General features: G+C 42.7%; 2 protein-coding genes across 3 annotated transcripts; one reads left to right on the forward strand and one right to left on the reverse strand.

The window, feature by feature from the left end:
• Nucleotides 1-9,337: 9,337 nt before the first annotated feature.
• Nucleotides 9,338-23,134, forward strand: myl6b (Myosin light polypeptide 6B). Of its 2 annotated transcripts, none has more exon segments than NM_001141490.1 (6): nt 9,338-9,555; nt 13,219-13,246; nt 15,237-15,380; nt 16,958-17,131; nt 18,642-18,719; nt 22,379-23,124. In NM_001141490.1, coding segments are annotated over 6 exon segments (636 nt in total). In that variant the 5' UTR covers nt 9,338-9,372; the 3' UTR covers nt 22,408-23,124.
• Nucleotides 23,135-31,506: 8,372 nt separating this feature from the next.
• On the reverse strand, nt 31,507-59,931 carry LOC106572577 (complement C1q-like protein 4). The gene is made up of 3 exons (XM_045696337.1): nt 59,732-59,931; nt 57,427-59,080; nt 31,507-31,870 (listed from the first exon to the last, which is right to left on the reverse strand). The coding sequence occupies exons 2-3, from the start codon at nt 57,985-57,987 to the stop codon at nt 31,691-31,693; spliced, it is 741 nt and encodes a 246-aa protein (XP_045552293.1). The 5' UTR covers nt 57,988-59,080; nt 59,732-59,931; the 3' UTR covers nt 31,507-31,690.
• Between the last annotated feature and the right edge of the window lie 12,158 nt (nt 59,932-72,089).

Below are 72,089 nucleotides of genomic sequence, written 5' to 3' on the forward strand. Positions count from 1 at the left end.
GGAGGTATGAGAGGGGAGGAGAGGAGGAGGTGAGAGGGGAGGAGAGGAGGAGGTATGAGGGGAGGAGGAATAGGCGTGAGCAGGAGGAGGAGGTGTGAGGGGGGAGGAGGAGGTTGGCGTGTGGAGGAGAGGAGGAGGTTGGCATGGGGAGAAAAGGAGGAGGTATGAGGGGGAGAAGGAGGTGTGAGAGGAGGAGAGGAGGTGGGAGAAGAGAAGGAGGGGGAGGAGAGGAGGAGGTGTGAAGGATAGGAGAGGAGGAGGTGTGAGGGGGGAGGAGGAGGTGTGAGGGGGGAGGAGGAGATGTGAGGGGGAGGAGAGGAGGGTTGTCATGGGGAGGAGAGGAGGAGGTGTGAGAGGGAGGAGAGGAGGGTGGCGTGGGGAGGAGAAGAGGAGGTGTGAGGGGGAAGAAAGGAGGAGTTGTGAGGGAGAGGAGAGAAGGAGGTGTGAGGGGGAAGAAAGGAGGAGTTGTGAGGGGGAGGAGAGGAGGAGGTTGGCATGGGGAGGAGAGGTAAGGTGTGAGGGGGAGGAAAATTGAAATTAAGTAGATGGAGAGTGAGATCTGCCAAAGTAATAGCCTAAACTCCATAGAGTCAGAATTAATTAGTATGTCATGAACTGGGCTTGATACCACTAAACTCTACTTACTCACTATACACAAGCTATTACATCACCAAACAACTCTAACACTTTTGGTTCCTGAACAAGAGTCAACATTTACCACTAGACAATTCTTCCTGTACAAAAACAACCATGTTCACCATTTCAAATACAATACAATGACACGGGAGTATTTCAGTACGGCTAGTGAGGGGGGAAATTTAAAAAAAATGGGCTAGAGCTAGATGCCAAAAGAAACGTCAAGAAAGAGAGTTGGTATGGGGGGGTAGAAAGAGAGCAGATTGTTGGACTTAATACGTATGTGAGTGGATATAAAAGGTGATATTGTGATCTTGGGATAAGGGGGTGGGGTCCTACCCCTCCCAGAGCTCTGTGAGAGTTACTAGGGTGTCAGAGTTAAAGAGATTCTAATGGGTTCTGGGTGCTGTTCTGTTTACCCTGGCCTGGCCCCCCTCCTCACGCCCACTGCTTTGGGGAAGTTGCCCAGCTTTGACGCTTCCACAATGGGGCGAGTGGAGCGACAGATGGGGGTCTCTTTGGAGCCAGGACACAAAAAGAAGGCAAGGCAGGAGGGCCCAAAGGGGGGGAGACTCAAAGGGAGTTTTCTCTCTTTTCAGATATTATGCAAGGAGTCACGTAGCGTAGGCTAAGCCAAGTGTTCTCTTGGTCTGCTTGTGTCGGCTTTGCGAAGGGAGTGCCGTCCTGTCTAGTCCTGTCAGGAGCAGAGAGGTCATGGGGGTCATTGAACTGTCCTCCAGGGTCAAGGCCACTGTGTCCTTTGAGCTTTCTTGTTACATACTCTGTTGATTCTCTGGCCAATCAAAGTTGGTCGCTGATAAGAATTCCAAAAGGCTCGGTGTGTTTTCTTGAAGTCCTTTATCTGCTCCACTTTACTCAGACTTAAAAGGAATAGGTCAAGTTAGTTTGAGAGAACATTCAATGGGTAAGTTAAGCTGTACTCTGAACATAAGTGATTAATTTGTAGTGTTTTGTAAGCGTAACCAGAGCTGTATGGAAGCAGTGCATCAGGGAACCCATGGTGATTGATGAAGAAGAGGGGAAGGAGGAGGAAAGGAGAGGAGGAGAAGTGCTGGGTGAGGGTAGAGTAGGACTTTGTGAGGGACGAAGAGTTATCTATCCAAAATGGAGATGTATGGGTAAACCACTTCTCCAATGTTTTTGGGCCCTATAACAAAGAATTAACAACAAAACATATACATGATCAAAATCTTACAATCAATTATTAAAGACTATCAGAACCCACTGAATTTTCCAATTACATTGAATGAACTACAGGACAAAATACAAACCCTCCAACCCAAAAGGCCTGTGGTGTTGATGGCATCCTTAATGAAATGATAAAATATACAGACCACAAATTCAAATCGGCTATACTTAAACTCTTTAACATCATCCTTAGCTCTGGCATCTTCCCCAATGTTTGGAACCAAGGACTGATCACCCCAATTCACAAAAGTGGAGACAAATTTGACCCCAATAACTACCATGGGATATGCGTCAACAGCAACCTTGGGAAAATCCTCTATGTTGTCATTAACAGCAGACTCGTACATTTCCTCAGTGAAAACAATGTACTGAGAAAATGTCGAATTGCCATTTTACCAAATTCCCGTACAACAGACCACGTATTCACCCTGCAGACCCTAGTTGACAAACAAACCAAAACAAAGGCAAAGTCTTCTCATGCTGTGTTGATTTCAAAAAAAGCTTTGGACTCAATTTGGCATGAGGGTCTGCTATATAAATTGATGGAAAGTGGTGTTGGGGGAAAACATACAACATTATAAAATCCATGTACACAAACAACAAGTGTCCGGTTAAAATTGGAATAAAACACTAATATTTCTTCCCACAGGGCCGTGGGGTGAGACAGGGATGCAGCTTAAGCCCCATCCTCTTCAACATAATTAGCAACGAATTGACGAGGGCACCAGAACAGTCTGCAGCACCCGGCCTCACCTTACTAGAATCTGAAGTCAAATGTCTACTGTTTGCTGATGATCTGGTGCTCCTGTCACCAACCAAGGAGGGCCTACAGCAGTACCTAGATCTTCTGCGCAGATTCTGTCAGACCTGGGCCCTGACAGTAAATCTCAGCAAGACCAAAATAATGGTGTTCTAAAAAAGGTCCAGTTGCCAGGACCACAAACACAAATTCCATCTAGACACCATTACCCTAGAGCAGTGGTTCCCAAACTTTAACAGTCCCGTACCCCTTCAAACAATCAACCTCCAGCTGCGTAGCACCAGGGTCAGCGCACTCTCAAATGTTGTTTTTTGCCATCTTTGTAAGCCTGCCACACACACACTATACAATACATTTATTAAACATAAAAATTAGTTTTTGTCACAACCCGGCTCGTGGGAAGTGACAAAGAGCTCTTATAGGACCAGGGCACAAATAATAATATTATAATAATCAATCATTTTGCTCTTTATTTAGCCATCTTACATATAAACCTTATTTGTTCATCAAAAATGGTGAATAACTCAGCACAGGTTAATGAGAAGGGTGTGCTTGAAAGGATGCACATAACTCTGCAATGTTGAGTTGTATTGGAGAGAGTCTCAGTCTTAAATCATTTTCCACATACAGTCTGTGCCTGTATTCAGTTTTCATGCTATTGAGGGCTGAGAATCCACTCTTATATAGATACGTACTTGCAAAGGGCATCAGTGTCTTAACAGCGCAATTTGCCAAGGCAGGATACTCTGAGCACAGCCCTATCCAGAAATCTGGCAGTGGCTTCTGATTCAATTGAATCCCACACATGAATGGTCTCAGGATGCTTTACAGTTGGCATGACACAGGACTGATGGTAGCGCTCACCTTGTCTTCTCCGGATAAGCTTTTTTCCGGATGCCCCAAACAATCGGAAAGAGGATTCATCAGAGAAAATTACTTTACCCCAGTCCTCAGCAGTCCAATCCGTGTACCTTTTGCAGAATATCAGACTGTCCCTGATGTTTTTCCTGGAGAAAAGTGGCTTCTTTGCTGCCCTTCTTGACACCAATCCATCCTCCAAAAGTCTTCGCCTTACTGTGCGTGGAGATGCACTCACACCTGCCTGCTGCCATTCCTGAGCAAGCTCTGTACTGGTGGTGCCCCAATCCCACAGTTGAATCAACTTTAGGAGACGGTCCTGGCGCTTGCTGGACTTTCTTGGGCACCATGAAGCCTTCTTCACAACAATTGAACCGCTCTCCTTGAAGTTCTTGATGATCCGATAAATGGTTGATTTAGATTTAATCTTACTGGCAGCAATATCCTTGCCTGTGAAGCCCTTTTTGTGCAAAGCAATGATGACGGCAAGTGTTTCCTTGCAGGTAACCATGATTGACAGAGGAAGAACAATGATTCCAAGCACCACCCTCCTTTTGAAGCTTCCAGTCTGTTATTTGAACTGAATCAGCTTGACAGAGTGATCTCCAGCCTTGTCCTCATCAACACTCACACCTATGTTAACGAGAGAATCCCTGACATGATGTCAGCTGGTCCTTTTGTGGCAGGGCTGAAATGCAGTGGAAATGTTTTTGGGGGATTCAGTTCATTTGCATGGCAAAGAGGAACTTTGCAATTAATTGCAATTCATCTGATCACTCCTCATAACATTCTGGAGTATATGTAAATTGCCATCATACGAACTGAGGCAGCAGACTTTGTGAAAAGTAATATTTGTGTCATTCTCAAAACTTTGGGCTACGACTGTAGTCCCGGAGAGTCCCTGTAATCCTGGATTCAGATCATTCAGGCGAGAAAAAACATCACCCAGATACGCCAGCTGTGTGAGAAACTCATCATCATGCAAGCGGTCAGACAAGTGACTATTATGGTCATCAAAGAAAACTTTAAGCTTGTCTCTCAATTTTTTTTAAACGTGTCAATACTTTGCCCCTTGATAACCAGCGTATGTTGTAAAAGCATTACATGGTCACTGCCCATATCATTGCATAATGCAGAAATACACGAGAGTTCAGGGGCCTTGCTTTAACAAAGTAAAAAACATTCACTGTAGTGTCCAAAACATCTTTCAAGCTGTCAAGCATTTCCTTGACAGCAAGAGCCTCTCGGTAGATGCTGCAGTGTACCCAAGTGGCATCGGGAGCAACTACTTGCACGCCTGTTATGGCTTTTGCGCCATCAGTACAAATGCCAACCAAAGTTCATTTGATGTCATGATGTCACAAAGCTGTCCGGTACTTTAAAAATATCCTCCCCTGTTGTCCTGGTTTCCAGTGGTTTCCAGAAGAGAAGGTCTTCCTTAACTGAGCCCCCGTAAACGTAACGGTCATATACCAGGAGCTGTGCCAGGCCCGCCACGTCTGTTGACTCATCCAGCTGTAACGCATATAATTCACTGGCTTGTATGCTTAACAGTCATTGTTTCAAAACATATCCGGCCATGTCACTGATGCGTTGTGAAACAGTGTTGTTTGATGAAGACATTGTCTGTATAGTTTTTTGGGCCTTTTCCCCCAGCATTGTCCCTGCCATATCCGCGGCAGCAGGAAGAATTAAGTCCTCCACAATAGTATGGGGCTTGCCTGTCCTAGCCACTAGGTAGCTCACCATATAAGACACTTCTAGCCACTTCTTATTAATGTTATCTGTTGCTTTTATACATGTCTTACTACTCGAAGGTTGTCTTAATTCTCACTGAAATCATTTTTGGCAGTGAAACGAGGCTACTCAGGCTGGAAAAAAACATCACCCAAATGTATAGTTCCGTTGGAAAATCTAAATGGACTGTTTGAAAATGTGAATCACATTTTGATTTGGCATACCGCCGACGGCATTGCGCATACCCCAGTTAGGGAATAGCCACTTTAACTGATCATGCCATAGAGGAATTACAAATGAAATTACAGAGGGAAACAGTCAGAAGAAGTACTTAGCATTTTAACATGTTATTATTACAGGATGAAGAATTTGAGAGATCACTTGGAGAGGACTTTTTTTTTTAAATCTAAAGAGAATATGGTCTCTACTGAAACATTGGGTATGGTATGGGAAACCTCAAAAGCCTTTGTAAGGAGGAGGATGATCACCATTCCCTCTAAAGCAAAGAGGGAAAGTATGGGTAAAGCTGATACACTAGCTAGAGCACACAAAAAACGATACATACCTCGGCCTAAACATCAGCCCGACAGGTAACTTCCGCAAAGCTGTGAACGATCTGAGAGACAAGGCAAGAAGGGCCTGCTATGCCATTAAAACAGAACATAAAATTTGACATACCAATTAGGATCTGGCATGAAATACTTGAGTCAGTTATAAAACCCATTGCCCTTTATGGTTGTGAGGTCTAGGGTCCGCTCACCAACCAAGAATTTACAAAATGGGGCAAACACCAGATTGAGACTGCATGCAGAATTCTGCAAGAATATCCTCTGTGTACAACGTAAAACACCAAATAATGCATGTAGAGCAGAAATAAACCGATACCCGCTAATGATCAAAATCCAGAAAAGAGCCGTTAAATTCAACAACGACCTAAATGGAAGCGATTCCCAAACCTTCCATAGCAAAGCCATCACCTACAGAGAGATGAACCTAGAGTCCCCTAAGCAAGCTGGTCCTGGGGCTCTGTTCACAAACACAAACAGACCCCACAGAGCCCCAGTACACCAACACAATTAGACCCAACCAAATCATGAAAAAAGTAAAAGATAATTACTTGACACATTGGAAAGAATTTACCAAGCAAACTAGAATGCTATTTGGCCCTAAATAGAGAGTACACAGTGGCAGAATACCTGACCGCTGTGACTGACCCAAATTTAAGGAAAGCTTTGACTAAGTACAGACTCAGTGAGCATAGCCTTGCTATTGATCAAGGCCGCTGTAGGCAGACCTGTCTCTCAAGAGAAGACAGGTTATGTGCCCACTGCCCACAAAATGAGGTGACAATTGAGCTGCACTTTCCAACCTCCTGCCAAATGTATGACCATATTAGAGACACATATTTCCCTCAGATTACACAGGCCCACAAAGAATTTGAAAACAAATTTGGATAAACTCCCATATCTATTGGGTGAAATATCACAGTGTGCCATCACAGCAGCAAGATTTGTGACCTGTTGCCACAAGAAAAGGACAACCAGTGAAGAACAAACACCATTTAAAATACAACCCATATTTATGTTTATTTATTTTCCCTTTTGTACTTTAACTATTTGCACATAATGTGACATTTGAAATGTATTTATTCGTTTGGAACTTTTGTGAGTGTAATGTTTACTATACATTTTTATTGTTTATTTCACTTTTTATTATCTACTTCACCTGCTTTGACAATGTTAATATATGTTTCCCATGTCAATAAAGCCCTTAAACTGAAATTGAAATTGGTGGGAGTGATTGAGAGAGTGACGGAGGAGGAGAATAGGACAGGCAGGGGAGGGCAGAGGGAGGGATGGGGCACAGGAGCAACAGATGGGGTCTATTTTGGGAGTTCAGCTCAGGTTGTAAACTTCCTGTTGATAACATCTGTCCGTCTGTCCATCTGCCACTTTCACAACACTGTTTACATACAGGAGAACACTAGTTAGTTTAGCAGATCCTCGTCAATTAGAGCGGAAACCCCAATAGTGATAAATTTAGAACTACAGAAGAAGCCAATAGTGGACATTTTTAACAATGTTATATAAACTAGAGATCATATAATAACTGATTAAACTGTTGTGGAAGGTGCTTTGCTGTTCATATTATTTGAAAATGTCATTCATGTCGCATTTTGTGAGGATTTATGCTTATACATTTTATAACTGAATATAGCTAAATGATAAATAGTTTCCTTGAACCTCTCCCCGGTTACATTGACTCTGTACCGGTACACCCTGTATATAGCCTCGCTTGTTATTTTACTGCTGCTGTTCAATTATTTGTTACTTTTATTTTCTATTTTCTATTTTTTACTTATCTATGTTTTACTTAACACTTATTTTTATTTTTTTTTCTTAAAACTTCTTAAAGCATTGTTGGTTAAGGTCTTGTAAGTAAGCATTTCACTGTAAGGTCTACACCTGTTGTATTCAGTGCATGTGACAAATAAAATTTGATTTGATTTGATTTACAGTGGACTTGATCTGAGCTCTCAGCGATAAGCTCACATCAGTGCAACAGATCACAATGGTCATCATCGCACTTTAATTAATTACTGGATTGGTTTAATAACTGGAAGGTTTAAGCCTTCCAGTTAAGGTTACATTAGCCATAACTGTAAACTAATGATATATGATTTCTATGATCTATGCATTCATCTAAATACCTAACTCTTCTCTCCTATTTAACAGGGTCCATGAGTGCTGCCTGAGCAATACTGACATCTAGTAGTATGTGCAGGTAACTGCATTGTGTGCAATGGGTCAAATGAAGAAGCAGATAAAGAGCCATTACATATCCTCACAATCTACAGGATTGCAGTCGACTTCATCTGTCATAGAAGCTACTTCCACATGTCATATAAAATAAATGTTTTGTAAATTAACATATCAGAATCCTATAAATACTTTTTGTCAAATTACTTTAAATAAGAGTCACATCAAAAGTGAAATGTTCAATTTATATTACATTATTTAGTGGCCTGAACACCTTGCTGAAGCCAAAATGATTGATTAGTACCATATTCATGTTTGATAAATGATCTGCTTAACCTATGGAATAATACACAGGCAGTTTCAGGATGAATCATCGACACAGGGGTGAACTTCCACTTCCACTGAGCACAGGGTTTCTGAGAGTATCTCAATCTCACACAAATCTATGGTCGATTTCACACAATGCCCTTTCCATGGAATACTGTACTGTAGCTGGAGAGAGAGAAAGAGACACACACACACACACACACACACACACACACACACACACACACACACACACACACACACACACACACACACACACACACACACAGAAACAGAGAAAGAGGAACACACAGGGAGACAGAGAGAGAAAGACCTCAGTGTATTCGCATGGCATCGGTGTCAAATTTTAGAATCACTACAGAAACGACAGGAAGGAAGCACGAGGGGCGAAAAAACCTGGCAACAACTAAATAGAACATATATTGTTCAAGATTACAAAATAGAACATTCTGTTATTAGCTTTCTGGCTGTATCAAGTCTTATTTTATACACAAAGAGACACACACAACAGATACAAATCCTTTAAAAATATAATTAGTGGCAGGTGTATTGGTGATAAAATACCTGCCACTTATGTGTATAGTAATGTGTATAGTAATACTTGAATATTAACCTCACTTATACAAACAAGCACACTCACTGACTCACCCACATATGCGCCTGGCTTTCTAACCCATATAAAAGCATGTGCTTGGAGTCATACAGCTTGGCTTTCTCTCTCTAGCTGCAACCCCTCCTCATTCTACTCTCCCTCTCATCTCCACTCCTACGCTTCAGCTTCAGCCTCACTCACATGTTCTTCTCTTCTATACAACCAGGATCTCTCCATATTTCTCTCTTTCCATCACTCTCTCTCACACTCTTGCTCTCTCTCTATAGCTCTCTTTCTCTCTCTGTCTCCATCTCTCTCGACTGTCTCCCTATCTCTATTGAACTCTCTCTCCCTCTCTCTCTTTCTCTCTCTCTCTCTCTCTCTCTCTCTCTCTCTCTCTCTGTGCATCCACTCTTCTCAGCATCCACATTAGTAACCACCAGAGTAAAAAATAGAGAGAGGAAGATAGATAAGAACTGTTCCGGACTCCAGCAATGGCCCCTAAAAGAGAACCGTCCATTAAGAAGTCTCCATCGCCTGTGGCCCAGCAGCCCAGACTGGGGCCTCCTTTCCCCTGCCTGCCCTCAGCTAACCCTGCCCAGCCAAGGTCAGCTCCAGAGCAGAGACCCAGGATGCTGCGACCCTCTGACTCTCCATTTGACCCCAGCACCATGGAGGTGAGTGGAGCTGCCACAGCACCCAGCTCTCTCTCTGTGTGTGTGTGTGTGTGTGTGTGTGTGTGTGTGTGTGTGTGTGTGTGTGTGTGTGTGTGTGTGTGTGTGTGTGTGTGTGTGTGTGTGTGTGTGTGTGTGTGTGTGTGTGTGTGTGTGTGTGTGTGTGTGTGTGTGTGCACAGCATTGTCAGGGCTAATGTGGGACGTAGGCTTAAAAATACAATGATGACTAATATCGCTATAATAGACTGAATAATTCCATTTTATAATAGACTGAAATATAGGCAGAGTGATAGTCTGTCTATATCTTGAGAAAATGTTGAATTTTTTTTATTTATTACTATTGTTTTGTCATAGGAAATGTTATAGCTACAAAGCATCGCAAATGATGTTTCTCAATATCATGATGTGCTTACAAAACAGATGACACAAATCCTCTTTCAAATCCTCTTCCAATTGTTTAATCAGAGACTAATAGGAACCAAACTACCAGTATCATTGTAGGATAAAGATGTGTTGAAAACTAGAGCAGTGCTATAGAAGCTGTCTTCTATTGGGAGGGAATGCGCTCATTTCTCTCCAGGAGAGATATAACCTTGAACCTTCCGCATTTTCATATGTACAGTACCAGTCAAGAGTTTGGACGCACCTACTCATTCAAGGGTTTTTCTTTATTTGTTACTATTTTTCTACATTGTAGAATATTTGAGAAGACATGAAAACTATGATATAACACATATGGAATCATCTAGTATGCAAAAAAGTGTTCAACAAATCAAAATGTATTTTAGATTTGAGATACTTCAAAGTAGCCACCCTTTGCCTTGATGACAGCTTTGCACACTCTTGGCATTCTGTCAAACAGTTTCATGAGGAATGCTATTCCAACAGCCTTGAAGGAGTTACCACATATGCTGAGCACTTGTTGGCTGCTTTTCCTTCACTCTGCAGTCCAACTCATCCAAAACCATCTCAATTGGGTTGAGGTCAGGTGATTGTGGAGGCCAGGTCATCTGATGCAGCACTCCATCACTCACCTTCTTGGTCAAATTGTCCTTACACACCCTGGAGGTGTTTTTTGGGTCATAGTCCCACTGAGCGCAAACCAGATGGGATGGTGTATTCGTGCAGAATGCTGTCGTAGCCATGCTGGTTAAGTGTGCCTTGAATTAAAAATAAATAATAGTCAGTGTCACCAGCAAAGCACCCCCACACATCACACCTCCTCCTCCATGCTTCACGGCGGGAACCATACATGTGGAGATCATCTGTTCACCTACTCTGCGTTTCACAAAGACACGGCGGTTGGAACCAAAAATCTCAAATTTGGACTCATCAGACCAAAGGACAGATTTCCACCGGTCTAATGTCCATTGCTCGTGTTTCTTGGCCCAAGCAAGTCTCTTCTTCTTATCGGTGTCCTTTAGTAGTGGTTTCTTTGCAGCAAAATTTTACCATGAAGGCCTGATTCATGAAGTCTCCTCTGAACAGTTGATGTTGAGATGTGTCTGTTCCTTGAACTCTGTGAAGCATTTATTTGGGCTGCAATCTGAGGTGCAGAGGTAACTCTCGGTCTTTCTTTCCTATGGCAGTCCTCATGAGAGTCAGTTTCATCATATCGCTTGATGGTTGTTGCAACTTCACTTGAAGAAACTTTCAAAGTTCTTTAAATGTTCCAGATTGACCGACCTTCATGTCTTAAAGTAATGATTGACTGTTGTTTCTCTTTGCTTATTTGAGCTATTCTTGCCATAATTTGGACTTGGTCTTTTACCAAATAGTGCTATCTTCTGTATACTATCCCTACCACGTCACAACACAACTGATTAGCTCAAATGCATAAAGAAGTATAGGAATTCCACAAATTAACTTTTAACAAGGCATATCTGTTAATTGAAATGAATTCCAGGTGACTACCTCATGAAGCTGGTTGAGAGAATGCCAAGAGTGTGCAAAACTGTCATCAAGGCAAAGGGTGGCTACTTTGAAGAATCTAAAATCTAAAATATATTTTGATTTGTTTAACACTTTTTTGGTTACTACATGATTCCATATGTGTTATTTCATAGTTTGATGTCTTCACTATTATTCTACACTGTAGAACATTTTTTAAATAAAGAAAAACTCTGGAATTAGTAGTTGTGTCCAAACTTTTGACTGGTACTGTACATCCTGAGATGAAGATTATAAAAAGGGTTGGTTAGAAATGTAAAATCACAGAGACAATCACAATTGGTAGGGCTATATTCAGTCACCCACAATAGCACTATCACTCTGTTGTGAAACGTGCATAGCTTCGCTCTCATCAATGCTACTTACTTTGCTATAGAATTAGTCAGTGCTTGACTTGGACTGATACAGGTGCCAGTACTCATTTTGGGTGCCGGTGCTGTTTATATTAAGGTGCAGGAGCTCCACTACTTTTGAGCCAATATTCAGTTATAGGAACAGAAGCTCAAGCAGCAGAAAATGTGAGGTTTTGGTTCTCAGCTCCGGTGAGATTCTGCCCAAGTCAATCACTGGAATTAGTGCTCTGCAGCATGTGTCTGTGTTGCAAGAGTTTATAAAGGGGTCAACAAACCCCTAGACTGTATACACCCCGTGGCACTTCATCCACACTGATCAGAGAATTAGACAGGTTGTGGCCCACATACCTGGCTGACTAGGTATGCAGCTCAATGAGCTAATTGATGGACCTAAGGAATCCAACACCATTTTTGTCACAGACCAAAATTTAACACAACAGTAGTCTAGCTAGGCCTATAACAGTTTCTAAAAGTGTTACCATGGACAGGCCACTCCAACGCTGCGCTGTCCATGGTTATGCGCACAGCACAGATGCGGCACAGAATTTTGAAGCGCAAATCAACTCTGCTGGGGCTGTGCTAGTGCTATGGTGCTTTCAAGACTGGGAACTCGGATAAATAAGAGGTAAAATCAATACGTCAGTGCTCTTCAGGACGGAAAGTGGGAGTGCTAGAAAGAGGGATTCCGAGTTGGTGTACCGTTCCAAAATATTTTTCCAAGTCGAAGATCGTTTGTTTCCGAGTTCCCAGTTGTCTTGAATACACTGATGTCGGAAGTCGGAGACCTTCGAGTTCCGAGTTCCCAGTGGTTTTGAACGCGGCATTAGTTGATCTTTCCCTCCCCTCCGACCTGTCACGGTCCTCCACCTCCCGACATCTTCGACACACTCGAACATCTACAGATATGGTTGGTTCTTCAATAACCTGGATTAAATAGTTAGCTATCTAGTTAGCTACTCGAAATGGTATTCTTATTTCGGAATTGTGTATCGAACTAGATAACAAGTTGCTAACTTTATTTGCTAGCTAGCCAGTTTGATTGAGCAGAGGTAGCAAGTTAGCGTTATCGTAGCTAGCCAAGGTTAGCTACTTAGCTACTTGCCATTACTGTATAGTAGTAACCCTAGCTCGTTGATATACATTGTCATACCAGTAACTGTAATTGACACTGTCTCCAAATGTCCCATAGATGTTAGTATTTTTCTTACTGACTAGTAGCTAGTTCCTAACTAGGTAAGGGTGTGATAGAAAGTTGTCTGTCAAGTTAGCTAACTTTAGTTAACTGGGCTAACTAGCCAACCACTGGTCCTTGCCCACAGGGTTGAGCAACATCATAGCTAACTTAATCTTTCTTTGAACAGTCCGACTTCTCAGAAGATCAAATCATGGGTGAGTTACAAACTAGTTCACTAGATTAGCTAGCAAATTTCCCAAAACTTTAACTATACCAACTCTTGCATGCTGCCATCCTCAACTCAGACAGATGCCACTTTAATTTTCTTCCTTGCTCGTCTGACTTTTTCATATGCTTTATGCCTCTGTCATTCCTCTATTGTAGCAAAGTTACCACTATTTCCTTTCTGTCCTCGGTGTTTTCTCAAACTCCATATGCAACTGATTGTTCTTTCCAGATTGAGTTTAACCTGGATCAAATACACGGTGAGTCATTGGTGAAGGACCCTAACATTTGGCCCTTAAGTCTGGGACCTTAATCTAACAGTGTTGAAAGGCATGTTGTTGGTCTGGTACAGTTTCTGAAGGTTGTGGTAGGCACACCATGGATGTTAGCCTACAAGTACAGTGTCACTGGTATATTTCAAGACACTCAGTGAGCTTAGCCTGTTGTGGCATGTCTATTTCCTGTTTTTTTCCCCCTTGTCAATAGTTGGGAATAAACTAGCTATAAGCAGACTTTCTATCTATGTTAGTAAGCTCAGGTCTAGTATGTGAGGTAGTAATCGGCGCCTCGTGTGTGTTGGTGCTTATCTAGACAGAGAATCTACCTTTTGCATACCATAAACTAGTTAGTAGTGTGTTTGCATCAAACTGCATGCATTCCCAGTTGTACCATTCCCATGTACCACAAACATTTCCATGCTATCTAAACTAGCTTGTCATCTCCCCTGGAGTGTTACCTTTCCTTTTTTGAAGTTAGAAACAGACTAGTAGATTGGTCTTCTCTCTCCTCCCTGGCTTGTTTAATCATTGTTGGCATAATACAGCTCTCCCTTCCACTCTCCTCCACTACCTTTATATGTTGTTGGGAAATGGAACTCAGCGGGCCAGGAGTGAAGAGGCTGGCACATTCCTGAGAACAGGAAAAAGTTCCACAACATACCACTGTTGTCTGCCTCCTAGGGTTCTGAAGGGATATTCCATAGACCTACCCTGAAGGGATATTCCATAGACCTACCCTGAAGGGATATTCCATAGACCTACCCTGAAGGGATATTCCATAGACCTACCCTGAAGGGATATTCCATAGACCTACCCTGAAGGGATATTCCATAGACCTACCCTGAAGGGATATTCCATAGACCTACCCTGAAGGGATATCCCATAGACCTACCCTGAGGGGATATCCCATAGACCTACCCTGAGGGGATATCCCATAGACCTACCCTGAGGGGATATCCCATAGACCTACCCTGAAGGGATATCCCATAGACCTACCCTGAAGGGATATCCCATAGACCTACCCTGAGGGGATATCCCATAGACCTACCCTGAGGGGATATCCCATAGACCTACCCTGAAGGGATATCCCATAGACCTACCCTGAAGGGATATCCCAAAGACCTACCCTGAAGGGATATCCCATAGACCTACTCCGAAGGGTTGCGGTCAATTCCATTTAAATTCAGTTCATTTGGGAAGTAGGCTATATTGAAGTGTATAATTTTTTTTTTTAATGGAATGCCATTTGAGATGGTGCCCCCCCCCCCTACCCATCTATGTCCCTGAACTCAATTAACCTTAACAATAGACCCAATTATCCTGGGTAGACACATTTACATTCATGTAAAGTGACATGCCTGGTGAACAAAGGTGTGTGTGTGCTAGCTAACCAGTTATTTTAGCTAAAACAATGTGAAGAGATACACATTATCAGTTGTTGGGCTATAGATTGAATGGTACAAAAGACAATCTCTCATACTTTAGCAGTTTCCAACGTGTTTGCTGTTTTCCCCCTCTTAGTCATTTTAACATCTTTTATACACTCACTCATTTCTTTTCCCCTCCAATCCTCACCTCTCTCTCATTAGAGAAGATGATCCAATGACCCTCCATTGGCCTTCCTCCAATGAGCTTTGAGGGGGAGGTGAGGCATTGAGGAAAAGGGATGGTCATACAGACAGACTTTCTGTCCCTCCTCCAGAGTTTAAGGAGGCCTTCCTCCTCTTCGATAGAACCGGTGATGGAAAGATCAGCTACAGTCAGTGTGGTGATGTCATGAGGGCGTTGGGACAGAATCCTGTCAACTCTGAGGTCCTCAAGGTCCTGGGCAACCCCAAGGCTGAAGGTGAGGGTGAGATACAATTAAGCTTGGGTGGTATACCGTGTACCGTTGAAACAATTTATTTGAAGTTTTTCAAAACATTTAACTATTTGTAGCTACTTTTTAAGTAAATACCTGTAGTTAGGAGATGAAGCAGACTGCGTTCTCCATTTCCCCCGTCACATTATTTTACATTATGAAGCTCACCGTAGTTCCCCAGAACAGTTGAGCCAGTCACGTGTTGGTAAATGGCACAACGGGAGAAAGCGGGTAGCAGGTGAGTCCAGTTGTGTATTGACAAGGGTCGCTTTTATATTGAAAGTCAAGTGTTTTTTTTTTGCTTCAATAGAGTGATCAGGGACGTATAACTATAGTTTTCCTTCACAGAAGATACATTAGTGCAACACATTTGGCAGAAAATAGCTTCATTGTCATCAGATTACAACAAAGTGTAGCGCTATTCGGCTAGCAGCCACACACGTAAATGAGCTTACAATGATAAAGCAAGGTATTTTTTTGGCAAAAACTATGCGTTGCCATCATATTTCTAATGTTAATCTTAAACTACAACTACATTTATTGTTTTTCCTTAAAGTTCATCTTGCATTTTACTGGAGAAAAGTCGACTGGCTACACAGAGAAAAGTAGACTGCCCTTTGGTAAATTCTCATCCGATTGAAGAAGTGCAACTGAAGCACAAAATTTGTCTGATGCCGAACAGAAATTGCAATAAGCATTTTTATATCTGCGTTTTAAAAACACAGCAAGATATTTCTTATGCGTCTTATCTTTTTTCTGTGTGAAAAACTACGAATTTTGCGTTAAACTTGCGTTAACTTGCTTGTTCAACCGGTTGTCAGGCCGGTTGAACGTACTGCCAAATTCTCTAAAATGACGTTGGAGGCGGCTTATGGTAGAGAAATTAACATTAAATTCTCTGGCAACAGATCTAGTGGACATTCTTGCAGTCAGCATGCCAATTGCACGCTCCCCCCTTTGAGACATCTGTAGTCTTTTATTGTCCCCAGCACAAGGTGCACATGTGTAATGATCATGCTGTTTAATCAGCTTCTTAATCCATTCACCTGACAAGTGTGGCATATCTTGGCAAAGGAGAAATGCTCACTAACAGGGATGTAAACCAATTTGAGCACAATAAGCTTTTTGTGCATATGAAACATTTCTGGCATTTTTATTTCAGCTCATGAAACATGGGACCAAGACTTTTTACATGTTGCGTTTTATATTTTTGTTAAGTATATTTTATTCTGTATCCTACTGATTGCACCGATGCATCCCTGAGAATCTCAAATCATATAATTTGCTTTTACAAGAATGAGAAACAGGAAGTGTTTTTAGGTTGTGCTTTCTAAGACGTCTACATGAGTTAGTTTATACAGCCATCCTTTACCGGCCCCTATATGTCTACCAGAACTTATTTGGGTTCTTCCAATTTTCACAAGCAAGGTCCTTATAAGGTGCCAAAATCCACTGACCACCTTTGTCCAGCGATGACTCATGGGTTAAAAGGGTTGTGAGGTGTATACCCGTGTTCATTCATGTCATCAATTCATCCATTTCCTCCATTTAAACTTTTCCAGAGATGAACCACAAGATGCTTGACTTTGAGCAGTTCCTGCCTATGCTGCAGGCCATCGCTAAGAATAAGGACCAGGGCTCCTTTGAGGATTTCGTTGAGGGACTGCGTGTCTTCGATAAGGAGGGCAACGGAACTGTAATGGGGGCAGAGTTACGGCACGTCCTCACCACACTAGGTTAGTTACATTCTTTTACTCTTTCAGATCTGAGGGAAAGATATTTTAAGAATGTGTGTTTTTATCCACAAGATTTAAATCACTGATCAAAATAATCTAATTTGGAAGTTGACTCTAAATATAAAAATGATTGCCAAAATATACTGCAAGGTATATATATTTTCAAACCGAAAACCACTAAACATGAGGCTCTTGAACAGTGTCTTCTGTGCCATGATAGTGGGTTTGATTCCCTGCACCACCCATACGTAAAAAATGTATGCGCTCATAACTGCAAGTCCTTTTGGATAAAATCGGCTGCTAAATGTCATATACACTATATATACAAAAGTATGGACACCCCTTCAAATTAGTAGATTTGGCTATTTCAGCCACACCTGTTGCTGACAGGTGTATAAAATTGAGCACACCGCCATGCAATCTCCATAGACAAACATTGGCAGTAGAATGGCCTGACTGTAGAGCTCAGTTGACATTCAACGTGGCACCGTTATAGGATGCCACCTTTCCAACAACTCACATTTCTGCCCTGCTAGAACTGCCGCAGTCAACTGTAAGTGCTGTTATTTTGAAGTGAAAACGTCTAGGAGCAACAACGGCTCAGCCGCGAAGTGGTAGGTCACACAAGCTCACAGAATGGGACCGCTGAAGCACGTGGCGCGTAAAAAATCCTCTGTACTCGGTTACAACACTCACTACCCAGTTCCAAACTGCCTCTGGAAGCAACATCAGCACAATAACTGTTCGTCGGGAGCTTCATGAAATGGGTTTCCATGGCCAAGCAGCCACACACAAGCTTAAGATCACCATGCGCAATGCCAAGCGTCGACTGGAGTGGCGTAAAGCTTGTCGCCATTGGACTCTGGATCAGTGGAAACGGGTTCTCTGGAGTGATGAATCACTCTTCACCATCTGGCAGTCTGACAGACTAATTCTTGTTTGGCGGATGCCAGGAAACCGCTACCTGCCCAAATGCATGTTGCCAACTGTGAAGTTTGGTGGAGTAGGAATAATGGTCTGGGGCTGTTTTTCATGGTTCGGGCTAGGCCCCTTAGTTCCAGTGAAGGGAAATCTTAACGCTACAGCATACAATGACATTCTAGACAATTCTGTGCTTCCAACTTTGTGGGAACAATTTAGGAAAGGCCCTTTTCCTGTTTCAGCATGACAATGCCCCCATGCACAAAGCGTGATCCATACATAAATAGTTGACTGGCCAGCACAGAGCCCAGACCTCAACCTCATCGAACACCTTTGGGATGAATTGGAACGCTGACTGCGAGCCAGGCCTCATTGCCCAACGTCAGTGTCCGACCTCACTAATGCTCTTGTGACTGAATGGAAGCAAGTCCTCTCAGCAATGTTCCAACATCTAGTGGAAAGCCTTCCCAGAAGAGTGAAGGCAGCAAAGGGTTACCAACTCCATATTAATGCCTGTGATTTTGGAATGAGATGTTTGTCGAGCAGGTGTCCACATATTTTCCCTGCTTTTTATAACTCTGTCTTTCAGGAGAGAAGATGACGGAGGAGGAGGTAGAGACACTTCTTACTGGACACGAGGACGCTAATGGCTGTATCAACTATGAAGGTGAGAGGGAAAGAGTAAAAACAGAATGATGGATGGAGATGGGAGACAACAGGATGGTCTATAACTGGACTAGGTTCATGTGATGTAATGATCCCACCACCCTAAACCCTTACACCACCACCACTACTACACCTCTTCAGTAAGTAACACCTAAGTGCAACCCAGGGAGCTAGCACATCTGGTTATGCAACGCTGCCCTTGCATGACAGTGCATGTTTCCTTGCTGTGTGTGGATAGGTAATATAGAGTACTATAGAAGCTGTCAGGGGGAGCTTGCTGGGCTACAGTGTGTACCAGAATGAAGATGCCGACATAGCTGTTTTAGAGCCTGCTTAAATGCACAACTATGGAAATGTCTGCATTAACGGTTGAGTAGTCAAATACTGGTATTGTGTACTGATGAAACAGTCAGCTGAAGACCTGGACTGAGGTGGTGATAGTACTATAATACAACACAATGTCTTGTTGGTTGATCGGACCAGAATGTGAATACAAAGAGTTTGTAACATGCTGTGTAACTTTCTCCACAGCCTTTGTTCGTCACATCATATCAGGCTGAGAGCCGGTACGGGTCAGGCTGCAGAGGGTATACCAGTGCTCTACCCAGGCTGTCCTGCTTAGCCTGCTAAACTACCCGCTAGAACATAGAACACACTGCTAAACTACCCGCTAGAACATAGAACACACTGCTAAACTACCCGCTAGAACATAGAACACACTGCTAAACAACCGGCTAGAACATAGAACACACTGCTAAACTACCCGCTAGAACACACTGCTAAACTACCCGCTAGAACACACTGCTAAACTACCCGCTAGAACACACTGCTAAACTACCCGCTAGAACATAGAACACACTGCTAAACTACCCGCTAGAACATAGAACACACTGCTAAACTACCCGCTAGAACATAGAACACACTGCTAAACTACCCGCTAGAACATAGAACACACTGCTAAACTACCCGCTAGAACATAGAACACACTGCTAAACAACCCGCTAGAACATAGAACACACTGCTAAACTACCCGCTAGAACACACTGCTAAACTACCCGCTAGAACATAGAACACACTGCTAAACTACCCGCTAGAACATAGAACACACTGCTAAACAACCCGCTAGAACATAGAACACACTGCTAAACTACCCGCTAGAACACACTGCTAAACTACCCGCTAGAACACACTGCTAAACTACCCGCTAGAACACACTGCTAAACTACCCGCTAGAACATAGAACACACTGCTAAACAACCCGCTAGAACATAGAACACACTGCTAAACTACCCGCTAGAACACACTACTAAACTACCCGCTAGAACATAGAACACACTGCTAAACAACCCGCTAGAACATAGAACACACTGCTAAACTACCCGCTAGAACACACTACTAAACTACCCGCTAGAACATAGAACACACTGCTAAACAACCCGCTAGAACATAGAACACACTGCTAAACTACCCGCTAGAACATAGAACGCACTAGCTCTTAGAAGACAGTAACCAAACGTCAGTTCTGGGTGTAAATTGTTACATGATGACCAGACCGGACACGTCGCGTGCGCGAGCATTGCAAAATAAATTTTGAAATCCATGTCATTCAATTATTGCACCCACACTGCTCGCGCACACGCCAACGAGTGTCTACGATGCCAAGAGTTAAAATAGAACTCCTTTCTATTTCTGACGCAGATCACACTGAAAGTCCTGCCTCTCCCATCTCCTCATTGGTTTATAGAAGCAGGTACCCACGTGCCATCTCCTCATTGGTTATACCCACGTGGGTGATTGAAAGACGAAATGTTTTGCCGGTAGTCATGGTAAAAGTGTAGATGCCAATCACCATATAAGTTGAAAGATGAAAAAGCCAGGAAGGAGGAGAGATGACTAGAAACGATTCGGCTGACCGTTTTATGTGTGGATTAATTGGTGGAGTAGAGGACCTTGTGCATTTCAGGTAAAATAACAACTCAATGTTTATATCCCAGGACAAATTAGCTAGCAACAGCAAGCTAGCTAAATAGGACAAATTAGCCAGCAAGTGCAAGCTAACTAGCTAAATTGCCATACATGTTTAATGCTTTTCGACCTGTCCCCAAATTAATGTCATTGGTTCAGAGTTTGTTTTGATATTTTAACCTGCGTGTTGTGATCGCGTTTGGTGTAGGGGGACAAAATAAATGTATGCACGATCGCGCACAATGCCGTATGCGCACAGCCGGTTTGGGTTCCGTGTTAGTGTCACAGATCGTCCTTGCATTACTGTACCAAAGTAAGAATTTCTCTCCTGATCTAGGGTCCCTTTTGGTAGTATCAAGCTATTCAAGTTTTTTAGCCAAATAAGGAAAGCTCTTGCAGTGGGAAAGCCTGGTGAGAGCGATGTTGTGTGGTCTGAACTGGAGGTTTTCACTCATGGTGGACTGAGACTCTCTGCCCCTGGCTGCTGAGGCATGCTCATCTCTGCATGTGTATGGGCAGCCCCTCTGTCTACAGAGCTAGGGGGTCTCAAGTGTGTGTCCTTGATTCCTCGCTTCCGCTCTCCTTGGACCTTCTCTTCCAATGTGTTTTGAGAATACGAGGAGAGCAGAATCAAGGAAATACAATTGAGATTCCCCCTTTTTAGAGGGATAGTTTATACAGTTGAAGTCGGAAGTTTACATACACCTTAGCCAAATACATTTCAACTCAGTTTTTCACAATTCCTGACATTTAATCCTAGTAAAAATTCCCTGTCTTAGGTCAGTTAGGATCACCACTTTATTTTAAGAATGTGAAATGTCAGAATAATAGTAGAGTGATTTTATTTCTGCTTTTATTTCTTTCATCACATTCCCATTGGGTCAGAAGTTTACATACACTCAATTAGTATTTGGTAGCATTGCCTTTAAATTGTTTAACTTGGGTCAAATGTTTCGGGTAGCCTTCCACAAGCTTCCCACAATATGTTGGGTGAATATTGGCCTATTCCTCCTGACAGAGCTGGTGTAACTGAGTCAGGTTTGTAGGCCTCCTTGCTCGCACACACTTTTTCAGTTCTGCCCACAAATTTTCTATGGGATTGAGGTCAGGGCTTTGAGATGGCCACTCCAATACCTTGACTTTGTTAATTTGTTTGTTAACAAGAAATTTGTGGAGTGGTTGAAAAACGAGTTTTAATGACTCCAACCTAAGTGTATGTAAACTTCCGACTTCAACTGTACATGCTGAGCAGGAGTGTTTGTTTTACTCGGTGTTCAGAGCTTGCTGGATAATGGTAATGTGATTTGACCAAAATAGGACTTGGTTTGCCGTGGAGTTTTTATGTGAAAGCCCCATTTCATACTTTACACATTATGTAGTTACACAATTTTTTTAAATAATTTTGATCATTTGGACCATGTTTCCCATAGTAGACCAGTCACTCCTGTTAACCACAGAATTACAGTGAAGCTGTAGCTAAGATCTCCCTGTACTTTAGCTCCCCCAATCAGTCTACCCCTGATCTGTGTCTTGCTTGACGACTCATCCATAATTTAATTCTGCTGCTCTATCAATCGCTCCACACATTGTCTGAAACTGTCATCCTAGAAGTTTTGTGCTGATGTCAAAATGAGGGCTGTCATATTTTTCCCTCTCTTGGGCTCTCCCTCTCATCTCTTTCCCTCTCTGCCACAGAACTCGTCCGGATGGTCATGAGCGGTTGAAGATCAAGAAGAAACATTCCTTCCTTTGTTAGTTTATTTCACCCTGTTTATTTCTGTTACATATTCAACTAGCTTCCATCCCTCTCCTCCTGCCTGCTCCCTTTGTTATCGTATTATGTCTTCACTTGTCCTTTACAGTCCCACGTTCAGACCATGATGACCCAAGCTATGTTAATGGCCTGGCTCTTTCAATTAAGAATAAGACCAACTTGCATGTAACTAGACGCTTGTGTGCTGCTGGCGTGACCTGCAATAACATTCCCAGATACAAACAATTCAATCTGGTTCCAGATCTGTTTGATGTCTTGGGACCAGGTTATTTAATACCTATCCTTGGACAATGATTATTGTAATGCAATACATGGCTTGGCTGAGTCAGTGGGAAGGGACTGTGTTGTGGTGGTGGGTGACCAATTACCTATTATTGTCTAAGACTTAGCCTGGGTCCCAGACCTGTATGTGCTGTCTTGCCAACTCTGTCATTGGCATGACATTGACAGCAATGTAGTTGGCAGGACAGCACAAAGTGATCTGAGACCAGGCTAGCGAAGACTTGCGTTGGCTGGGAATGTCTTCCTTCTATTGCTGTGCAGTTTGTTAGCCAATATGTATATGAAGCCATACATTATGCCTATGTACAAATGCAATGAACAGTTCAGTGGATTTTTGTTTTATTCTCCCTTTATTTGTTGCAGCATTCAAATAAAATATTTTTGGAAAACTGAAAGTAGTTTTTTCTAACAAACTTTAAACTTCTAAGAGAACATGATTTGACTGGGTGAACTTAATCAGCTATGGATATTTGTGGTCAAATAATTTTACTTCCACAAATATCTGTTTTAAAATACATTTGTCACTGAACTAGTGTTTTGTGCTCAGAAATGTGTTGCATTATATGAGGTGGACACAAGAGGGCAGTGATGTGTCTATTTTAGCAAAAAGCCACTTCATACTTGGCACACCCTGGCAACTTGTACTGTGTGTTTTAATGATGGGCGGTAACCATACCAAAACAACTCCTTTTATTGACCAGTTCTAAGTCTGCTTTTGATTGAATAGTGGCTTAATGACTGTTCATTGTAGATGTTGGCATACTCTAACTCAGTGGGACTAGTGTTCACTTCATGGAACACTTTTTTTCTATAGTTACACAGTTGTCTTATGACCAGTGTTAGAATAATTATATAACACTCTTTAAGAGATTTCATAATGTATTTTACAACCACTTCAACATTTCTTGACACTGATTCTTATATTGAACTTGTACAGTCCTTAATTGGCAGTCTGTGTATGATCCTGTATGACAGTGTTCTAGACTGGAACATGGAACTGTATGACAGTGTTCTAGACTGGAACATGGAACTGTATGACAGTGGTCTAGATTGGAACATGGAACTGTATGACCGTGTTCTAGATTGGAACATGGAACTGTATGACAGTGGTCTAGACTGGAACATGGAACTGTATGACAGTGGTCTAGATTGGAACATGGAACTGTATGACAGTGTTCTAGACTGGAACATGGAACTGTATGACAGTGGTCTAGATTGGAACATGGAACTGTATGACAGTGGTCTAGACTGGAACATGGAACTGTATGACAGTGTTCTAGACTGGAACATGGAACTGTATGACAGTGTTCTAGATTGGAACATGGAACTGTATGAAAGGGGTCTAGATTGGAACATGGAACTGTATGAAAGGGGTCTAGATTGGAACATGGAACTGTATGAAAGGGGTCTAGATTGGAACATGGAACTGTATGAAAGGGGTCTAGATTGGAACATGGAACTGTATGACCGTGTTCTAGATTGGAACATGGAACTGTATGACCGTGTTCTAGATTGGAACATGGAACTGTATGACAGTGGTCTAGATTGGAACATGGAACTGTATGAAAGGGGTCTAGACTGGAACATGGAACTGTATGACAGTGGTCTAGATTGGAACATGGAACTGTATGACCGTGTTCTAGATTGGAACATGGAACTGTATGAAAGGGGTCTAGATTGGAACATGGAACTGTATGACAGTGTTCTAGACTGGAACATGGAACTGTATGACCGTGTTCTAGACTGGAACATGGAACTGTATGACAGTGGTCTAGACTGGAACATGGAACTGTATGACAGTGGTCTAGATTGGAACATGGAACTGTATGACAGTGGTCTAGACTGGAACATGGAACTGTATGACAGTGGTCTAGACTGGAACATGGAACTGTATGACAGTGGTCTAGACTGGAACATGGAACTGTATGACAGTGTTCTAGATTGGAACATGGAACTGTATGACCGTGTTCTAGATTGGAACATGGAACTGTATGACAGTGGTCTAGACTGGAACATGGAACTGTATGACAGTGGTCTAGATTGGAACATGGAACTGTATGAAAGGGGTCTAGATTGGAACATGGAACTGTATGAAAGGGGTCTAGACTGGAACATGGAACTGTATGAAAGGGGTCTAGATTGGAACATGGAACTGTATGACCGTGTTCTAGATTGGAACATGGAACTGTATGACCGTGGTCTAGACTGGAACATGGAACTGTATGACAGTGGTCTAGATTGGAACATGGAACTGTATGAAAGGGGTCTAGACTGGAACATGGAACTGTATGACAGTGGTCTAGATTGGAACATGGAACTGTATGAAAGGGGTCTAGATTGGAACATGGAACTGTATGACCGTGTTCTAGATTGGAACATGGAACTGTATGAAAGGGGTCTAGATTGGAACATGGAACTGTATGAAAGGGGTCTAGATTGGAACATGGAACTGTATGAAAGGGGTCTAGACTGGAACATGGAACTGTATGACAGTGGTCTAGACTGGAACATGGAACTGTATGACAGTGGTCTAGACTGGAACATGGAACTGTATGACAGTGGTCTAGACTGGAACATGGAACTGTATGACAGTGTTCTAGATTGGAACATGGAACTGTATGACCGTGTTCTAGATTGGAACATGGAACTGTATGACAGTGGTCTAGACTGGAACATGGAACTGTATGACAGTGGTCTAGATTGGAACATGGAACTGTATGAAAGGGGTCTAGATTGGAACATGGAACTGTATGAAAGGGGTCTAGACTGGAACATGGAACTGTATGAAAGGGGTCTAGATTGGAACATGGAACTGTATGACCGTGTTCTAGATTGGAACATGGAACTGTATGACCGTGGTCTAGACTGGAACATGGAACTGTATGACAGTGGTCTAGATTGGAACATGGAACTGTATGAAAGGGGTCTAGACTGGAACATGGAACTGTATGACAGTGGTCTAGATTGGAACATGGAACTGTATGAAAGGGGTCTAGATTGGAACATGGAACTGTATGACCGTGTTCTAGATTGGAACATGGAACTGTATGAAAGGGGTCTAGATTGGAACATGGAACTGTATGAAAGGGGTCTAGATTGGAACATGGAACTGTATGAAAGGGGTCTAGATTGGAACATGGAACTGTATGACCGTGTTCTAGATTGGAACATGGAACTGTATGACAGTGGTCTAGACTGGAACATGGAACTGTATGACAGTGGTCTAGATTGGAACATGGAACTGTATGACAGTGTTCTAGATTGGAACATGGAACTGTATGACCGTGTTCTAGATTGGAACATGGAACTGTATGACAGTGGTCTAGACTGGAACATGGAACTGTATGACAGTGGTCTAGATTGGAACATGGAACTGTATGAAAGGGGTCTAGATTGGAACATGGAACTGTATGACAGTGGTCTAGATTGGAACATGGGACTGCCAAGTAGAATCCTGTATGTTATGTTGCTCAGTGTGCCGAGACAGATTCCACTCCACGCTTCCTGACCTTTTCCTAATTCCCCTCACAACCAGTCACTTCTTACTCTCATTAGGTACCACCAGAGCTATCGGAGTGTGTGTGAAATGTAAGGTATCATAGCCAAGTGGTGAATAGGTTGTCCTCTAATTACTGAGTGTGTGTTTACGTGCACGCGTGTGTGTGTTGGATGGAAGTGAAGTGTATTGATTATTTGAATCCTGCTATTTGTGGGTGTGTGTGTGATCCTCTGCATTCGACAGGGGAATCTCTAATGGCCTCAGTGCAACCTGCCTCATACCCTCCTCCACCAATTAACTTTACACTGGAATCTATCTGCCAGGACTACTGAAGAGACTAAGCAAGGGGGCTGGGCACACACACACACGTGATCTTGGATACACACACGTTCAGATTTTTTGACATTGTGAAGCTACAAATTCAAGATTTCAATTAAATTAAACAACATTTAGACACTAACAATTAAAGTTTGTAAATCCTCCATACATATAATTCATGTAAATGGTCATTCCCCTTCATTATGAGGCTTAGGTATTGATTTAAAGTGACAAAATGATGCATGGGGCTGACTATTGATACAATTCCAGTTCAATAAACTGCTTATAATGGTGTACATTTCAACTCTTAACTAGTCACGTTTTTGACATTCACTTGTTATTCAAACCGAAATAAAGATCACTTCTGAGATAATGTATTGGCATGCTGTTTGTTTTGATGAACCATGTTTCCAAAGGGTCTCCGTCCAACAATGTCAACAAGTGAATAGTAACCACCATTAGGGTACACTTTATGGCTATTCAGTACAGTCAGGAAAGATATTGCCACATTTTGAAATGTACATATCTTTTATTTTTTTTTGAGCTAGGTGTATGATCTATGACACAGATCAATATATTCTTACCTTGTAAGGCAGTGTCTTAACTAGACATATTGGAAATCCATGGAGAAACAGTCGGTCTGAAGCAGGGGCCAACCGATATGGGTTAGGTTTAAACCCTCAGCCTCTAGGTCCACACTCACAGGCCATGCTGAATCCCAAATTACACCCTATTCCCTATATAGTGCACTACTTTTGACCAGAGCCAAAACTAGTGCACTATATAGGGCCATTTGGGGCACAAATCATATTCTCAATTTGACACAAATAGCCAAGACTAAGAGACAAATGGCTAGTCACGCCAATTGAATGTCAAATGAATTGAACAAGGAGTGTTCTCTCAGTGGTGGGTGTGTGCACACATACTGTGTATATACACTGAGTTTGCTCTCTTAGTTTTTTTAATTAGGAAGGTGTTTCTAATGTTTTGTACGCTCAATGTATGTTATTTATCCTGTTAAAACAGTAGAAGGCAGAGCATCCGATCCTTTAGCTAGAGAATGTCACCCCAATGATGTACAAAAAAGTAAAGTGAAAAAAACTTGTCTTAGCTCCAAAAGCTAATTCCACAGGCTTTAGCTCAGTTGGCTAACATGATCTTGCATCACACAATAACAACTTTGTGACTCTCAGAATGTTGAATGGGTAGGAATGAGGATTGTGGTTGTACTGTAGGTACAGTTCACAATGTAAGTAGAAGAGACTTGGGATATGTGGTATGTTTCAATGTACCAGAGTTAAAGTTTTACTGCACCTATAATGTACATGTTCTGATATCCTTTCTTGCACACACTCTGACATGTCAACACACACGAGGGGTTAAGAAATGCACTTGGTCATGACTGGCTCAGTAACACTCAACTCTCCACACACACATCTATAGAAACTCAGTCCACGTCCTTTCACTTTGTTGCCCTTTCAGTGTGTGTACTGTATGTTTGTGTGCGTGTGTGTCTGTTTTTGTGTGTGTTGTATTCCCCTCTGCCCCGTGGTGTGATGGTGTTCTCCCTCAGCCCCATGGTGTGATGGTGTCCTCCCTCAGCCTCGTGGTGTGATGGTGTCCTCCCTCAGCCCCGTGGTGTGATGGTGTACTCCCTCAGCCCCGTGGTGTGATGGTGTCCTCCCTCAGCCTCATGGTGTGATGGTGTCCTCCCTCAGCCTCATGGTGTGATGGTGTTCTCCCTCAGCCTCATGGTGTGATGGTGTCCTCCCTCAGCCTCATGGTGTGATGGTGTCCTTCCTCAGCCTCATGGTGTGATGGTGTCCTCCCTCAGCCTCATGGTGTGATGGTGTCCTCCCTCAGCCTCATGGTGTGATGGTGTCCTCCCTCAGCCTCATGGTGTGATGGTGTCCTCCCTCAGCCTCATGGTGTGATGGTGTCCTCCCTCAGCCTCATGGTGTGATGGTGTCCTCCCTCAGCCTCATGGTGTGATGGTGTCCTCCCTCAGCCTCATGGTGTGATGGTGTCCTCCCTCAGCCTCATGGTGTGATGGTGTCCTCCCTCAGCCTCATGGTGTGATGGTGTCCTCCCTCAGCCTCATGGTGTGATGGTGTCCTCCCTCAGCCTCATGGTGTGATGGTGTCCTCCCTCAGCCTCATGGTGTGATGGTGTCCTCCCTCAGCCTCATGGTGTGATGGTGTCCTTCCTCAGCCTCATGGTGTGATGGTGTCCTCCCTCAGCCTCATGGTGTGATGGTGTCCTTCCTCAGCCTCATGGTGTGATGGTGTACTCCCTCAGCCTCATGGTGTCTTCCCTCAGCCTCATGGTGTGATGGTGTCCTCCCTCAGCCTCATGGTGTGATGGTGTCCTCCCTCAGCCTCATGGTGTGATGGTGTCCTCCCTCAGCCTCATGGTGTGATGGTGTCCTCCCTCAGCCTCATGGTGTGATGGTGTCCTCCCTCAGCCTCATGGTGTGATGGTTAAAGAAGGTCAACCATCTGTGACCAGATGTGATTTACTTTGAATACTGTCTTCATTTTATTTAGTTATCTGTGTTTTAATTTTTTTTTTATGTCCTTGTTTTTTTTATAGCTGAAAATCAAGAAACAATTGATCATAAAATACAAAACTGTCTCCATGTAGTAGAGTAAGACTGTTCTGGCCTAGATTATGAACAACAGGGATATTTTATTTTGAAAAAGCAGGGGACTTTTATTTTGAAACAGTTGGATGATGTTATTGGGACATATCACAGTGACTTAACAGTGTGAACTACTGAACTGTCGACTGGGTCAGAGGGGGGCGAAGTGTAGCGGAAATTGAACTCTGGAAATTTGTGTTGGCTCCCAGAGCTAATGCCTTGGCTTTAACTCAGTAGGCTAACCCAGTCTTGATTCACACATTCACAACCTTTGGTCACACTCAGAATGCTCAATGGGTAGGACTGATTCTCTTAGTTAAACTGTATGTACAACAATGTACATTTACATTTTAGTCATTTAGCAGACGCTCTTATCCAGAGCGACTTACAGTAGTGAACATTTCATTAAAAAAAAATCCGTACTGGTCCCCTGTGGGAATTGAACCCACAACCCTGGCGTTGCAAACACTATGCTCTACCAACTGAGCCACACGGGACCAAGTAAGTAGACGTGACATTGAATATGCTGTATATTTTAATGCAACCTTTTGCACACCTATTCTGTACATGTTCTGAGGTCCATATTTCAACACACATGAGGGGTCAGTAAATGCACTTGGTCATAATTGTCTCAATAACACTCAACACACAAATGAAACACTTCTTCATTTGAAAAACTCCACTCAGTCAGTCCATGTCCTTTCAGTGTGCTGTCATTTCTGTGTGTGTGTGTGTGTGTGTGTGTGTGTGTGTGTGTGTGTGTGTGTGTGAAAGAGAGAAGTTGTACGAGAGAGTGTGTTAAGTATGCGTATGCATGTACTGCATGAATGTATCTACATACAGTACCAATCAAAAGTTTGGACACACCTACACATTCAATTTTTCTTTATTTTCTATATTGTAGAATAATAGTGAAGACATAACTATCAAACAACACATATGGAATCATGTAGTAACCAAAAAAAGTGTTAAATCAAAATATATTTTATATTTGAGATTCTTCAAAGTAGCCACCCTTTGCCTTGATGACAGCTTTGCACACTCTTGGCATTCTCTCAACCAGCTTCATTAGGTAGTCACCTGGTAGGCATTTCAATTAACAGGTGTCCATCATTACAACAGTCCATCATTACTTTAAGACATGAAGGTCAGTCAATCCGGAACATTTAAAAAACTTTGAAAGTTTCTTCAATTGCAGTCACAAAAACCATCAAGCACTATGATGAAACTGTCTCTCATGAGAACCGCCATAGGAAAGGAAGACCGAGTTTCCTCTGCTGCAGAGGTTAAGTGCATTAGAGTTTTCAGCCTCAGAAATTGCAGCCCAAATAAATGCTTCACATAGTTCAAATAACAGACACATCTCAACATCAACTGTTCAGAGGAGACTGTGTGAATCAGGCCTTCATGGTCGAATTTCTGCAAAGAAACTACTACTAAAGGACACCAATAAGAAGAAGAGACTTGCTTGGGCTAAGAAACACGAGCAATGGACATTAGAACAGTGGAAATCTGTCCTTTGGTCTAATGAGTCCAAATTTGCGATTTTTGGTTCCAAACGCCGTGTCTTTGTGAGATGCAGAGTAGGTGAACGGATGATCTCTGCAAGTGTGGTTCCCACCGTGAAGCATGGAGGAGGAGGTGTGATGGTGTGGGGGTGCTTTGCTGGTGACACTGATTGTGATTTATTTAGAATTCAAGGCACACTTAACCAGCATAGCTACCACAGTATTCTGCAGCGATACGCCATCCCATCTGGTTTGCATTTAGTGGGACTATCATTTGTTTTTCAACAGGACAATGACCCAACACACCTCTAGGCTGTGTAAAGGCTATTTGTCCAAGAAGGAGAGTAATGGAGTGCTGCATCAGATGACCTGGCCTCCACAATCACCTGACCTCAACCGAATTGAGATGGTTTTGGATGAGTTGGACCGCAGAGTGACGGAAAAGCAGCCAACAAGTGCTCAGCATATGTGGGAGCTCCTTCAAGACTGTTAGAAAAGCATTCCAGGTGAAGCTGGTTGAGAGAATTCCAAGAGTGTGCAAAGCTGTCATCAAGGGAAAAGGTGGCTACTTTGAAGAATTTCAAATATAAAATATATTTGCATTTGTTTAACACCTTTTTGGTTACTACATGATTCCATATGTGTTATGTCAGTTTTGATGTCTCACTATTATTCTACAATGTAGAAAATAGTAAAAATAAAGAATAACCCTTGAATGAGTAGGTGTGTCCAAACTTTTGACTGGTACTGTATGTATGCACGTTTTTTATGTATGTTTGTGTGTACTGTTTGTGTGTGTATGTGTGTGTGTGTGTATATGAGAGTATGTGTGTTTGTGTGTATGTGTGTGTGTTTGTTTGTATGTGTGTGTGTGTATGTGTGTTTGCCTTCAGCTCCTCCAGTCTGCCCACAGCCTCCCTTGTCTTTTTAAAGTTGTGAAGGTCAGTCAGGTTGGTCAATTCAGTCACTCAGTCAGGTCAGTCAATCAGTCAGGGTAGATGAGGAACCCAGAGAAGGTGCTGTATTTGTTGGTGTTTCCTCCATGGACCTTCCCCCCGTCCAGCTGTACACACACCTCGTCCCCCACGTCTAGATGCAGGATCACACTGTTAGACGCATAGTCGTAGTTCTGGTCCGCATCCTGGGCGATGGCACTGGCCCTCACCTGTCACACACACACACACACACACACACACACACACACACACACACACACACACACACACACACACACACACACACACACACACACACACACACACACACACACACACACACACACACACACACACACACACACACACACACACACACAGCGACAGACAGACAGACAGACAGACAGACAGACAGACACAGACGCACAGAGCAAATGTCATGTGTTGAAACCATCAATGTTACAGCTTTACAATAGGCAAACACCCCCCCCCGCGCTTTGTAATAGTAACTTAATTAATGCATTTGTGTCTCCATGTCCACACGAGTAAACCCAATTAAATGTGTTAAGAAACAAGTAAAGATCCACTGCCTGCGGGTCAATACAGACTGAGCTCCCCACCAGCATGCAAATGGAAGGAGGCTCAGACTGGGCCGGACACAGTGGATGCATCCCAAATATCTCCCTATTAGTGCACTATAGGTCCTGGTCAAAATAAAGGAAATAGGGTGCCATTTGGGACGCAGAGAGACACTCAATACCATGCATATTGAGCTCTGCTATTAGCGCTAGGGCGTTTACATCATAAGCAGCAGGTCAATAGCTGCTGGGGGAAGATACTGTTGCTGTTTCTGGACCTGACTGCCTGACTTCCTGACTTCCATCCCTGTAGACCAGTGGTCACCAACCGGTCGATCGCGATCGACTGGTTGATCTTCAAGGCATTCCAGATCGATCGCCAAACATTTCATTAGTTTGATACTAGCCTACGTGAGATTTAATAACTTGTAAAATCATGACCTGAGAGAGACTGTTTTGAGTGAGTTCATGTCTAAGTTTTTATTCAGCACTGTCAAAACGGTTTTTATTCAACAGTATTACAAAATATAAAACGCGCTTCTCCCTACTTCCACTCGCGCTGCAGCTACAATGAATGAGTAGCCAGGTGTAGGCTATTAATAGCCCTGCGTTTTTATTATTATTAGCATTTCGTCATGTACAGTTGAAATCGGAAGTTTACATACACCTTAGCCAAATATACTGCTCAAAAAAATAAATGGAACACTTAAACAACACATCCTAGATCTGAATGAAAGAAATAATCTTATTAAATACTTTTTTCTTTACATAGTTGAATGTGCTGACAACAAAATCACACAAAAATAATCAATGGAAATCCAATTTATCAACCCGTGGAGGTCTGGATTTGGAGTCACACTCAAAATTAAAGTGGAAAACCACACTACAGGCTGATCCAACTTTGATGTAATGTCATTAAAACAAGTCAAAATGAGGCTCAGTAGTGTGTGTAGCCTCCACGTGCCTGTATGACCTCCCTACAACGCCTGGGCATGCTCCTGATGAGGTGGCGGATGGTCTCCAGAGGGATCTCCTCCCAGACCTGGACTAAAGCATCCGCCAACTCCTGGACAGTCTGTGGCGCAACGTGGCGTTGGTGGATGGAGCGAGACATGATGTCCCAGATGTGCTCAATTGGATTCAGGTCTGGGGAACGGGCGGGCCAGTCCATAGCATCAATGCCTTCCTCTTGCAGGAACTGCTGACACACTCCAGCCACATGAGGTCTAGCATTGTCTTGCATTAGGAGGAACCCAGGGCCAACCGCACCAGCATATGGTCTCACAAGGGGTCTGAGGATCTCATCTCGGTACCTAATGGCAGTCAGGCTACCTCTGGCAAGCACATGGAGGGCTGTGCGGCCCCCCAAAGAAATGCCACCCCACACCATGACTGACCCACCGCCAAACCGGTCATGCTGGAGGATGTTGCAGGCAGCAGAACGTTCTCCACAGTGTCTCCAGACTCTGTCACGTCTGTCACGTGCTCAGTGTGAACCTGCTTTCATCTGTGAAGAGCACAGGGCGCCAGTGGCGAATTTGCCAATCTTGGTGTTCTCTGGCAAATGCCAAACGTCCTGCACGGTGTTGGGCTGTAAGCACAACCCCCACCTGTGGACGTCGGGCCCTCATACCACCCTCATGGAGTCTGTTTCTGACCGTTTGAGCAGACACATGCACATTTGTGGCCTGCTGGAGGTCATTTTGCAGGGCTCTGGCAGTGCTTCTCCTGCTCCTTCTTGCACAAAGGCGGAGGTAGCGGTCCTGCCGCTGGGTTGCTGCCCTCCTACGGCCTCTTCCACGTCTCCTGATGTACTGGCCTGTCTCCTGGTAGCGCCTCCATGCTCTGGACACTACGCTGACAGACACAGCAAACCTTCTTGCCACAGCTCGCATTGATGTGCCATCCTGGATGAGCTGCACTACCTGAGCCACTTGTGTGGGTTGTAGACTCTGTCTCATGCTACCACTAGAGTGAAAGCACCTCCAGCATTCAAAAGTGACCAAAACATCAGCCAGAAGGATAGGAACTGAGAAGTGGTCTGTGGTCCCTACCTGCAGAACCAGTCCTTTATTGGGGGTGTCTTGCTAATTGCCTATAATTTCCACCTGTTGTCTATTCCATTTGCACAACAGCATGTGAAATTTATTGTCAATCAGTGTTGCTTCCTAAGTGGACAGTTTGATTTCACAAAAGTGTGATTGACTTGGAGTTACATTGTGTTGTTTAAGTGTTCCCTTTATTTTTTTGAGCAGTGTACATTTAAACTCAGTTTTTCACAATTTCTGACATTTAACCCAAGTAAAAATTCCCTGTCTTACGTCAGTTAGGATCACCACTTTATTTTAAGAATGTGAAATGTCAGAATAATAGTAGAGAGAATGATTTATTTCAGCTTTTATTTCTTTCATCACATTCCCAGTGGGTCAGAAGTTAACATACACTCAAGTAGTATTTGGTAGCATTGCCTTTAAATTGTTTAACTTGGATCAAACGTTTCAGGTAGCCTTCCACAAGCTTCCCACAATAAGTTGGGTGAATTTTGACCCATTCCTCCTGACAGAGCTGGTGTAACTGAGTCAGGTTTGTAGGCCTCCTTGCTTGCACATGCTTTTTCAGTTCTGCCCACAAATTTTCTATGGGATTGAGGTCAGGGCTTTGTGATGGCCACTCCAATACCCTGACTTTATTGTCCTTAAGCCATTTTGCCACAACTTTGGATGTATGCTTGGGGACATTGTCCATTTGGAAGACCCATTTGCGACTAAGCTTTAACTTCCTGACTGATGTCTTGAGATGTTGCTTCAATATATCCACATAATTTTCCTCCCTCATGATACCATCTATTTTGTGAAGTGCACCAGACCCTCCTGCAGCAAAGCACCCCCACAACATGATGCTGCCACCCCCGTGCTTCACGGTTGGGATGGTGTTCTTCGGCATGCAAGCCTCCCCCTTTTTCCTCCAAACATAACAATGGTCATTATTGCCAAACAGTTCTATTTATTTCATCAGACCAGAGGACATTTCTCCAAAAACTACGATCTTTGTCTCCATGTGCAGTTGCAAACTGTATTCTGGCTTTTTTATGGCGGTTTTGGAGCAGTGGCTTCTTCCTTGCTGAGCGGCCTTTCAGGTTATGTTGATATAGGACTCGTTTTACTGTGGATATAGATACTTTTGTATCTGTTTCCTCCAGCATCTTCACAAGGTCCTTGCTGTTGTTCTGGGATTGATTTGCACTTTTCGCACCAAAGTACGTTGATCTCTAGGAGACAGAACGCGTCTCCTTCCTGAGCAGTATGATGATTGCGTGATCCCATGGTGTTTATACTTGCGTACTATTGTTTGTACAGATGAACATGGTACCTTCAGGTGTTTGGAAATTGCTCCCAAGGATGAACCAGACTAGTGGAGGTCTACAATATTTTTTCTGAGGTCAGGCTGATTTCTTTTGATTTTCCCATGATGTCATGCAAAGAGGCACTGAGTTTGAAGGTAGGCCTTGAAATACATCCACAGGTACACCTCCAATTGACTCAAATGATGTCAGTTAGCCTATCAGATTCTAAAGCCATGACATCATTTTCTGGAATTTTCCAAGCTGTTTAAAGGCAGTCAACTTAGTGTATGTAAACTTCTGACCCACTGGATTTGTGATACAGTGAATTATAAGTGAAATAATCTGTCTGTAAACAATTGTTGGAAAAATTACTTGTGTCATGCACAAAGTAGATGTCCTAACCGACTTGCCAAAACTATAGTTTGTTAACAAGAAATTTGTGGAGTGTTTGATAAACGAGTATTATTAATGACTCCAACCAAAGTGTATGTAAACTTCTGACTTCAACTGTATATTTTAATATTGAGGAATATTTCACTTTCTCTGGTCATAGGAACAACATGAATTTGTGTATGAGGATGATGCCGTGCGACTTGAGTTTTGCCATCAGGTGGAAGGGTGTCCCCTCTCTCTGGCCAGTCTCACCGGAGGAAAGGAAGGAGATAGCAGGGACCGTGAGAGGTGAACCCTCTGCTGCTCTCTCTCTACCTATGCTCAAAACATGTTCAAAACAACTTTGAACTCAATAATCTCCGACTTCAGTGCGTTCAAGACAACTGGGAACAAGATCCGGCTTGTTCAAATCTTTTTAAAGGTCATCCAACTTGGAATACCAAGTTGGAAACTCTGGCATCTTTCTAGAGCTCTGACTTTCTGACCTGAAGATCACTGACGTCCCAATTTGACCTAGTTTATTTTCTTCAAGTTCCCAGTTGTCTTGAAAGCACCATGACCATCCGATGCAGGTAGCATCAGTCCAGTAAAATAAGAATGCAAATTATTTAGATTTATGCTCAGCTGTGCCTCACAAGTGCTACACCAAATGATCTATTTTGGTATCAAAGCTCGAGTTTTTTAATCTAATATGGTCTGAGAAGAACAATATTGGCAGGCCATGCATATAGCCAATATGCTGTGATAATGTATTAGGTCTACTCCACAAACTTCCTACAGAACCGTTTTTATTAGGTTAATGTTACATTTTAAGTAATGTTTAAATTCTAAGCGGTAGATCTCAGCTTGCTTTTTGACTGCGAAAGTGATCTTCACTCAGAAAAGGATGGTGACCACTGCTGTAGACTACCCATTGTCCCATGTGAACACCTCTTTCTTATCTATTCTACACTAGCCAATCAGCCTTCTGCTTCATTACACAGGTCCGAAAGCCCCATCCACAGATACAGCAGCTCTCTGATGACCAATAACAGGGTGTGTGATCAGCTCTGCGTCCTCTGATGACCAATAACAGAGTGTGTGATCAGCTCTGCATCCTCTGATGACCAATAACAGAGTGTGTGATCAGCTCTGCGTCCTCTGATGACCAATAACAGAGTGTGTGATCAGCTCTGCGTCCTCTGATGACCAATAACAGAGTGTGTGATCAGCTCTGCGTCCTCTGATGACCAATAACAGAGTGTGTGATCAGCTCTGCGTCCTCTGATGACCAATAACAGAGTGTGTGATCAGCTCCGCGTCCTCTGATGACCAATAACAGAGTGTGTGATCAGCTCTGTGTCCTCTGCTGACCAATAACAGACAATATGGTTGTGATCGAGGAAGAGGTCAGAGGTTAGAGCCCAATCCGTCTGTTTATCCAGTGCAGTCTGTAGAAGGACCTGTCAGATAGTCGGCCAGCACGAACCAACCAGGTGATGTCATACTCTGACGGAAAGCTACACAATTACAGTCTTAAAAAAGAGGAGTGAGTATGTAAGATTTATATATCAACTCCATAGACATACTGTCTGTCTGGCGTCAGTGGCCTAACTGACCTTGTATCTATCTATCAGGCTTCATGTCTAGGCAGCAACGGTGTGAGTGCTAAGCATAGACCACTCAATCTCTGTCAGCCCCCCAGACGACCGACGCATATCTCCAAGACACGGCACGACAGGCACAGAGTATGATCTGCAGCTCAACTAACGTCATGTCACTCAATCACGCTACTTTACTGTGCCATTGGTAACACTTTACATAAATCTAAGTATAATAATAATAATAATAATGCTTTATAAGCATGTATGAGCCCTTATGTCCTTCTCTCCAACAAGGTGCATTCTGATATATATATATATATATTTGGTATGACTCAACACGGGATTGAACCCCCAACCTTCCAATTTCAAGGCGGGCACTCTAACAAAAGAACACTGATTCCTGAACACTGGTCCCACATTCTGTGTAAGTCACACTCAACAGACCATGTCATCGTATTAACAGGCTTGTTGAGAGGGGTTGTTGTGTAAGTTTGAAAGGGTTTTTGTCCACCCTTTATAACACTGTGTTGCTCTGTGGGCAGTCAGAGGGATAGATAGAGGGATATAATAAAGGAAAGATAGTCAGTCATACAGTGAGCCAGGGGAATGGAGGACCAGAGAAAAAGAAACATGACCGAGAGGCAAAACCTCAAAAAGCATGACGGTAAAAGGATGACAAAACAAGACAAGTTGGTCAACAGAGAGACAGAAAGGAAGAGGAACAGAGAAAGAGAGAGAGAGAGAGATCAGGGGACGAGAGGAGAGGAAGATAGATGTGTTAATGGAGGTTGGTAGACAGTGGGCTGAGGGACGAGGCAATAGGGAGGTGAGTGTTGTGAGGGCTAGACTGAGATAACACCACAAGACAGATATATAGACACCCACACACTGAACATGTCACGATGGCCAGACAAGTGCATAAGGCATTAGAGAGAGAAAAAGAGAATGGCTCTAAACATTGCCTAGACGTTGCATTTGTGTACTAATTATCGATGTCTGTTTGAATTAGGTGAAATCGGTATACTAATTAATGAATCCAAAGACTGGGATGTGATTCCTCCAGGGGATATTTGTGTCTGTTTTACTGGTAGGTTTCCTTATTGCTGTTAGGGGACATGACGTGTGGTTGAAGTTAGAGGTTATGGTGGTGACATGGTGCTGACAGGTTATGATATGGTTATGATGGTGACATGGTGCTGACAGGTTATGATATGGTTATGATGGTGACATGGTGCTGACAGGTTATGATATGGTTATGATGGTCACATGGTGCTGACAGGTTATGATATGGTTATGATGGTGACATGGTGCTGACAGGTTATGATATGGTTATGATGGTGACATGGTGCTAACAGGTTATGATATGGTTATGATGGTGACATGGTGCTGACAGGTTATGATATGGTTATGATGGTGACATGGTGCTGACAGGTTATGATATGGTTATGATGGTGACATGGTGCTGACAGGTTATGATATGGTTATGATGGTGACATGGTGCTGACAGGTTATGATATGGTTATGATGGTGACATGGTGCTGACAGGTTATGATATGGTTATGATGGTGACATGGTGCTGACAGGTTATGATATGGTTATGGTGGTGACATGGTGCTGACAGGTTATGATATGGTTATGGTAGTGACAGGGTGCTGACAGGTTATGATATGGTTATGATGGTGACATGGTGCTGACAGGTTATGATATGGTTATGATGGTGACATGGTGCTGACAGGTTATGATATGGTTATGATGGTGACATGGTGCTGACAGGTTATGATATGGTTATGATGGTGACATGGTGCTGACAGGTTATGATATGGTTATGATGGTGACATGGTGCTGACAGGTTATGATATGGTTATGATGGTGACATGGTGCTGACAGGTTATGATATGGTTATGATGGTGACATGGTGCTGACAGGTTATGATATGGTTATGATGGTGACATGGTGCTGACAGGTTATGATATGGTTATGATGGTGACATGGTGCTGACAGGTTATGATATGGTTATGATGGTGACATGGTGCTGACAGGTTATGATATGGTTATGATGGTGACATGGTGCTGACAGGTTATGATATGGTTATGATGGTGAGATGGTGCTGACAGGTTATGATATGGTTATGATGGTGACATGGTGCTGACAGGTTATGATATGGTTATGATGGTGACATGGTGCTGACAAGTTATGATATGGTTATGATGGTGACATGGTGCTGACAGGTTATGATATGGTTATGATGGTGACATGGTGCTGACAGGTTATGATATGGTTATGATGGTGACATGGTGCTGACAGGTTATGATATGGTTATGATGGTAACATGGTGCTGACAGGTTATGATATGGTTATGATGGTGACATGGTGCTGACAGGTTATGATATGGTTATGATGGTGACATGGTGCTGACAGGTTATGATATGGTTATGATGGTGACATGGTGCTGACAGGTTATGATATGGTTATGATGGTGACATGGTGCTGACAGGTTATGATATGGTTATGATGGTGACATGGTGCTGACAGGTTATGATATGGTTATGATGGTGACATGGTGCTGACAGGTTATGATATGGTTATGATGGTAACATGGTGCTGACAGGTTATGATATGGTTATGATGGTGACATGGTGCTGACAGGTTATGATATGGTTATGATGGTGACATGGTGCTGACAGGTTATGATATGGTTATGATGGTGACAGCAGTGTTTTCTCTGCTATTGCCATTTAAAGAAATAAAGATTTGTTATTTACCATTCTACCACATTTGCAATTGCCTTATCTATGCTAATGCAGCTCTGTTTTATAATATATCATGGAGCGGTAATATGTCATGCTATACTTCTTAAACGCAACATCTCCCCTAACCCCTCATTAACCGTGTGATGGTGCTATCATTAATCTATTCATTTACAGTCCCTCACAGAGACTGACTGAACATAGAGCAATTTTAGCAAATGCCAGATGGGCTGGTCTGGGCCTGTCTAAATTGGGGTTTAAGTGCAGAAATGTCATTATTTGTCTAAGGCAATAGAATGGGCCAGTATAGCGGCCTTGAAGGGTAAAAAATGGTTTGGTTGGTTACAAATGGCCGAGCTGTTTTCTGGTCCGAGTCCATCCCTGCTCAGCTAGCACATAACGATCTGAGAACCATGTATCTGAGATCTTGGTGAGAGCGTGGTTGTCCTATGATTATTTTGCATACAACCGTCCCACAACTTTCTGGGAACGGTGCAGGATATCCAGCTAGCGCTTAACAAACATCTGTGGAAATACTTCAGCATAACGTTTTCTGCAGGTTTCCTCATACTTGTATTTAAAGTCATGTTCTTGGAACATTAAGAAAACGTTCCATAAAAACCATGAGAAAACCTTAGTAACATTCAAAGAACATTCTAAGAATGTTATTTTTAAAAACATATACACTGACTGTACAAAACATTAGGGACACCTGCTCTTTCCATGGCATAGACTGATCAGGTGAATTCAGGTGAAAGCTATGATCCCTTTTTTGATGTCACTTGTTAAATCCAATTCAATCAGTGTAGATGAAGGAGAGGAGACGTTAAATAAGTATTTTTAAGCCTTGAGACAATTGAGAGATGGATTATGTATGTGTGCCATTCAGAGGGTGAATGGGAAAGACAAAAATAATTAAGTGGCTTTGAACGGGGTATGGTAGAAGGTGCCAGGCACACTGGTTTGTGTGAAGAATTGCAATGCTGCTGGATTTTTCAAGCTTAACAGTTTCCTGTGTGTATCAAGAATGGTCCACCACCCAAAGGACATCCAGCCAACTTGACACAACTGTGGGAAGCATTGTACTCAACATGGGCCAGCATCCCTGTGGAACGCTTTCAACACCTTGTAGAAATCTTTGGACCAGCCCATCCATGCCGTGGCAAATTGAGACTGTTCTGAGGGCAAAGGTGGGTGCAACTCAATATTAGGAAGGTGTTCCTAATGTTTTGTACATTCTGTTCTCAGTGTCAACAAAACAAGATAGAGGATAGAGAGAGTTAAGTGTGTTCACACCTGATCCTAATGAGTGCTTGTTTCTTTGAAATGGGGTGTTTAAATAGACTAAAATACACAGCTTTGTATGAGTAAAAACAAACATAGCATGCTAACTCCATTCTGGTAGTGCAGTGGACTAATTCCATGGATAGCGAACAGAAGGTCATATATTCAAATCTCACTGATGCCATGCAAAATTGAAATAAATGTGTTTACATGATTAATGCCTAAGCAAATTAGTGTCCTATCTCTGCTTGTAGTACAAAACAGTTCATCCAAACTAAGCTAGCAGTGTTATTAAAAGTCTTATTGAAACGTGTTCTCAGAACGTTATTTAATTATCTCCAAATACCCTATAATTTCTGTTGTCAAAACCTTAATAAAACCCCCCAGGAAAACTTTCAGGCAACCAGAGTAAAACGTTCCCAGAACCTCCCTGCAACCTAAAAATAAACGTTCCCATAACAGGCGAAATATTAACTTCTGTTTAAAAAACGTTCAGTTTTACCGGTCAGGAAAACGTATGGCTTTGTACCCAGACGCAATGGGAAACCAAAAAGGTACACTCGGACAACTTCCAAGGAACCAAATGTGCCAGCTGGGTGGTTCCTTGAGTATTGTCATAAACAAGGAATACCAATGATATCTATGTTATATCACTGTCTTGACACAACTGGTATGTAAGTGATACCCGCTGACGCCCTGTACATTATCTGGAAGTAATGGACGACGTGGTATGGACGATGTGCATATTATATAAAATGTTCAAAGTGGACAAATGGAGATTATACTGCCTTCATTGCCTCAGATTTAATCTTTCCCTGGGTCTTTTTAACCAGTAATTTATACTCTTTTAATAGATCACCTGAAAGTGGTTTCACACGGCCACTCTGTAATGACCAGAATCTGTATTAACTCCAGGTAGAAGTGACATGGTGTGCTTCCCAAATAGCACCCTATTCCCTACATAGTGCACTACTTTTGACCACAGCCGTATGGGCCCTGGCTTAAAGTAGTGCGCTATAAAGGGAATAGGGTGTTATTTGGGGTCCAGACATGGACATGGTAGAGCTGCTGAAATATATTATAATTAGCCTTCAGGGTATTGTAGCTAAGGAAGCTCTGACTCTGGCTGTACACTGTGCTTCTCTCCGTATAATGGATTTCAATACGTGAGCTCAAATCGCTGGGTTTTCTGTAGAAATTGATATAATCTGTGATATAACCTGTATTTCATACTTCGAGACAACCAACAAAAGAGTTAATGATTATGTAATATAAATCTCTCAAAATAGAGGTCTTTTGATATTTCTTTCCATAGTAATTACATACATACCAAACATTAGGTGCTTCTACACCTGCATTGCTTGCTGTTTGGGGTTGCTGTTTGGGGTTTTAGGCTGGGTTTCTGTACAGCACTTTGAGATATCAGCTGATGTAAGAAGGGCTATATAAATACATTTGAAATTTGATTTGATTAGGAACACCTTCCGAATATTGAGTTTCACCTCAAGCTTTTGCCCTCAGAACAGCCTCAATTCATCTCTACAAGGTATCGAAAGCGTTTCACAGGGATGCTGGCCCATGTTGATTCCAATGCTTCTCACAGTTGTGTCAAGTTGGCTGGATGTCCTTTGGGTGGTTGATCATTCTTGATACACACAGGAAACTGTTGAGTGTGAAAAACTCAAAAGTGTTGCAGTTCTTGACACAAACCTGCGCACAAAGGCACTTTTTACACTCTGAATGGCACACATACAAAATCAATGTCTCAGTTGTCTCAAAGTTAAAAAATCCTTCCTTAGCCTGTTTCCTCCCCGTTATCTACACTGATATAAGTGTATTTAACAAGTGACATCATTAAGCTTGTGACCCTGGGTCTCGATCCCGCCCTGTGCAACTGGGTCCGGACTTTCTGACGGGCAGCCCCCAGCTGGTGAAGGTAGGAAACAACATCTCCACCCCGTTGATCCTCAACACTGGGGCCCCACAAGGGTGCGTTCTCAGCCCTCTCCTGTACTCCCTGTTCACCCATGACTGCGTGGCCATGTACACCTCCAACTCAATCATGAAGTTTGCAGACGACACTACAGTGGTAGGCTTGATTACCAACAACAATGAGGCAGCTTACAGGGAGGAGGTGTGGGCCCTCGGAATTTGGTGTCAGGAAAATAACATCTCACTCAACGTCAACAAAACAAAGGAGATGATTGTGGACTTCAGGAAACAGCAGAGGAAGCAACCCCCTATCCACATCGACGGGACAGTAGTGGAGAAGGTGGAAAGTTTTAAGTTCCTCGGCGTATACATCACGGACAAACTGAAATGGTCCACCCACACAGACAGCGTGGTGAAGAAGGCGCAACAGCGCTTCTTCAACCTCAGGAGCCTGAAGAAATTTTGCGTGTCACCTAAAACCCTCATAAACTTCTACATGCACAATCGAGAGCATCCTGTCAGGCTGTATCACTGCCTAGTATGGCAACTGTACCACCCTCAACCACAAGGCTCTCCAGAGGGTAGTGCGGGCCAATTTTTTTATCAAGGTCAACAACAACCCGAGCCACTGCCTGTTCACCCCGCTATCATCTCCCTCCTCCCCCCCACGCTCCCACCTGTCTTGCCTTGCCATGTGCGGCAGAAAGAGAGAGAGTTTAAGAGCTACTTTTCTATTGTCTTCCCTCTAAGAGGTCAGTATATCACAGCCAATGAATCCTGTCAGTTTTATTACCAGTGAACCAAGGCACCACAGATAAAACGATGACTTTGTATACCCTCACATCTCCCTGCCAGTCTCACAGAATAGCCGTGCTTGATCAGTTTAGTACCCTAGCCCCACCTCCCGAATGGCTCCTGAGTTGCTCCCGAGTGGCGCAGTGGTCTAATGCACTGCATCTCAGAGCAAGAGGCTGTGTACAATTGGCCCAGCATCGTCCGGGTTTGGCCGGGGTAGGCTGTCATTGTAAATAAGAATTTGCTCTTAACTGACTTGCCAAGTTAAATAAAAGTTCAATTAAAAAAATATATGTTTTTCCCTCTGCCCCTTCTTTTTTCAGATTCTCATTTCATCTATCCTTGTCTGTCTCTTTCTACACATATGTTCACACATCTTGGGTTGTATATAAAATGACAGTGCAGCTGCTACCCCCTCCCAACCTCCCCCCTCCCTCCCTCCCTCCCTCCCAGGCCGTTTACCAGAAGCCCTGTAATGAAAGGACCAGGGCTAGCCAGAAACAACACAGACAGCCCCAGGCTCTATGCTGGCCCCCAGGGGCCCATTTCTCCACACAGCCCCAGGATCAGCTCAGTGTGGCGGCCACACATGGAGGAGCTCATTCCCCCTCCCCTGGCCATCTCCATCCCCCTGTTGCTCTCTCTTTTTCTTGTCTCTCTCTCTCTCTCTCTCTCTCTCTCTCTCTCTCTCTCTCTCTCTCTCTCTCTCTCTCTCTCTCTTTCTCTCTCTTTCTCTGTCCCTCTCTCTCTCTCGGTCCTTCTCAATTCAATTCAAAGAGGCTTTATTGGCATGGGAAACGTGTTTACATTTCCAAAGCAAGTGAAATAAACAATGAACAAAAGTGAGGAGACACAAAACAACAGCAACCGAAAACTAGTCAAAATTAAAAGTAAACATTGCACTCAAAAAGTTTTCAAAAAGATAAAGACATTTCAAGTATTACATTATGAGCTATGTACAGTACTTTAGTAATGTGCAAATAGTTGTAGTACGAATAAACAGAGAAATATAGGTGGTATTTAAATGTTGTTTGTGCTCCACTGGTTGTCCTTTTCTCATGGCAACTAGCCACACATCTTGCTGCAGTGTTTGCATACAGTGGTATTTCGCCTAACAGATATGGGAGTTTAGCAATGTTTGATTTGTTTTCAAATTCTTTGTGGGTCTCTGCGATCTGTGGGAAATATGTATCTCTAATATGGTCAAACATTTGGCAGGAGGTTAGGAAGAGCAGCTCAGTTTCATTTCATTTTGTGGGCAGTGTGCACATAACCAGGTCTGCCTATGGCAAGGCAAAACAATGCTTACTGAGTCTGTACATAGTCAAGAGTTTTCTTAATTTTGAGTCAGTCACTCAGTACTCTCTGTTTAGGGCCAAATAGCATTATAGTTTGCTCTGTTTTTTGTTTGATTCTTTCCAGTGTGTCAAATAATTATATTTTTGCTTTCTCATAATTTGGTTGGGTCTAATTGTGTTGCTGTCCTGGGGCTCTGTGGGGTCTGTTTGTGTTTGTGTTTGTGTTTGTGAACTGAGCCCCAGAACCAGCTGGCTGAGGGGACTTTTCTCTAGGTTTGTCTCTCTGTAGGTGAGGGCTCTGAGGGGACTTTTCTCTAGGTTTGTCTCTCTGTAGGTGAGGGCTCTGAGGGGACTTTTCTCTAGGTTTGTCTCTCTGTAGGTGAGGGCTTTGTGGTGGAATGTGTGGGCATGGCTTCCTTTTAGGTGGTTGTAGAATTGAACAGCTCTTTTATTGATGTTGATAACTATCTGGTATTGTCCTAATTCTGCTCTGAATGCATTGTTAGGGATTTTGCATTTTACACTAAGTATATATTTTTTTAATTCTGCATGCAGTTTCAATTGGGTGTTTGTCCCATTTTGTGAATTCTTGATTGGTGAGTTGACTCCAGACCTCATAACAATAGAGGGCAATGGGTTTTCTAACTTATTTTTTACACAGATCCTAATTGAGATGTGAGTTTTATGTTCCTTTTGATGTCTTAGAAGGCCCTACTTGCCTTGTCTGTTAGATCGTTCACAGACTTGTGGAAGTTACCTGTGGTGTTGATGTTAAGGCCGAGGTAAGCATAGTTCTTTGTGTGCTATAGGGCAACGGTGTCTAGATTGAATTTGTATTTGTTGTACTGGATATTGGAACTTTTTTGGAACACCATTATTTTTGTCTTACTGAGATTCACCATCAGGGCCCAAGTCTGACAGTAGGCCTATAGGCCCTCCTTGGCTGGGGACAGAAGCACCAAACAGTAGACATTTGATTTTTTAGTCCAGTAGGGTGGGGCCGGGAGCTGCAGACTTTTCTTGTGCATTGGGGAAAGTGGAAAAAGCTTTTTCAATCACTCCCTTGAGTGCTGCGGCCACACTTTCTTGCTGTGCTCTCAGGTCATTTGTGCCTGTGTGAACTATTACGTGGCTGGGTGACCCTAGTTGGCCATCAGATAGCAGGTGAGGGTGCGCTGAGTATTTGGGCACCAGAGTTTAGCCGCTGTGTGTTTGGGGAAAAGTACATTTTCTTGTATGTATTTCCCATTTGAGTCCATAAGGAGTACAATCTGTGGCTTTTGTGTGTCTTCAGTGGGTGTCGAGGGGTTTTCATGGGGGCTGCTAGGAGGGAGTCATTTGTCTGTTCTGCTGTGGTGTTGAGGCTGTGGTCAGGATCTGTTGTGGGCTGTTCGACTGGTTTCTCTGGAGGAGTGGCCAGCTCTTTCATGGTTTGTTGTTCTGCTGGCTTCTCTGGGGGAGTGGCCAGCTCTTTCATGGTTTGTTGTTCTGCTGGCTTCTCTGGGGGAGTGGCCAGCTCTTTCATGGTTTGTTGTTCTGCTGGCTTCTCTGGGGGAGTGGCCAGCTCTTTCATGGTTTGTTCTGCTGGCTTCTCTGGGGGAGTGGCCAGCTCTTTCGTGGGCTGTTCTGCTGGCTTCTCTGGGGGAGTGGCCAGCTCTTTCATGGTTTGTTGTTCTGCTGGCTTCTCTGGGGGAGTGGCCAGCTCTTTCATGGTTTGTTGTTCTGCTGGCTTCTCTGGGGGAGTGGCCAGCTCTTTCATGGGTTGTTCTGCTGGTTTCTCTGGGGGAGTGGCCAGCTCTTTCATGGTTTGTTGTTCTGCTGGTTTCTCTGGGGGAGTGGCCAGCTCTTTCATGGTTTGTTGTTCTGCTGGCTTCTCTGGGGGAGTGGCCAGCTCTTTCATGGGTTGTTCTGCTGGCTTCTCTGGGGGAGTGGCCAGCTCTTTCATGGGTTGTTCTGCTGGCTTCTCTGGGGGAGTGGCCAGCTCTTTCATGGGTTGTTCTGCTGGCTTCTCTGGGGGAGTGGCCAGCTCTTTCATGGGTTGTTCTGCTGGTTTCTCTGGGGGAGTGGCCAGCTCTTTCATGGGTTGTTCTGCTGGCTTCTCTGGGGGAGTGGCCAGCTCTTTCATGGGTTGTTCTGCTGGCTTCTCTGGGGGAGTGGCCAGCTCTTTCATGGGTTGTTCTGCTGGCTTCTCTGGGGGAGTGGCCAGCTCTTTCATGGTTTGTTCTGCTGGCTTCTCTGGGGGAGTGGCCAGCTCTTTCATGGGTTGTTCTGCTGGCTTCTCTGGGGGAGTGGCCAGCTCTTTCATGGGTTGTTCTCTCTCTTTCTCTTGCTCCAGCTCAGTCCCTACATTCACATTTATCTCCTTCATAATCCTACCATGCCTCCCTCACATATCTCTCTCTCTCTGTTTCACCAATACCAGCAAAAATAGCAGACTTACATTAATAATCCTTCAACATATTGGAGCGATATTGCTACAATAAAAGCCCCTGCACCCAACAATCATACTTTATATAATACATAATGTTAAATACCTTACAAAATAATATAGTAGTGTTGGATACTCCTTCTTTGTGTTTAAGGGGAAATCAAAAGTGGCCAAGTGCCAACGTTTCTAACTGCAGCCTCCCTCCGACTATGCCTGAGGGGAAAAGCACCCTGCCCAAAATAATGAGGTGGATGACATATGCTGTCTGTCAATGGGAAGTTACAGCAACACGAGATGCTAATGTGATATTGGCTTGTCACTACAGGATGTCTAGCAGAATGAAAAGCTAACCTTTAGAGATGACAATCAATTATTGTTATTGTTGTTGCTTATACAGTATATATATATAATATATATATATATATATATATATATATATATATATATATATATATATACTGTATAAGAAAACACATTTTAAAGAGTATATATATATATTGCCTTTATTACTTTTGTCTATATTATTACCTTGGTCAAACCTGATATGCTATGGTAACACAAGATAATACCACATAAGGAGCAGGGGAGTAGATGAACTCAATCAGTTAATCAGATCATGTTTTAAACTGTTAACCACCACATAGAGTATGCAGTAAATACAACACTACTATAACAGCAACATAAAACTGAATGTACAAAACATTAGGAACACCTGCTCTTTCTGTGACTGACCAGGTGAATCCAGGTGAAAGCTATGATCCCTTATTGATGTCACTTGTTAAATGCACTTCAACCAGTGTAGCTGAAGGGGAGGAGACAGGTAAAATAAGGATTTTTAAGCCTTGAGACAATTGAAACATGGATTGTGTATGTGTGCCATTCAAAGGGTAAATGGGTAAGACAAAATATTTAAGAGCCTTTGAACAGGGTATGGTAGAAGATGCCAGGCAGATCCGTTTGTATCAAGAACTGCAACGCTGCTGGGTTTTTCACGCTCAGCAGTTTCCTTTGTGTATTAAGAATGGTCCACCACCCAAAGGAGATCCAGCCAACTTGACACAACTGTGGGAAGCATTAAAGTCAACATGGGCCAGCATCCCCATGGAACGCTTTCGGCACATGGGTTAGAAGGATTACTTTATCCTATCCCAGGTATTCCTTAAAGAGGTGGGGTTTCAGGTGTCTCCGGAAGGTGGTGATTGACTCCGCTGTCCTGGCGTCGTGAGGGAGCTTGTTCCACCATTGGGGTGCCAGAGCAGCGAACAGTTTTGACTGGGCTGAGCGGGAACTGTGCTTCCTCAGAGGTAGGGAGGCAAGCAGGCCAGAGGTGGATGAACGCAGTGCCCTTGTTTGGGTGTAGGGCCTGATCAGAGCCTGAAGGTACGGAGGTGCCGTTCCCCTCACAGCTCCGTAGGCAAGCACCATGGTCTTGTAGCGGATGCGAGCTTCAACTGGAAGCCAGTGGAGAGAGCGGAGGAGCGGGGTGACGTAAGAGAACTTGGGAAGGTTGAACACCAGACGGGCTGCGGCGTTCTGGATGAGTTGTAGGGGTTTAATGGCACAGGCAGGGAGCCCAGCCAACAGCGAGTTGCAGTAATCCAGACAGGAGATGACAAGTGCCTGGATTAGGACCTGCGCCGCTTCCACTATAATCTCCACCCGACTAGCTTGGAAAGACAGTACCATGCATTTTCGAAGAGCCCTCATTGCTGCTCGATCATCCTATTTTTCCAACCTAATTGAGGAAATTAATAACAATCCGAAATGTATTTTTGATACTGTCGCAAAGCTACCTAAAAAGCAGCATTCCCCAAGAGAGGATGGCTTTCACTTCAGCAGTAATAAATTCATGAACTTCTTTGAGGAAAAGATCATGATCATTAGAAAGCAAATTATAAACTCCTCTTTAAATCTGCATATTCCTACAAAGCTCAGTTGAGTCTGAGTCTGCACAACTCTGCCAGGACCTAGGATCAAGGGAGACACTCAAGTGTTTTAGTACTATATCTTTTGACACAATGATGAAAATAATCATGGCCTCTAAACCTTCAAGCTGCATACTGGACCCTATTCCAACTAAACTACTGAAAGAGCTGCTTCCTGTGCTTGGCCCTCCTATGTTGAACATACAGTAATAAATGGCTCTTTATCTACCGGATGTGTACCAAACTCACTAAAAGTGGCAGTAATAAAGCCTCTCTTGAAAAAGCCAAACCTTGACCCAGAAAATATAAAAAACTATCGGCCTATATCGAATCTCCCATTCCTCTCAAACATTTTTGAAAAAGCCGTTGCGCAGCAACTCACTGCCTTCCTGAAGACAAACAATGTATACGAAATGCTTCAGTCTGGTTTTAGACCCCATCATAGAACTGAGACTGCACTTGTGAAGGTGGTAAATGACCTTTTAATGGCGTCAGACCGAGGCTCTGCATCTGTCCTCTGCTCCTAGACCTTAGTGCTGCTTTTGATACCATCGATCACCACATTCTTTTGGAGAGATTAGAAACCCAAATTGGTCTACACGGACAAGCTCTGGCCTGGTTTAGATCTTATCTGTCGGAAAGATATCAGTTTTTCTCTGTGAATGGTTTGTCCTCTGACAAATCAACTGTAAATTTCGGTGTTCCTCAAGGTTCCGTTTTAGGACCACTATTGTTTTCACTATATATTTTACCTCTTGGGGATGTCATTCGAAAACATAACGTTAACTTTCACTGCTATTCAGATGACACACAGCTGTACATTTCAATGAAACATGGTGAAGCCCCAAAATTGCCCTCGCTGGAAGCCTGTGTTCCAGACATAAGGAAGTGGATGGCTGCAAACTTTCTACTTTTAAACTCGGACAAAACAGAGATGCTTGTTCAAGGTCCCAAGAAACAAAGAGATCTTCTGTTGAATCTGACAATTAATCTGGATGGTTGTACAGTCGTCTCAAATAAAACTGTGAAGGACCTAGGCGTTACTCTGGACCCTGATCTCTCTTTTGACGAACATATCAAAATTGTTTCAAGGACAGCTTTTTCACATCTGCGTAACATTGCAAAGATCAGAAATGTTCTGTCCAAAATTGATGCAGAAAAATGTATCCATGCTTATGTTACTTCTAGGTTAGACTACTGCAATGCTCTACTTTCCGGCTACCCGGATAAAGCACTAAATAAACTTCAGTTAGTGCTAAATACGGCTGCTAGAATCCTGACTAGAACCAAAAAATTTGATCATATTACTCCAGTGCTAGCCTCCCTTCACTGGCTTCCTGTTAAGGCAAGCGCTGATTTCAAGGTTTTACTGCTAACCTACATAGCATTACATGGGCTTGCTCCTACCTATCTATCCGATTTGGTCCTGCCGTACATACCTACACGTACGTTACGGTCACAAGACGCAGGCCTCCTAATTGTCCCTAGAATTTCTAAGCAAACACCTGGAGGCAGGGCTTTCTCCTATAGAGCTCCATTTTTATGGAAGGGTCTGCCTACCCATGTGAGAGATGCAGACTCGGTCTCAACCTTTAAGTCTTTATTGAAGACTCATCTCTTCAGTAGGTCCTATGATTGAGTGTAGTCTGGCCCAGGAGTGTGAAGGTGAACGGAAAGGCACTGGAGGAACGAAACGCCCTTGCTGTCTCTGCCTAGCCGGTTCCCCTCTCTTCACTGAGATTCTCTGCCTGTAACCCTATTACAGGGGCCGAGTCACTGGCTTACTGGTGCTCTTCCATGCCGTCCCTAGGAGGGGTGCGTCACTTGAGTGGGTTGAGTCACTGACGTGGTCTTCCTGTCCGGGTTGGCGCTCCCCCTTGGGTTGTGCCGTGGCGGAGATCTTTGTGGGCTAGACTCGGCCTTGTCTCAGGATGGTAAGTTGGTGGTTGAAGATATCCCTCTAGTGGTGTGGGGGCTGTGCTTTGGCAAAGTGGGTTGGGTTATATCCTGCCTGTTTGGCCCTGTCCGGGGGTGTCATCGGATGGGGCCACAGTGTCTCCTAACCCCTCCTGTCTCAGCCTCCAGTATTTATGTTGCAGTAGTTTATATGTAGGGGGGCTAGGGTCAGTCTGTTATATCTGGAGTATTTCTCCAGTGTCCTGTGTGAATTTAAGTATGCTCTCTCTAATTCTCTCTTTCTCTCTCTCGGGGGACCTGAGCCCTAGGACCATGCCTCAGGACTACCTGGCATGATGACTCCTTGCTGTCCCCAGTCCACCTGGCCGTGCTGCTGCTCCAGTTTCAACTGTTCTGCCTGCGGCTATGGAACCCTGACCTGTTCACTGGACGTGCTACCTGTCCCAGACCTGCTGTTTTCAACTCTCTAGAGACAGCAGGAGCGGTAGAGATACTCTCAATGATCGGCTATGAAAAGCCAACTGACATTTACTCCTGAGGTGCTGACTTGTTGCACCCTCGACAACTACTGTGATTATTACTATTATTTGACCATGCTGATCATTTATGAACATTTGAACATCTTGGCCATGTTCTGTTATAATCTCCACCCGGCACAGCCAGAAGAGAACTGGCCACCCCTCATAGCCTGGTTCCTCTCTAGGTTTCTTCCTAGGTTTTGGCCTTTCTAGGGAGTTTTTCCTAGCCACCGTGCTTCTACACCTGCATTGCTTGCTGTTTGGGGTTTTAGGCTGGGTTTCTGTACAGCACTTTGAGATATCAGCTGATGTAAGAAGGGCTTTATAAATACATTTGATTTGATTTGAGAAGCAGAGGTGTCATGCCCATAGGAGGCACAGGGGCACCAGACCACTCAGATTTGTCTTGTTGTTTAAATTTTGTTTATTACAATTTTATTGTTGTTGTTGTTTCTCTGTAATACTACTAGCCACCTAGATATTTTATGAAGTTGGCTATAGCTAATCCAGATAGGTTCCCAATCTCCGAACCTCATAACTAGCCACTGTACCAAGAAGCCATTTCAGGCTATCAATTTAGTCAGAGTAGCTAGCTTGTCCAACTATCTTAGCTTGTCACGCCCTTATCTGTTTCACCTGTCCTTGTGATTGTCTCCCTCCAGGTGTCACTGATTTCCCCCAGTGTATTTATATTTTTGTTTCCTGTCTCTCTGTGCCAGTTCATCTTGTATGTTTTTCCAAGTCAACCAACGTTTTTCCCGTTCTCCTGCTTTTTGCTATTCTCCTTTTTCTAGTCCTCCCGGTTTTGACCCGTGCCTGTTTCTGGACTCTGTACCCGCCTGCCTGACCATTCTGGCTGCCTTGACCACGAGCCTGTCTGCCACTCTGTACCTCCTGGACTCTGATCTGGTTTTGACCTTTTGCCTGTCCACAACCATTCTCTTGCCTACTCCTTTTGGATTAATAAACATTGTAAGACTCCAACCATCTGCATCTGGGTCTCGTCTTGTGTCAATATATAGCTGGCATGCCTGCTGGCAAAGTCAGTAGACATTAGAAAAGCAAGCAATAACTAAATGTTCTGAATATGACTTCCATTCCTTTTAATCTTTTACCTACATTTTAAAAGAGATGGAAAGAAGCATACGCGACCGTCCGGCTCAAACCTAATCGAGCATCTGACATTAACAGACACCACACTTCTATACAGACACCACTAGTTTCTGATAGTTAAGTAAGCGAAATACAAATCTAAAACAACTGTCTTGGAGAATCGACTAGGCTGCAGTCAACTGGAAAAATAATCTCAGGTGGAATTTTGAGTGGAACACTTGCTGTCGTAACGTTACTGAATATATTATAGCATCGGCGCTACTTGAGTGTGTGGGTTTGCCTTTTCTTTTTAATGTATTTTGCGTGGAACATAGACAATGATATGGTGCTGGAGACAGATTTGGAATATGAGGGCAAAAAGTGGTGAAGAGTCCCTTTCAGCCAATTTCAGAATATAAGATCTGTCTTTCTAGAAACTGTTAAATGAAATGGGACCACCTGATGTGTGAGATTGACCTGGGTCTCTCTGTGAGGTTAAATCATTTAATTGAGTGAAACTCTAATTAATGGACAATCAATGGACAAGAAGGAGAGGAGGTAGAGGGGAGTATGAGTGGAGGAGAAGGGGGGTAAAGTGGGGCATTTGGGATTAGAGGGTGGTGGAGGAATGAGAGGGAGGTAGAGGGGGAAGTGGGGATATGGGGGAGAGTTATTTCAGGGGATCTAATCTAAGAGTTATGAATGATTTAATGGAATGATGAGATGACTGGAATGACAATATAGGATGACTCAAAGCAGAAGCCAGGTAGGTATCTTAAATATTGTGTGTTAGCTCTTTCTGAGTTTGCTAAACACAAATACAGGCTTTGGACACATTTAAAGATGAATAAGATTTAGATCACCTTATTAATCAATTGTACACAAGGTCCAACTGAAGTTTGACATCCGCTTTATCCCAGCGCCCGAAAAAGACACACAGAGGACTGAATGGTAACGTGTCAGTGTGGTGACTGATGAATTCAGATGAAAATATAGTTGTGTTAGAGTCCTCAAATTAAAGTGATTTATCCTAAGCCTCTTCTTTTCCTCTTCCCCCAATCAGCCCCTCTGTCTTTAATTAGTACCAGGGGAAAGAGAGAACGAGGGACCGATGGATGAGTGGCCTGTCAGTTTCTCTTTCATTATTTATCTACAGTATCTATCTGAGGTGACAAGCTGTGTCCCAAATGGCACCCTATTCCCTTTATAGTGCACTACTTTAGGGCTCATAGAGCTCTGGTCAAAAGTAGTGCACTATGTAGGGAATAGGGTGCCATTTGGGATACAACCCTGATGTATAATATCTACTAATTAGACTTTCCTTTGGCGACAACCGACGGCAACATACTGCCACTCGTCATTTGGCTATGACTGGTGGAAATGCAAATATTAGTAGCTGTGGTTTTAAAGTGTGAAGCATCACTTCTCTTTAATGATGGATAATATTTTCTTAGATCTATATTTTGCTACCGTGTTGCTATGGCCCACAGATGCAGAGGAATGTGATGTGAATTAAAAGTGACAAATGTTGTATAGCGAAGGTGAAAGTGAGAATCAGAGGCAGTGGTGTAGTGGTGCCTGGAGAAGTGGGTATACTCACAATGTTTTTTACATTTTCCCAAATGGCCCGAAGGAAAGGCTCCCTGTGTAAAACATTCTATGAGAAACAGTGACATACACTGTTGTACTAGAATGGTAAACCATGTATTGGTCTTTTACAGTCATGCCAACCCAAGCTGTACTGTGCAAGTGGGCTAACAGTAGGTCTACTATTGAAACAGATAAATTAGTTACACATTTTTTTTTGTAGAAAAACAACAAAACTGAATATTCGAAGTCCAACACAATATGGTTAAACCTTTATTTAACCAGGTAAGCTAGTTGAGAACAAGTTCTCATTTACAACTGCGACTTGGCCAAGATAAAGCAAAGCAGTGAAACACAAAACAACAACACAGAGTTACACATGGAATAACAAACACAGTCAATAATACAATAGAAAAAGTCTATATACAGTGTGTGCAAATGAGGTAGCATAAGGGAGGTAAGGCAATGAATAGGCCATAGTGGCGAAATAATTACAATTTAGCAATTAAACACTGGAGTGATAGATGTGCAGAAGATGAACGTGCAAGTAGAGATATTGGGGTGCAAAGGAGCAATAAATAAATAAATAACAGTATGGGGATGAGGTAGTTGGATGGGCTATTTACAGATGGGCTATGTACAGGTGCAGTGATCTGTGAGCTGCTCTGACAGCTAGTGCTTAAAGTTAGTGAGGGAGATATGAGTCTCCAGCTTCAGTGATTTTTGCAGTTTGTTCCAGTCATTGGCAGAAGAAAACTGGAAGGAAAGGCGGCCAAAGGAGGAATTGGCTTTGGGGGTAACCAGTGAAATATACCTGCTGGAGCGTGTGCTACAGGTGGGTGCTGCTATGGTGACCAGTGAGCTGAGATAAGGCGGGGCTTTACCTAGCAAAGACTTATAGATGACCTGGAGCCAGTGGGTTTGGCGATGAATATGAAGCAAGCGCCAGCCAACAAGAGCATACAGGTCGCAGTGGTGGGTAGTATATGGGGCTTTGGTGACAAAACGCATGGCACTGTGATAGAATGCATCCAATTTGCTGAGTAGAGTGTTGGAGGCAATTTTGTAAATGACATCGCCGAAGTCAAGGATTGGTAGGATAGTCAGTTTTACGAGGGTATGTTTGGCAGCATGAGTGAAGGATGCTTTGTTGCAAAATAGGAAGCCGATTCTAGATTTCATTTTGGATTGGAGATGCTTAATGTGAGTCTGGAAGGAGCGTTTACAGTCTAACCAGACACCTAGGTATTTGTAGTTGTCCACATATTCTAAGTCAGAACCGTCCAGAGTAGTGATGCTGGCGGGCCGGTGAAGGCAGCGATCAGTTGAAGAGCATGCATTTAGTTTTATTTAATTGCATTTTTTTATTTGCATTTAAGAGCAGTTGGAGAACACGGAAGGAGAGTTGTATGGCATTGAATCTCGTCTGGAGGTTAGTTAACACAGTGTCCAAAGAAGGGCCAGAAGTATACAGAATGGTGTCGTCTGTGTAGAGGTGGATCAGAGAATCACCAGCAGAATCACCAACATTTCGAACGGATATTTCCATCTCTGTCCATGAAGCCGCTTGCATGTGCAGTAGAACACTGTTTTCCCACAAATTGCATTTGGGAACATTTGTGTGCACATTGCTGCACGGAAAATGTGAAGAAATAATAGTTGATTAGCCTCATTAGTTAATATAGTGTATACCTCCACTACATAACTTTGATATGCATTGTGGGGAGTATATGTAATGCCCACTGAAAAATAAGCGGGTACATGGCGTATACCTGCGTACAGGGTTGGGGAGTAATTGATTACATGTAATCAGTTAAATGTAATCTGATTAAAAAAATTACGTTAACTGTAATCAGTTACGTTACCAGCAAAATCTTGTAATCAGATTACAAATTCTTCTGAAAAACTAGATGATTACTTACTACTTAAAAATTTGGAAAAAATATATATTATGACACCTTTCTGCTTTCTCAATGAAAAAAGTTTAAGTTTGTTCCACCTGAGCGAGTCACAAGACAGAGACCACTATGATGACACACCAAATGCATTTCATGGATCTCTTTTGTCTTCTTCTAATGCCTCTTAAGGGGGAAAGTAATCAGATTACGTTACTGAGTTTGGGTAATCCAAACATTACGTTACTGATTACAATTTTGGACAGGTAACTAGTAACTGTAACGGATTGCATTTAGAAAGTAACTTACCCAACTCTGGCTGTGTGTACCCTCCACTACACCACTGCTCAGAGGTGATGGTCAATGAAGATATTGTTTGAACAAACATATGCACACACACACACACACACACACACACACACACACACACACACACACACACACACACACACACTCTCTCTCTCTCCTACCTGTCCGTTCTTCTTGAGGTCAGCCCACATGCTGGTCCCATCTCCGCCCCTCATCAGAACATGGTAGGTGAAGAAGAAGATACCAGGTAGAGGACAGGTGAACTTCCCAGTACTAGGCTCATAGTAGTTCCCTACATTGGTTACCACATCATCAAACTTCAACACCTCGCTGCCCTCGTGCTGTTTCCTTAGCCCTGCATAAAAGGCGATCTTGGGGCTGTAGGAGGGGAAGTAACCATTAGGTCCAGGGCCGGGAGGCCCCTGTGGCCCTGGCTTGCCTGAATCCCCAGGGGGTCCTCGGGCGCCTGGAGGACCAGGGATCCCAGGGACCCCGCGGTACCCTGTTTTCTTCCGCCCAGGGTAGTCCGGTTGAGGGGACATGGCTGTCAGCTCCTGGCCTGGTTGGGCAGTACTATATGTGTCACAGACCATTCTGCAGCTCCCCAGCATCTCATAATGGGTCCCCCCGCCACCACTTCCTTGGCTAGCTCCTCCCCCTTTCATGGTGTGAACCAATAGGGGGATGGCTATCAGGAGGAGTAGAACCATGGCCACGCCCATGGCGGCTCCGATGGCACGCTTCCGACGGCTGAACCGAGAAGCGGCCAGGGTCAGAAAGTCCTCCTCCCCCTTAGACGGAATAGTGCCCGGTGCCAGGGTGCACTATAGATAGACAGAATATGAAAGACTGGAAGGAAGGTATGGAGAGGTTAGGTTGCTGTATGCTTGTGGTGCTCTCAGACTAGGCCAACAGGTGTCAGCAGCCAAGAGAGAAGAGTCCGTTGAGACAACATGAGTAGAATGTGGGAGAGAAAAGGAAGATGGCAGACGGAGAGAAGGGAAGAGAGGAACAACAGGAGAGAGGGGGATGATGAAGGGAAAGGGATGGGGAGGGAGCAGGATTTCACTCTTTAAAACCTGCAGTCAGTGTTCAGACAACTCTATGTTGTAGTTTAAGACCTGCAGTCAGTGTTCAGACAACTCTATGTTGTAGTTTAAAACCTGCAGTCAGTGTTCAGACAACTCTATGTTGTAGTTTAAAACCTGCAGTCAGTGTTCAGACAACTCTATGTTGTAGTTGACATAGTTCATTTCATTTAGCCTCTTTCACCTTTTGTCCCGCTCTTGTCTTCCAGAGTTCTTCTTGTCTTCGCTTTGATAAAATTCCTCCTATTTTCTGCGCATCAAACATCAACCAAACCCAGGCCAAGAGAACGTACAATAGTGAACTTACGTTATCAGAATTTACCAAGAGATCACTGATTCGACTTCAACTGCCAATTCAGCTAATTATGTAAAGCAGACGACAGAAAAAAATGTCAGTCTCTTCAACAAACCACTTGTGCTTTTCTAACGGCTCCCCTTCTGACTGACAGAAACTCAGCTAACAGAGGTGTCTCTCCACTGAATACGGCATGACTGAGAGAACAAATAACAGAAGGAAGAGAAGGGAAAAGAAAGTCGATATGTTCAGAGTTGCCTTCCTGTCAGAATCATTTTAGTCCTGTGTGTTTATAGGGTGGTAGTAGAATTACAGGGTGGTAGTAGTATTATAGAGCATCCAGATCTAGATGGAGGATGCTGGGGCGAGTAACCAATAAAATCTTTATTTTGTGATCTAAGGTGTATTCCTCTCTTCGTGGGCTCACAAAGTCTGTGGAAAGATGAAGAATTAAACAAATACATTCATATACTGTATCTCTTGATTGGGCTTTTTTATTATCCTGTCCCATGAATATAATTAAAAACTAAAAACTGTTTTAAGTGTGAAGCAAGGATTGGTCTGAAGCCGAAAAAGAAAGGAAATTCACATGAGCACCACAATGCCTAATCATGCTCTACCTAGTTACAAATCAAATGCTCATTGACGCTTGAAACTGACAACTCTAATTTAAAACAACTGGCAATTTCTACATAGAGGACATGGTTTATTTTTTATGTCCTCTTTTCAGATTTTATAAGATAAATTCACAAATTAGGCAATTATTTAAAATGTTTATCAGGTCTTACTGGGTCAAAATCCAATAATCTGACAAATGTAGTTTTATATTGTAGTTGTATATTCATCCAAGGAATCCCTGAATATTTAATTAAGTGCAATTTTCTATTGGAATTTAATTCATTTCCAATTGTCAAGTAATAGTATTTATTAAATACGTATTTATCTAATTATTATTAGCTTATAGGTAGCCTACAGTATTTATATTCGTTTTATTATCACTGTTAAAACATTTCTCTCTCCAAAATAAATCTGTGAAATCGAAACACAAAAACGAAAAGCATGCATTGCAGTCATTTTACTCACTCTGTCTTCCTATTATAGTGAAACTAAAGTCAAGTAGATTTCTCCATCGCGCGTCTTAGACTCGAGTTTAACCAGGTACGAATCCTCCAACAGACACTACGAGGAACTTCGCGTGCCAAATGAATAGCCGAGAGACGCGCGCACTTTTTAAGCAGGAGATGTCCTGGAAGCGAGGAGACAGAATAAGTAATCACTTTTTCTCACCACCACCTGTACGGTAATATCCCATTTGAACGGTTTCCACTAGCTTCTATAGCCACAAAGTCAGATTCCACAGCCACAAAGTCAGATTCCACAGCCACAAAGTCAAACTTGGTCTTTATTTAAGGTTAGAGTTAGGCATACGTTTAGCAGTGTGGTTAAGTTTAGGATTAGGTTTAAAATCGTATTTTAAGAAGATCAATTGTAGAAATGGGCGGCTTTTATGACTTTGTGGCTATAGAAGCTAGTGATGACCTGTTTCGACTGAGGTCAATCCAGCTAAGCAACTATAAAATCCAACATGGATTTCAAGAAATTAGGGAAATAACCAACCCGAACTTGCCCTTGTTAGCTTGTTGTAGTCCAAGTATCTGTTGAGCAGCCTCGGGTTTGTAAAAACGTAATTACTTTAAGGAACTGATTTTTTCAGTCTTCAAAAATCTCCCACTCCCTCTGCATGTAGGCTACAACACCTGTAAGATCTCTCCACCTCTCCCCCTCTCTCTCTGTCCTTGGGTTTTTGGTAGCAGGCTCTCTCTCTCACCTCTATCCTAACATTTTTGATAGCAGTCATTTTGTTACAAAATATAGTTCTTAGTCTAATTGGGTTCAGGGGGAAAATAAAAATAATAATATATTTTCAAAAGTACACAAAAGAGATGGTATGAATGACAATGGTTATATTTTTTTTTTTATTATAATAATTGAACCAACTTCGGTCAATTAGTTGTTAAATAAAAACCGAAAAAATACACTAATGGGTCAAAACAGACAGGGTTAACTTAGACTGTTGACAAGATGCAAACTATATTTTGCCGCAAAATGTTTATTGAAAACATAAATACTCCACTGGGCACACACGGGTTGAATCCACATCAGTTCAATGAAATAACGTTGAACCAACATGGAATAGACGTTGAATTGACATTTGTGCCCAGTGGGACATTTGCACAATGAGCGCTTGTTGTCTCTCAAATACATTGTTACAGTTGTTGGTTAGCAAGCTTGCGAATTTGAGCCATATTAGCATAGACATGACATCAGTCAAACACCTCAAAACAAGACATGGTATAATGACAGGATACAACGAGTTGAAACGAGTCACCTAGGATTCCCCACAAGGCAGCTTCTTGTCATTGTTGCTATCTGACTGTTCAGAATCATAACAACGAACATCTTCCGGCCACATCGATGTGCACACATTATTTTCGTGACGTTGCCAGGCAACCCATCTAAAGAGGTGGAAGGAGGAGAAATAAGGCGAGGGTGACTAAGAACAATTGTTGTAGTACGTATGGGTTAGGAATGGAGAGAAGACACAAAATGTTCCCTAAACTATTGTCTGCATGACACACACACACACACACACACACACACACACACACACACACACACACACACACACACACACACACAAAGTTCCCTATTTCTGTGCTCCCTCCTTTTTATAAACATATATTATTATAGTAATATAATAATAGATAGTAAAATAAATAACTTAAAATAATTGAAATTATAGTAATTTACAGTAAATGCATCTTACGGTAGGGGCATATTATTATATATTTTTTACTTGTATGCATTATCTTTGAGGTTTTAGTATATATAATGGCCGTCAATGATTCTAATATGGTGTTTAAAATGCAGGTTTTAGCTCCGTATCCTCTGAGAGTTGAGTCATCTCTCTCCATGACAGGCTTAATCACACATCTGCATGTTTAAAGTTTAATGGCTGAGGTGGGAGCTGATGGGAGACTTTAGGGGTTTACATATTGATGATGACTTTGTCATCAATCGCCTCTCCTATCTCTCCCTTTCTCTCTTTCTCCCTCTCTCCTTAGACATGACCACTGTCAAGGGAGCGGGGAGATAGTCCACCAGAGAGAAAAAAAACCTAAGATGATGCCTAACAAGGGTTGAGCTTTTGCACATTTAGCCTAGTGAATATATCAAAGTCTATGAAGTATGACAACGTGAGACTAGGTTTATGGGGAACGTGAAGAGAAGGAAAAGGTTGGGTTTGGGGATGAGCTGGAGTAGGCTACTAGAGCCCAATGGGGTTCTCTTTCAGGACTTTACAAGTGCAGTCCTATCCTGTCCATGTGTTGTCTTAAATGGTGTGTCAGTCTCACTTTTTGGCTTGGTCAGTCTGTCAGTATCATTAAAACTATTAGAACACTAGAACATTAGAACATTAGAACATAACAGAACACTCATCAGAGCTCTAGAAGCAGCCTCACCCTCGACCGGATGACAGATCATCAGGGCCAGCAGTCAGAGGAAATATAGTCAGAATTAGATTTTTAGTGGCTGTTAGAATATTACTGAGCTGATTAATATTAAAATATGTGCATGTCTCTGAGCTGTCTGTCTCTCTCTCACTCCCTCCCGCCTATCTCCCTCTCTTTTGATTATTTTTCTCTCTCTCTCTGTCTCTCTCTCCCTCCCTCCCTCTCTCTCTTTCCTGTACTTGTTAGCTGATGTTCGTTATTCCTATTGGGCAAAGGGTTCCTTTTATTTGTGTTATTGAGCAGCGTCCGTCCATGCTCCCATTGCCTCTTCAGATATCAGAGGTGTGAGCAGAACATTCAATTTACTGTAGCTAGGGCTGGAGACTTATTTTGAATTGTTTGTTTAAGGTGCCTCATATATCGTGGTGCAACAAGGATAAATCTCTCTCTGTGTCTTTCTCTCTTTCTCTTGCCGTTAATTCAGACTCAGTCGTTTTTCTCCTCTCTGTGTAAAGAGAAAGAACAGGTACTTATTTATGGTCATGTAACTCATGGAATATTTATTGCATTTGTCTGTGTGTGCTTTGTGTATTGCATTTGTCACATTGCGCTTTGTGTTCAGCCATTGTCAGAATTCAAGGCTCATTTAAGATTTAATTGAAGATGATTTAAGAACCTCAAAGAATCAGGACAAAGAATACAGTAGTCTTTAATACCTGTGTGTTCTTCCATTAGACAAATAAACATAGACTTTGATGATACAGTATGAAGTAGATTTTAGTGAGAACATTGATATATAAAGACGTAAGATAGGCATCACTGTGAGCTCCAGCCAGAGGGATGTACAGATAGTGTTGGAGAGATGCTGAAGGATGGAGGGATAACATTGGTAGGATGGTTGTTGAATCCCCTAGAGGCAGGTTCACAGTCTGATGATGTCTGATGGCCACCACTGCTCCCAGTGGTCCCACTCCTCAGCTACCCACAGCTAGACCCACACCACAACAGATCCTACTATCAAATCCCTATCCACTGTCAGGGGGGATATATATCCATGTGTAAATCAAGGTAAATCAATGTAGAGGTCATTAGGATTTCGAAGATACACAGGCTTCAACAGGGTTGTTTAGGGGCAGGCCAGAACGACACACACACACACACACACACACTGTACACCAAATGACAGACAGGAGAGAGTTATTACTCAATATAACGATTGTGGGAGCGGGGATGAGAGATAAACAGTGAACGAGGGACATCTATTTGACAAATGGTTAGTGACAAAAAAAAGAAAGAAAGAAAGAAAGAAAGAAAGAAAGAAAGAAAGAACAAATTCGTAAGACAAGAAAAGGGAATTGAGGGCGTTTATTTTTAAATGCAGCCCATCTCCATTTGTGTGAAGGTATACACTTGAGTGCACAGTGTGTGTGTGTATACAACATGGTGATGCTGTGCAGTTCCATTAGACTCTGATTAGGAGGCCTGATCCAGAGTGACAGTGTACAGATTGAGTTGCACAGCAACTCTCATTCTCCCTATTAATAATAAAAGATACACACTGCTCTCTCTCTCTGTTTCGGTCTCTCCCTCTTCTTTCTTCCCTCTCTCCCTCGTGGTTTGTCCAGTTCTCTTGCTTCCCCCCCTCTTACTCCACTCCAAGCTCGGAGATATGGTCAGGCATACTGAGAGAAGTTCCACTTTCTCTCTGCAATTCTCTCTTTAAGTCCACTTCATTTTCTGATTTAACAAAACACAAGCTTTCATTTCCTATTCCAATTGCTTAAGCAATAGTAGCTGACACTCTCCCTGAATGTGATATTTGTTGTTGGTGGTCATATCGAGGCACATTTTGTCTCTTAAAAAGGTTGGAAAGAACCTTGAGTTAACACTTTACTTACTAAAGCCTGCAGGTAAAATCATTTTTAACATGCTCACGACAATTCCGTAGCATCATACGGAATTATACCTGCAGGCCAGGCTTTAAGTTGGCTGGTATGTTCAGTATATTGTGCCTTAGTTGAAATCATAGATTTGCTTTACACCCACGTTGTCTTTACAAAGAAGTATAATCAATACTTATATTTCTGAACGCTTTGTATTTTGCGTAATTGTCGAGCAAATATTCCCATCAGTTGATCAGATTTCTGTTTGATGTACAGTTGAAGTCGGAAGTTTATATACACCTTAGCCAAATACATTTAAACTAAGTTTTTCACAATTTCTGACATTTAATCCAAGTAAAAATTCCCTGTCTTACGTCAGTTAGGATCACCACTTTATTTTAACCTGTTTGGGATAGGGGGCAGTATTTTCATGGCCGGATGAAAAAAACATACCCGATTTAAACTGGTTACTACTCTTGCCCAGAAATGATAATATGCATATTATTAGCAGATTTGGATAGAAAACACTCTAAAGTTTCTAAAACTGTTTGAATGGTGTCTGTGAGTATAACAGAACTCATATGGCAGGCAAAAACCTGAGAAGATTGCAAGCAGGATGTGGCTTGTCTGCGAATTTGTAGTCCTTCTTTTGCTTCTCTATCGAAACTACAGTATCTGAGCTGTTACGTGACACTTTCTAAGGCTTCCATTGGCTCTCTAAAGCCTTCAGAAACCAGATTGAGGCGTCTCCTGTCTCTGGGCAGATAATAGCAGCTCAGTTTGTCAGTGGACTGCCTGGTGACAAAGAGATTGGAGATGCGCATTCACGAGATCACGCCATTTTTTATTTTCCTCTTTGAATGAATACAGCATTGTCTGGTTGGAATATTATCGCTATTTTACGAGAAAAATTGCATAAATATGAACTTGATTGAACAAAACATGCATGTATTGTATAACATAATGTCCTAGGAGTGTCATCTGATGAAGATCAAAGGTTAGTGCTGCATTTAGCTGTGTTTTGGGTTTTTGTGACATATATGCTTGCTTTGAAAATGGCTGTGTGATTATTTTTGGCTGTGTACTCTCCTAACATAATCTAATGTTTTGCTTTCACTGTAAAGCCTTTTTGAAATCGGACAATGTGGTTGGATTAACGAGAGTCTTATCTTTCAAATGGTGTAAAATAGTCGTATGGTTGAAAAATTGAAATTATTGCATTTGAGGTATTTGTATTTCGCGCCTCATTCTTCCATTGGATATTTGGCGAGGCGTTCCGCTAGCGGAACGTCTAGATGCAAGAGGTTTTAACATACACTAAGTTGACTGTGCCTTTAAACAGCTTGGAAAATTCCAGAAAATGATGTCATGGCTTTAGAAGCTTCTGATAGGCTAATTGACATCATTTGAGTCAATTGGAGGTGTACCTGTGGATGTATTTCAAGGCCTACCTTCAAACTCAGTGCCTCTTTGCTTGACATCATGGGAAAATCAAAAGAAATCAGCCAAGGCCTCAGAAAAAAAATGGTAGACCTCCACAAGTCTGGTTCATCCTTGGGAGCAATTTTCAAATGCCTGAAGGTACCACGTTCATCTGTACAAACAATAGTATGCAAGTATAAACACCATGGGATCACGCAACCATCATACTGCTCAGGAAGGAGACGCGTTCTGTCTCCTAGAGATGAGCGTACTGGAGGAAACAGGTACAAAAGTATCTATATCCACAGTAAAACGAGTCCTATATCGACATAACCTGAAAGGCCGCTCAGCAAGGAAGAAACCACTGCTCCAAAACCACCATAAAAAAGCCAGACTGCACATGAGGACAAAGTTCGTAGTTTTTGTAGAAATGTCCTCTGGTCTGATGAAACAAAAGTAGAACTGTTTGGCCATAATGACCATCGTTATGTTTGGAGGAAAAAGGGGGAGGCTTGCAAGCCGAAGAACACCATCCCAACCGTGAAGCACGGTGGTGGCAGCATCATGTTGTGGGGGTGCTTTGCTGCAGGAGGGACTGGTGCACTTCACAAAATAGATGGCATCATGACAAGGGAATTTTCTGTGGATATATTGAAGCAACATCTCAAGACATCAGTCAGGAAGTTAAAGCTTGGTCGCAAATGAGTCTTCCAAATGGACAATGACCACAAGCATACTTCCAAAGTTGTGGCAAACTGGCTTAAGGACAACAAAGTCAAGGTATTGGAGTGGCCATCACAAAGCCCTGACCTCAATCCTATAGAAATTTGTGGGCAGAACTGAAAAAGCATGTGCGATCAAAGAGGCCTACAAACCAAACTCAATTACACCAGCTCTGTCAGGAGGAATGGGCCAAAATTTACCCAACTTATTGTGGGAAGCTTGTGGAAGGCTACCCAAAACATTTGACCCAAGTTAAACCATTTAAAGGCAATGCTACCAAATACTAATTGAGTGTATGTAAAAGTCTGACCCACTGGGAATGTGATGAAAGAAATAAAAGCTGAAATAAATCATTCTCTCTACTATTATTCTGACATTTCACATTCTTAGCTTCTGACCCACTAGAATTGTGATACAGTGAAATATAAGTGAAATAATTTGTCAGTAAACAACCGACTTGCCAAAACTATAGTTTGTTAACAAGAAATTTGTGGAGTGGTTGACAAACCAGTTTTAATGACTCCAACCTAAATGTATGTACATTTCCAACTTCAACTGTATAACTGTGGAACTCGAGTCATGCTAAGCTATTTCAATCATGAAGGAGAATTTATAGCCATCCTAAACATTAGCTACCAACTGTTGAAAACTCATTAAGCTCAAATTAGTCAAATAAGTCCAACGTTAGGGTTTGAACATTGAGTACATGTCACATCTTGACCAGTAATAGGGGTTATTTGTTATTGTAGTTTGGTCAGGACGTGGCAGGGGGTATTTGTTTTATGTGGTTCGGGGTGGTTGGTTGTGTAGAAGGGTGTTTGATTTATTTATTCCGGGTTTTGGGCAATGTTCTTGTTTATGTATTTCTAGGTTTAGTCTAGTCGTTTGTGTTTCTATGTTTAGTTAATTGGGGGGTTGAACCCTCAATTGGAGGCAGGTGTTTTCTCGTTGCCTCTGATTGAGGGTTCCATAAATAGGTATGTGTTTGTTTTGGTAATTTGTGGGAGATTGTGCTAGGTATAGCCTTAATGCCTTACCGGCCTGTTATTCGTCATTGTGTTTTGTGTGCGTGTTTATTTTGGTTTTTCCTTCTTTGCCAATTCAATAAAAGAAGATGAGTACACATAACCCGTTTTGGCGTTTTGGTCCGACAATGATTTCTCTTTATCATCTGACGAAGAAGATTGTGACAGTACACACACTAATAAGGGTTTGAACATTGAGTGCACTCTTAGAAAAAAAGGTTCCAAAAGGCTAGGATAACCCTTTTAGGTTCCAGTTAGAACCCTTTTTGGCTCCAGGTACAACCCTCTGTGTGGAAAGGGTTCTACATGGAACCCAAAATGTTTTTACCTGGAACCAAAAAGGGTTCTTCAAAGGGTTATCCAATGGGAACAGCCGAAGAACCTTTTTAGATTCTATATAGCACCTTTTTTTCTAACAGTGTAGGCACACTTGAAGTATTTGGACAAGAAGTAGGCACTCTAATAAGTATGGTGTCCAATCAAAAACACATGTTTTGACCAATGTGTGAAACAAGTTAATTGTGTAGATACTCCTCTAAGAAAACCAATGGTCCAAACTTCATGTCTTTATGATGATCCTTTCCAATGTTATTGGAGTTCTTACCCTTGTAGGGGTGCCGAGGGTGACTAATCAATGTAGGCCAGAGTGTTACATGCGTTGATGAAAGGGGACCAAGGCGCAGCTTGTAGAGTGCTCATCTTCTTTTATTAACGTAATAAAGTGAACACTTAAACAAAAATAACAAACCGACAATCAACAGTTCCGTAAGGCTCACGGCTATACAGAAAACAACCACCCACAAACCCAAAGGACAAAAGGGCTGCCTAAGTATGGCTTCCAATCAGAGACAACGAAAGACACCTGCCTCTGATTGGAAACCATACTCGGCCACACATAGAAAATGAACATAGAAAATGAAAACTAGAACAAATCCCCTCTAAATAAACCAACCCCAAAACACACAAAAACAACACCCCCTGCCACGCCCTGACCATACTACAATGCCAAATGACCCCTTTACTGGTCAGGATGTGACACAGAGAGAATGTTTTATTTAAAAATCTTTGAAAATAGCATTGCTTCAGCTAGGCTGGATGCTATGCGAGAATTAAAAGGTAGGTAGCGTAAATGTCACCACATGTTTTTTAAGTTTCATTAGTATCCGCATCGAAAATCCCAATGCAAAGTTATACCTCACTTCTCTATTTTTCAAGTTATAACATAAAACCGATCAGAATTCCAAAGAATGCCGAAGTCGGAAAATGTTTTTCCCGGGGTGTGATGTAAAATGGAGAACCCGGCAAGTCAGCCTATTCCCTATAAATTAAACTCGAACAGAAATAACTTCAAATGTATAACTTCAAATTAAACCAAATTTTGCACTGATTACTACTGGTTTACATTTAATTTTCAGACAACTTAGAAGCAAATACTTTATGAATGTATTGTTACAAATCAACTTCAAGGTTGTTTGCCAACTAGCATGCTAATGTTATCCCGACTAGTCTGCTAACATTAGCTCTACCAGCCTGCTAATGTTACACTCTATCAACACCTAGCTTACAGCTACATTAAAGTAAACCAAAGTTTTGGACATACACAACACCATCTAACTAGTTATCAAAGAATGTTAGCTATATGCAGTTATATTCGCCAAAAAGCTAGCCAGTCAGCTAACGTTAGCTATTTGAGCCAACTAGCTATTAGCATAGCCAGCCTAGCCAACCACCATAGTTATGCTCGGCAAGCTAGAGCCCAACTACTGGAGACCAGCTAGAACACAACTAACACAACACAACTAAAACATAACCGCAGATTAAAAGTAAAGAGAGAGAGCAGATTTACTGATTGATATCTGGGGCCCTCGCGAGGCCGAGGGAGTCAGGGAAATCGGAAATAGATAGATTCCAGATGTCCATCAGCTAGCTCGCTAGCACTAAGCCAAGGTGGAAAAAGTTACAAAACTCCAATAGCCTACTTGTAACGGCTGTCGTTGAAATGAGACCAAGGTGTAGCGGAGGATGTGTTCATCTTGAAGGGTTTTAATGACCGAATGAACACTATACAAAAAAAGAAACCAAACGAACGACCAGCAACAGTTCTGTCAGGAAACAAACTCTAAACAGAAAACAATCCCCCACAAATCCCAAAGGAAAAACAGGCTGCCTATGTATGACTCTCAATCAGCAACAACGATCTACACCTGTTCCTGATTGAGAGCCATACATGGCTGAAACATAGAAAACCACCAACATAGAAAAAGAAACCTAGAACGCCCACCCATGTCACACCCTGGCCTAACCAAAAATAGAGAACAAAAAACCCTCTCTATGGCCAGGGCGTTACACTACTTCACAGAAAACATGCTGAAAAGTTGACAAAACAAAAAGGACAACAGACGAGGTACTACGCAAGCAGAGCCTGCTGTGCTAATGGGTTCCCACTAAATAACATAACCACAAAGTCTGTGAAAAGCGTGCTGCATGGCCGCACGTGCACCATATTCTCCTTGTTTACATCACACTTGAGCTAACATACAAACTCGGTAGCACAGACTAGATCCTCCATATGATGTTGATAAATAGTGCATTGTGGGTACTTTAGAAGATAGCCAGACATAAGTTAATAAATATGTAATAACCCAAAAACATAACTACTTTTGTACTTATAGGTAACCTGATCTTGACTAAAACTAAGTTACTAATCCTTTGATTCCCTTTAAGGCAAACTAACTGTTGAACTCGCCATCTACTCAAATCCGATAAAACAATATAGAGGTAAGATAGATATCAATTTTGAGACATGACATGTTGTATTTCATATTTTAGTATACGGTTTTCATATTAATGCAGAATTCCTGTTCTTTTTCTAAGATTTCTCAGAAAAACAAGCATATCTCTGTGAAATGTCAACAGAGCACTGAGAATACCACAAGCTTTTTAATGTCAAAGCCTTTTACATTCATTTCAGGTCGTGTCATGTTAATTGTGATTTTTGTGACCAACGGAAACAATTTTGCAGAAGACCACCACAACATCCAAACTCCTCAAAAGTCTCTGCAAGAAGCACCCCTTCAATTGAGTGGATTTGGCTAATTCAGCCACAGCCATGCAATCTCCATAGACAAACATTGGCAGAAGAATGGCCTTACTGAAGAGCTCAGTTTAAAAAAAAATATTATTTCACCTTTATTTAACCAGGTAGGCTAGTTGAGAACAAGTTCTCATTTGCAACTGCGACCTGGCCAAGATTAAGCATAGCAATTCGACACGTAAAACAACACAGAGTTACACATGGAATAAACAAAACTTACAGTCAATAATACAGTAGAACAAAAGAAAACAAAAGTCTATATACAGTGAGTGCAAATGAGGTAAGTTAAGGCAATAAATAGGCCATGGTGGCGAAGTAATTACAATATAGCAATTAAAAACTGGAATGGCAGATGTGCAGAAGATGAATGTGCAAGTAGAGATACTGGGGTGCAAAGGAGCAAGATAAATAAATAAATACAGTATGGGGATGAGGTAGGTAGATAGGTGGGCGGTTTACAGATGGGCTATGATCTGTGAGCTGCTCTGACAGCTGGTGCTTAAAGCTAGTGAGGGAGATTTTTGCAGTTCGTTCCAGTCATTGGCAGCAGAGAACTGTAAGGAAAGACGACCAAAGGAGGAATTGGCTTTGGGTGTGACCAGTGAGATATACCTGCTGGAGCGCGTGCTACGAGTGGGTGCTGCTATGGTGACCAGTGAGCTGAGATAAGGCGGGGCTTTACCTAGCAGAGACTTGTAGATAACCTGTAGCCAGTGGGTTTGGCGATGAGTATGAAGCGAGGGCCAACCAGCGAGAGCGTACAGGTCGCAATGGTTGGTAGTGTATGGGGCTTTGGTGACAAAAACGGATGGCACTGTGATAGACTGCATCCAGTTTGTTGAGTAGAGTGTTGGAGGCTATTTTATAGATGTAACGCCTGTCGTTAGAATTAGACCAAGGTGCAGCGGAGGATGTGTATTCATTATTCAAGATTTTAATGAACATAAACACTCTATACAAAACACAAAAAGAAACGACAGCAAACAGTCCTGTCTGGTTCCAAATGAACACAACAGAAAACAATCACCCACAAAACCCAAAGGAAAAATAGGCTACTTATGTGTGACTCCCAATCAGCAACAACGAACTTCAGCTGTGCCTGATTGGGAGCCACACACAGCCCAAAACAAAGAAATACAAAAACATAGAAAAATGAACATAGAACGCCCACCCAATGTAACACCCTGGCCTAACCAAAATAAAGAACAAAAACCCCTCTCTATGGCCAGGGCGTTACAATAGATTACATCACCGAAGTCGAGGATTGGTAGGATGGTCAGTTTTACGAGGGTATGTTTGGCAGCATGAGTGAAGGATGCTTTGTTGCGATATAGGAAGCCGATTCTAGATTTAAATTTGGATTGGGGATGCTTAATGTGAGTCTCGAAGGAGAGTTTACAGTCTAACCAGACACCCAGGTATTTGTAGTTGTCCACATATTCTAAGTCAGAGCCGTCCAGAGTAGTGATGCTGGATGGGCGAGCAGGTGCGGGCAGTGATCGATTGAATAGCATGCACTTAGTTTAACTTGCGTTTAAGAGCAGTTGGAGGCCACGGAAGGAGAGTTGTATGGCATTGAAGCTCGTCTGGAGGTTAGTTAACACAGTGTCCAAAGAGGGGCCAGAAGTATACAGAATGGTGTCGTCTGCGTAGAGGTGGATCAGAGAATCACCAGCAGCAAGAGCGACATCATTGATGTATACGGAGAAGAGAGTCGGCCCGAAAATTGAACCCTGTGGCACACCCATAGAGACTGCCACAGGTCTGGACAACAGGCCC

Source organism: Salmo salar, chromosome ssa15, assembly GCF_905237065.1.
Source record: "Salmo salar chromosome ssa15, Ssal_v3.1, whole genome shotgun sequence".
In the NCBI taxonomy this organism is placed as follows: Eukaryota; Metazoa; Chordata; class Actinopteri; order Salmoniformes; family Salmonidae; genus Salmo; species Salmo salar.

Bases quoted from the DNA above. Each gene is read 5' to 3' on its own strand.
- myl6b (XM_014147078.2), top strand. The intron at 13,247-15,236 runs GTGAGTTACAAA...TCCCTCCTCCAG, and splicing joins CTCAGAAGATCAAATCATGG to AGTTTAAGGAGGCCTTCCTC. The intron at 15,381-16,957 runs GTGAGGGTGAGA...AAACTTTTCCAG, and splicing joins GGGCAACCCCAAGGCTGAAG to AGATGAACCACAAGATGCTT.
- LOC106572577 (XM_045696337.1), bottom strand. From the start codon at position 57,987: ATGGGCGTGGCCATGGTTCTACTCCTCCTGATAGCCATCCCCCTATTG. The intron at 31,871-57,426 runs GTAGGAGAGAGA...TGTGTGTGACAG, and splicing joins ACCTCAAGAAGAACGGACAG to GTGAGGGCCAGTGCCATCGC.